We start from the raw sequence: 68,979 nt of genomic DNA on the forward strand, positions 1-68,979 counted from the left end.
ACAATAGCATACAATTCATTAGAAAAAAAGTTTGAAAAATAAGAAAAAAGGCTTGGATGGAATCTCAAAAAGGTTTTTCAAAATCCATTTTTTTTTTTTTATTGAGGCGTAGAAGATGACAATAAATATGGTGAAAGCGGACTTGCACACTTTCACATTTTTTTAAATAACATCTGAAGGTCAGTTGTTGAGTTCATGAACCTCAAAAACTTTCTTTTCCCAGTTTAAGCTAGAACTTTATGAATAACAAACTTTAAACTCTCTAAATATCTGCAGAAGGCTTTGTCCTTGTTTCTAGTCTTCCAAAGCCTGAAATCATTCAATATGTGGCCATAAATCAGACAGTGACCACCAAATTAGGATTAATTCAGGTTTGCGTACATGACAAAGTGATGAGAAAAAAAAAATGCTCCATGATATCGTCCAGAAAATTTGACAGCTTGTTTCAGTTATTTGATGCATATGAGCTCGGTGAAGCTTTTGTGGATTCAATTAAGTCAATTCAGCTTTATTCATATAGCGCCAAGTACAAAACAGTCATATCTAGGCACTTTTGAGATAAGCGTTTTTTTCTGGACTGTCCCTTAATCAAAAAGACTTAATGAAATCACAAAAATATACTACAAAAAAAAACAACCTTTGCATCCGCTGTTTAAATCTAAACCAGGAAGCATATTGAAACTTTAATGAAACACTCAACAGGTGCGTTGCTCATTAAGAGAAAAGTGCTTAGAGCGACAATAATGAAACAATGGGGCGTCCTTATCTGCACCACCATTTCTTATTGTGGGTGGGGGTCTCCACGCAGTTCAATGTTGAGGTCAAGAGTCTGCACATGTTGGGAAAAGATATCCGCTTCTGATTTCTAGCACACGAGTTTAATAAAGCTTTTACAGTGCAGCGCTTCGCTCTCTGGGGCACAAAATTCATCATTTCACCCGAGGGGAACGGTTCATACGTTCCGTTTCACTCTTATCATTTATCATTTTTACTGTCTCCTGTATGCACACAAAGCAAGAGTCAAAGATTTGGCAGAAGTAACGCACAACAAAATGTAGTTTGACAAAATGTTCTGCCAGTCAGCAAACCCCCCCACCCCAGCAGGAGCCGTGCCCTCGCACATCTGAGGGTGTGGCACTGGCTCTGTGGCACAGGAGTGCGACGTCGTCTGACACGGCAGAGCCGGCATTTAGCGGCCCGATGTGAAAAGTCCGTGGCTCACAGTCAGTTATCAGATCTAACTATGCTCAATATGAACTGTTTTTAATCTTCATTTCAATCCAAGTGCTTCCAGCAGAGAGCAGGACCAAATTTATCTCTCAGATTGCAGTGCGTTATGACCCCGGGTCTCCTCACAGCCGCGGGCCAACGATCCCTCACCGTGATTTGTGGGGCCCGACGTCTGTTCTATTGGCCACAAATCAAGACGAGGTGGGGAATCAGTGTGCCGCCTAAAAACCTTTACACTTCAAACAAACCTCGGGTCACAGATTACACCTTCAGCCCCTTATCTCCTCCAGACCGGGGCTGACATGTGTCCCCGGCAAATGTCCCCCTCAGTCCCCACTGACTCCATCTCTCGACATAAATATCACACACTTCTGCCCTCTTTGGTTTTTCACTAAACTGAGACGATCGGCTTCCATTTGAACGGATGCAGTTTGTCCTCCCCGACCCGACATCAGGACAGTCGCCGTGAGACTGAAGCAGTCGTATCAACAGCAGCTCGGTGGTTTCAGCAGCAGATCAAAAGCAGCCGCAGCTGTGGTGGGGACACATGTGTGGTCCAGACCTGCAGACAGAAACCACCGTGACACTCTGCAGCTACGCTGAGCAGCAAGGTAGCTGTGGTGAGAAGAAAAGCATGGCTTTGATTATTTTTGGTCTAAAATGACGGCGTGTATAGTTTGTATATGGAAAGAAGTGTAGCGGAGTTGAAGCGGATTACAATCCTCCTTCCTCAGGATCTGTGCCACGACTTTATCTTGGCACCTATGAAGGCTATTATTAACAAGTGAGGAGGTGGTCCGCAGATATCCACACTGACGGTCTAATCTGACCATCTGTTTCTTATCTGCACCCCTTTATTTTTTAAATTTGCTAATTTATTTGTGTAAGGGATACCGGGCCTGCGAGCAGCAGGAACAAATCCCCTCCCAGGGGGAATGAGGCAGAGGTGGGACACACCTGGTGTGTGGGAAGGTGGGTTAGAGCTCTGGAGTTTGGGTTTCTGTGGTTAAAGAGCAGGAAGGGGCAGAAAGAGTACCATAAGCTTTATTAGGTGATCAGAGAGGAAACTACAGGATGTGTACAACCGTCACTGTAAAACAAAAACTAAAACCATTGATGCATTCAGTGACAAGTCCCCTGGTTGGACCTCAGACATGGAGGCCGTCTCAGTGGAATTGGAGATTCTCCCAATGTATGCATGCAATGTCCAGTCAAAGTACATTGACCTTAAAAATGTGAAACTTGACTGTATTTCTGCTCGCCCTGTGGTGGACTGGTGAGCGTTCAGAGTGTTTATAGTCTTCTACTATAGTAAACCAGGATCAACTCTCATCATCCTCACTCATAAGTTGGATAAAGATGAGTAATGGACAGATAAACCTCGAATCCTGTCTCGCGGTTCTGAATGCTCCTCGTATTGTACAATCACCAGTCGCTCACTGTGTGCTGATACGGTGTGATGCAGAAGGACGCTCCTCTCATCAGGCTTTTCTCAAAACTGGCAATAAAAATCCACAGATTCATGCAACTGCTCCTTGTTATCACCACTAGGCGGCCTGTGTGCATCTGGGTGTAATTCAAAATCAGCCAACTCAGGTTTGTCACCTTTTTCATCCTTTTGGTCTCCCTGGTTGCAGTTCGTCACACAATCTGTGAAAGGATTTCATAATTTGTCATAGTCTTGTAGATATTTTGTGTTCCTCATTTTCCAAAAATCCCTTGCACTTAATTGCTAAATTTGTGCAGAAGAAGAGATTCCCATATGCCTCCCTTGTAACTTAAAACAACTAATTGCAAACAACGGAGGTTCATTCAGTGCAGCTGAGTTTGCACTGCAGGGATTCTCATTGTGATGCTGGAGAAACTCGTCCTGAACAACAGATTCACTGAAAAATAAAGGAAACATCAATGCAAAGGTTCCTTGTGTTTGTGTTTCAAATAGCTGTGTTTGCTCTTCTCTTTAATGTGGAAATGAATCCTCAGGTTCACACACACACAGACACACACACACACACACCTTTGCCTTACAGTTATGACATTGGATTTCAATTCACACATTTTGCGCTATTAATCTAATTATGTCACCATTTTAAGGAAGTTCAGATTAAGTCCGACTTTTTCTCCAGCATTAAGACCTGCTGACATACATGGGACACCTTTCTGCATATTTAGCAGCATTTGATGATTGTGATGCAAAGTAAGAGGAGCTGGGATGTCCAGACGTGTTCTGCACGGGAACACACTCAACTTTGGTGACGGGAGGATGAAATATGGCTAATTTTCTTCTGAATTAAATATAAAGTTTAAAATGAGAGTGAGGTACTGGTTAAAGGGCGTCATTTACACACAATGATGAAAAGTTGTGTTTCTTATTGCTACCAAAACAACTTTTTATTCATCAAATGTGTACGTTTGAAAATACAGTCTTGTTGTGTGTGCGTGTGTGTGCGTGTGCGTGTGCGTGTGTGAATTAATTGATGGGTTCAGAGACTGATCAGTGTTTGGCCTGTCTGCCTCTCTGGTGGAAATGCAGTCTTCTTCGGGGCAGAGGGACGGGCCCTGCCAGAGGAGGAGGGGGGAGAGCGAGCGCTGAGAGATGTTTTACTGGGGTAAGAGGAGGGGGGAGGTCGTCCTGGGAGGGAACCAGGGGTGTGGAGGGCCGAGTTTAAAAAGGCAGACAGCGCCAACAGTCACTCACTCTCACACACAAGCTGTCCTTCAGCAGCAGCAGCAGACCCCGCAGATCCTCACATTCAGTTTTGTTTTGCTTCACGGTTTTTGGAGGGAAATTCACTGGACTGTATTTACTACTTTAATCTAAAGAAAGGATTCTTTTTTTCCCCCACTTCAGCATGGAGCCCACCACTGGGGAATATGGTGACAACTATGAGTACTACGATGACAACGAGACGGCCTGTGACTATTCGGAGTGGGAGCCGTCCTACTCCCTCATCCCCGTCCTCTACATGCTCATCTTCATCCTGGGCCTGTCGGGTAATGGCGTGGTCATCTTCACCGTCTGGAGATCCAAATCGAAGCGCCGGGCCGCAGACGTCTACATTGGAAACCTGGCCCTCGCCGACCTCACCTTTGTTGTGACTCTACCTCTGTGGGCCGTGTACACGGCTCTGGGCTACCACTGGCCCTTCGGCGTGGCTCTGTGCAAGATCAGCAGCTACGTGGTCCTGGTCAACATGTACGCCAGCGTTTTCTGCCTCACGTGCCTGAGCTTTGACCGCTACCTGGCCATCGTGCACTCCCTGTCCAGCAGCAGGCTGCGTTCCCGGGGCACCATGCTGGCGTCCCTGGGGGCCATTTGGTTCCTGTCCGGCCTGCTGGCCGTGCCCACGCTGCTCTTCCGCACCACAGTGAACGACCAGAACAGCAACCGGACGATGTGCGCCATGGACTTCAGCCTGGTGACCATGAACCAGAGGCACGAGTACCTCTGGATCACCGGGCTCAGCCTGTCCTCCTCCGCTCTGGGGTTTCTCCTGCCTTTCTTGGCCATGACCATCTTCTACTGCTTCATCGGCTGCACCGTGACTCGCCACTTCAACAACCTGCGCAAGGAGGACCAGAAGAAGAAGCGCCTGCTGAAGATCATCACCACGCTGGTGGTGGTGTTTGCCATCTGCTGGACTCCGTTCCACGTGCTGAAGAGCATGGATGCCCTCTCCTATCTGAGCCTGGCGCCCACCTCCTGCGGCTTCCTGCGTTTCCTGCTTCTGGCTCACCCTTACGCTACCTGCTTGGCCTATGTCAACAGCTGCCTCAACCCGTTCCTGTATGCCTTCTTTGACCTGCGCTTTCGTTCCCAGTGCCTGTGCCTGCTCAACCTGAAGAAGGCTATGCACGGTCAGATGAGCTCCATGTCGTCCACTCTCAGCGCCCAGACTCAGAAATCAGAGGTTCAGTCTCTGGCCACGAAGGTTTAAAGAGGAAAAAGGGAATTGAGGCCGGGCCGCAGGACGGTCCCGGCTCCAACCGCTGGAACACTTGTGAAAATACAGACTTTTGTGTCCATTGTTGAAAGCTGGTAAGAGGAGATGATGAACTTTAAATTGTCACTGCCTACAGTCATGAAATCCATTACGTGTTCTCCCTAATGTACAGCGAGGAAGGTCGATGCTCTGCGTTCCGTGTGGACTTCAGAAGCTGGAGCCAGCTGGCTGAGCTCCTCAGCTGCTTTGTTCCTCAAATTCTCAGAGAAAAAGTCTATATTTTTGTGTTTTGTGCTGCTTCACAAGAGTTGACATTTCTATCACAAAAGAGGGGAATTTTGCGTTGTGGACCGCGCGGACATCTGTTTACACTGGATGAGGCTTATAGCTATACAATATTTTCATACCATTTTTGATTTATTGCTGTTTTGTTTTAGAAGCACTTGTTGAAAAAATGTGTGAGCAGGAAAATCAAACAGAGTCGTGTCCTCTTAAAAGCTTGATGTTTGTGAGAGTAGAAGTCTGGGAGGGAGGGAGGGAGGTGTAAGAGGAGAAAAGGTGTTGCAGCTTAATTATAAAGTTTGTGGGGAGGAGACGGGGGGGGGCAGACAGGCAGATGGCAGTTGACAAATGTTGAGGAACAGGAGCGAGCGGGGTGGGGCAGGTTTGGAGGGGTACTTCAGTGTCGTCACAGCACTAAAGGGGACAAAGGAACTTTATAAATGTTCCAAATTGACATATATGTTTTATTTTTTTGAAATCACTGTAACTAACTACTGTATTAAAGATGTGTGCTATGTACCAGATCTCTTCATTCAGTGTGTTTGTTTGTTTGTGTGTGTGCAAATTTATATCTTTAAAAGCATCATTTAGAAAAGCCTGCTGAATGAATGCGAAACTCAAACACACAGTTTCATTTTGATTACACCACCCTCTTCTTGCAGGGGCTGCTATCTCCTCAGGGTTGAAGCTTTGTTATGAAATGCCTTGCATTTGGTTCACACCTACAGACTAATAGATCTGTAATCTCTGTTGATTCACAGCCAGCATCCAGACTGTAACCGGATTATGCAAAGCAGCAGCCATTCTGAGAGTGTGTATTCAATATTCAGACGTGACTTCAGTCAGAGGAGGAACTATTTCATAACAGCCCTGGGATTTTTGTGATGTATGATCAAAACTTTTGGATTTTAGAGGTTTACATTCACCTATTTATTGATAGGACCAGCAATTACAGGCACATCCTTAGTACTTTTATTCAAACAAACAATTAAATAAATAAGAGTTAAGATGTCTTAATTATGCATAAAATTGCAAATATTAAATTACCCCACATGTTCAGTCAATAACAAGATCGTTACAAATGACTGAGTTTTCTCAGGGATGCTTTGATTTGATAGTGATGGGCTCTGTTGGACATAATCACCATTTAGAGATGCGGGTCTGTGTGTGTGTGCGAGAGAGAGAGAGAGCGAGAGAGAGAGAGAGAGAGAGGAAGGGGGTCTCTCTAATCCTGGCAGGAGTCAGGCCTCCAAACAAGTCAATATTTGTCCCCACTCACAGGAGATTGCAGTTGGAGCAGTTGTCGGGGTGCAGGGCGGGGTTTTGCTCCTGAGGGGGGACATCTGAATGCAGATGCTCTGAAACCCCTGAGCATTAACACTTAACTGCTGCAGAGAGGGAAGAATAAAAAAGATGGATGGCGTCTGAGGTGTGGAAATCAAAGCTATACATGGTCATCTTACGGCAGCGTCCTAAAGTAACAACATGTGTGAAATTCTGTAGCGTCGTGATTCATCGACCATTGGTGTGTGATGGATCATATGTTACTTATTGTCCGGACCCGGTAAATATGAAGCAGATTTGAACTTGCAGTAGATCACAGGATGGTCATTTTGATGGACTTGAGAGCTTCAACCCGATCGTCACACATGAAGATGTGAAGTGAACTGCTCAGACTTGCAGTTACTCTTCATATAATTCAGTCAGATGCCATTTCAAAGGACTTTATAAGTGGAGATTTGTCAGGGAAGTTAAGAAATGTGACTTCAGTACATGGGAGTCAATGAAAATCAAAGACATAACACAAATAGGCTATTATATATCAAATGAATATTAACTCCTTCATATTACATGTCATAAGTGTCACAGTGAGACAGTAAAAACAGGGTGGAGTCAATCATGCATGCTGGGCCGAGCAGACTTGTTATTGTTATTGAGATAAACTGGCCTGACAGCTTGTCTGATGCAGTTAGGCCACAAGTCCACTTTGGGATAACTCACCCAGAATACCAGCTGACCAAAGCGGGGCGACGCGAGGGACACGGCCAACACAAAAACAACAGTTGCGTAGGCCTCTGAATGCACATAAATGTTGTCTTGTGCATTGTGTGTGGCCCGTTTGACCTGTTTGCGTGCATGCATGTTTGGGTGTTGGCGTTACAGTTGGGCACCTTAAGCATTCTTACAGGCAGCTCAACCATGTCGACCCTTTTTGTCTCATTGGCCAGGGTAGTGGAGAATGAAGTTTCCCAAGAATTCATTAATATGAATAGCTGTGAGCAATCCTCTCTGCTGCACGCTCTAGTTCAAAAGTATTGTTATGTACAGTACAACCAAATTCAGTGTATTGTACTGTCAATTCTTCTGTATTCTAGGAATAAACTTCTGCTTGAAATTGAAAAGATAAACATCCTAACTTGCACAGAATGAGGCCCCCCAGACATTTCTACATAAATTACATGGGTGAATATCTTGTTATTATCAAAAATATGCATAGTATTAGCACACGTCTTGCAAATACATAACCTCAACGGTCTGTTCCTTTCATTACAAACGCTATGCGTTTTTATGTGAATGTTTTAATACTGAAAACTAGACATCGAGTAAGTTTCTTTAGGCAGCTTGACACTGGAAATGTCATAAAAAAAAGGGACAATTGGCAGCTGAATGCTTAGTGTTAGGGACAAGTTTTAGCAGGACAGCACTTATAGGGATGACTGAAAATAACAGTGTGCTTCACAGATGTGTTTTTCAGGAGAATGATGTGACGCACAGTCAACACAGACAATACTCCAAGGAGGATCAGCATTCTGTCGATTTCAGATTGTTGGCAGTGAGAGAGGGGCTGATATAACCTTTAATCTCACCGGTTACAGCATCAGTCTGCAATGAACTCTGAGGTGGAACACAGGAAAACAGCACACACAGGTGCTCGATTCGGGCTGCTGTCGTCAGCGCGAGTTGCCACACCCAAATGGGACATCTGAACCAAAACACAACTGCTCCGCTTCCCTTAGATCTCCCTGCTGTTCAATCCCACCCAAGCAGCAACAAATGCACCCTATGGCGGTGCGTGTGTGTGTGTGTGTGTGTATGTATGTGTGTGTGTGTGTGTGTGTGTGTGTGTGTGTGTGTGTGTGTGTGTGTGTGTGTGCGCGCGCGCGCGCATATGAAAATGTAAACAAACGCCTGACACATTCCATGAGTTGTCAACGTAAAGCCGACTTTCTTTGTGGCGGAGGTCCACCTGTTGCCAGAGCACAATACACGCACGCACGCTCGCACACACACACACACACACACAACACACAACACACAGATTGCACATGCTGTAAGTGAGAGCACCAGCTGTTTTTCAAGCAAAAGATGTTATTGTAAAATAGATGGACAATTTTGTGCGTTCTTCTGCACAGCTATCCTTTGTGTGTATTTAGCACAGATATTCTCCTGAATAACAAAAAGTCTGGGCTGTATTTTTATTACTTGTTATTTTCTTGAGTGTTGTCTTTTCGTAATCAATTAAAAAACAAGATAACCAGACATCCATTTTTAATTTTTTTCAAAGATAAGGCCATCAAATAGAGAAATACGCATGAGGAACAGGAAGGAGTTTGAATGAAGACCTTTGTTTTCCAGCTCGGTGAGCGGTTGACAGCTTTGTGACAAGAAACCATCTGAAGGATTAAGGCTTACGCCGTACTGTTAATAACATAAAGTGTCTGAGTCGGAGTATGAGCCCACCTCCAGTCTAGACAGCAGAGCCTTTGAGCCACCAAAACAAATCAGTCCAACCTGACACTCAGAAATCTGGAAAATTGTAGTTTCTATTTGCCAAACCTGACTCCCCCCCTCCTGCCTCCACTCCCACTAACGCCATGTATTAGGACTTGTTTACAGTACACATTTCTTTGTCTTTCATTTGTGTAACACATCCTATTCAAATACTGTTCAGCATCATGACAAATAACGTGTCCGCGCATGTTGCCTCTTCAGTGCTCAACAGACTGTAAAGCTGAGAAAACAATCATTGGCCTGAACTTTGATTTTCAGTTTAAAAACGTCTCAAAGACTTTATCTTTTAATCTTTTCAAAGTCTGGGTTTCTGAAGGTAAAGAAAGAGAAAATCTTGTGTTTTTTTCTCTGCATTCACAGTTGGGTTTATCTCCACGTCCTTTTCCCCCTCATTTGAGTGTGTGCAGAGCTGACTGGATATCTACAGACCTCATGGAAAAACTAAAAAAAAACCACAAACCTTATCAATAAGACCTCGAAAATAATGAGGTGTAACATGTCTAAACATACCACACAAGCTCAAGCGCCCACAATACACAAAAACTGCAGTTCGTCGTTTTCCCACATATGATGAATGTAAATTGCTACCACATTACTACTGAAATCAGCTTGTCTCCGTAATCTGTTTGAGTCCAACCTGGAAGTGGCCCCTCGCTCTAATTGTCTGGAGCTAGGGAACAACGGCCCAGAAAAGTACTGCATTTACATGAGCTCATTGCTTTTAATGGTAATGTTGTTATCTTTTGGCACATTTCAACAAGTGATTAGGGAATTACGCCTTTCAAATGGATCTTTTTCCACACCTCCCCTCCACTGTCCTGTTTATTCACTTTTGTTGAAGTGTCACCTCTGCATTATGTATCTATCTATCTATCTATCTAGCATTGTATCTTAAAATGTAATATCCACTGATGGATATTGTAGGAAAGAGCAGGGCCCTGCAGCGTGCTGCATGGTAATGAGGCCTGCTGCTGCTGGACACATCGTTAGGCGAGAGATGCTGCTTCCGAAGGCAGCGCGGCTTGGCCAGACCTGAATGTGCTGGACCCTCACCCCCTCCGGATATGGCCGCTCAGGCTCCATCGTCCCTGAGACACAAAGCTCCTCTTCACAACCTTCTCTATCCCATCCATTGTGAAAGGCCTGCTTTAAGGCACACGGCTCCTGAGCCTGCTTCGGGGGCTAAATACATCTCCTGTCACTGGCCGGTCGCCGTGCCAGTTCAGCTGCTGGAAGCACTCAGGTGTTTCAGGTCATCACAAGAAGAATAAATATTGCAAAGAAAATTACACGAAAGCATCAGTGCTGATTAACTGAATAAGGCTCATATCACCTTCTGTGCAAAAGTTACACTTCAATAGAACACAAGTCATTGATTTGTGTCAACACTGTCACCTCATAACAAAAATGTCCCAGGCTTTGGGAGTTTTGTGAAGTTTTCATATTATTTCTTTGGTTTCCTTTCAAAAAACCTTCATTTGATATAACTGGCATGTAGGTGTTGATGTGTGAGCGGCTGTATGTGTTTTTGCACCGTGATGGATTATGTTGCACTTTGTCTTTACCCACATTCAGCAGAGACTGACCTTGAAAGACCTTGAGAATTGACCTTGCAAGCAGAAGATGAGTGGATAGATAATTTTTGATCAGTTTTGATCTTTTAAGTCGGACCATTACCAGATGTTGTGAAGTAGGAAATTACCATTTAATACATGGACATAAACCAAAACACCTACACTTTTCTAGCGTAATCGTACCTGGGGCAAGCTTTGTATTTGCTTGGATGTGTAAATGGGTGTAAAATGGATCATAATGTGTGTTTTCTGCTTTTTTTGCATGAATTCCTTTCATAAAAAAGAGTGATCCTCTGTCATTTGGCCACTTGGGAGCAGCAGTCAGATGCAGAATTTTGCTTGAAGTTAAATTTTTGGTTATTTCTGCACTACCTTCTCCAATTTTATAATTAGCTGCAATCTAATATAATCTGCAGTTTTAAGACGCAGACTAGCAATAACAGAGCATAAAGTCATTATAAAATGAGTGCTCCAGATAACATTTGAAATAAAAAGCCTAGTGAGATATTCCATAACTCCAGAGCATCAACAGCAGCTCTTCTTTTCTAAATCTGCTTTATCACAGTCTGTGCTCAGAAGATGACACTGGAGTTTTCTTCATCTGAACAGGAGTCATGTGAGCTTATAGGAAGGATCTACTGCCACCTGTTGGTCCAATTATGAAACTACCAAAATAGATTTGCACCTCAGGGATTATGACAATCACACAGTGTACAGAGTAAACGCCTCCATGGAGAATTGAACCATCATTTGACAACAACTAGTAGTAAATTCTTGCCCCTGTGTTTGTGGCAATGCTATATGAAATTAGACAAATCTGATCAAATCTGGTCTGTGATCACCTTAAGAAACAAGAATTGATTCAGAGATGTTTTCTGATTAAATATTTTTTGATGTTGAAAAGGAAAAATTAGATAATAATAATAATAAATTAATATATCATCTATGAAGCATACACGGTGACACCGACATTCCTACCGAGTGCAAAATCCTACATCAATGTAAAGATTAGACCTGACCTTTTCCTGGGCAGAAAGTTATCGATCAAAAAGCTGATTACATCTGTGATTTAAAAAACAAAGTCTGCTTCAGTGGAGACTTGTAGGCAGAATCAGTTGTACAGCTTATTGATAGCTAACGGAGCAAAGCTTCCATAGAATTTATTTCAAACAGCTCTTTCCTTAAAATCTTGAAAAAATTGGACTCCCCAGCTTAACCACATTGTTGTCAAATAAAGTAAATAAATTCAGAATCTGCTCATAAAATCCTTTATTATCGTTGTCATAAATACAATTTCCAAGTAATTCATTTTATTTCCAGCAAGTAGCATGCAACATGCAATAGCAAAGCTTCCTGTCCTAAATGTAACCTGAATGCTTACGGCCATCAAGCCGGGTGCAGGATGTTCATTGGTCTCCCAGTCGAGCTCCTGCTCTCGTCTTTGCCTGCACTAGTTTTTTGCGCTGATGCAGTGGGGGGTGAGCTGAGAGGAGAGGTTTGCGGCTTTGGTGAAGCTTGCTTCCCTGGATGGGGAGCACTGGGTCCCGGGGTAGGAATCTAGAGCTTTCAGCTTTGGAAGAGCTCAGCGTTTCTGACTTGGCCCGCGGGCCGACGATCACCGGAGGACAGGTCTTGGGGATGATGGTGGTCATGGTCCGAGTCAGGACCCTTCCTCTTCTGGAGGCCAGGGAAGGAGCTGCTGCGCTCTTCTGCTTCCTGTCCTGAGCTTTGCCCTCTTGCTCCTTCACATGTGTCTGCTGTCTGTTCTGCATCTTGCCCTCCAAGTCTCTCAGGGCCTGGTCAGTGTAGGCCTGCATTTCTTGACGCACCTGAGAAATCTGAGCTTCAAACTCCTCCTTTAGGGCTTTTTCACTCGCCTGAAGCTTTTCCTCAAAATCTGCGCACAGCTCTTTCTCCTTTGGATTCATCTCTTCTTTGCACTCATCCATCAATGCTCGTGCTTGTCTTTCCTCTTCACCATTGACATCTTTCCCTCCAGGTTCGGCGCTCACCTGAGCACCCTCCATGTCTCTGTCCTTGATTTTCTGCACGAGCTGCATTATGCTGGTCTTCGGGCCGTTTGCACTCGCTTGTGATCTGAGCTGCTTACGTACCTGCTGGAGCACGGACTGCATCTTTAGCGGGGTCTCTCTCTCTGCAGCGACGTCGTCCTCCAAACACTCGCCCTCCATGCACTCTTCCTCTTTAGCAGCCAGGCTCCCTCGCTGCTCCCCTTCTTCACCATTCACCAGTATCCGCGGGCTTGCTTTGGAGAACAGTCCACTCATTTTGAACTCACGTCAGCACGCTTGTTTTGCTCTGTTGAACTGAGCAACTACAATTATGTGAGGAGTGCTCACGTGGGAAGAACGTAATTGACCGAGGTGTTTGTCCGCGGAGATGCTGAATACCTGGGGCTTTTCGTAATGCTGCCGCATGATGATCATATTCAAAACAGCCATAATGAGGGAACAGTGAAGAATAAACGAGAAATCTAATCAAATACACAGAACTCTGCGGCTTTGTTAAATAGACATCATGGAATCCTGGGCACTCTGAAGTACTTTATAACATGTGAATTTGAAATTTATGTAGTTTTAATTCTACTTTAAATAAATATAAATGTAAACCAGCATTGATTACTGAACCAAGCATGTTGTGTTTCTGGAGGTGTGTTTCTGCAGCCCCATGACAACTGTGAGCGTCCTGGTAACGGCAGAAAAAACAACGATCTTCAGGGACAGTCGCAGTCACAGCTCAGGGGTGGGGGTGGGGGTGGATTTAAACCCTTATTAGTAATTATGAACTCTTGGAGTAATTTTGTAAATAACACATATAACAAACCACTTTTTAATGGTTTGACTAAATAAACAAGAGATATAGTTTTATAACTGGGATGTGTACTCACAGATGACAGCTGTTGCAATATCATCTATATTATTAATTCACTTAGTGTGTTTGACGTAAAGTAAAAAGTCAAATCAGAGAAGCTGCAACATGTTTAGAGAGTTCCTGATAAAAGACGCTACATCATGAACATAATTCACAATATGTCAAGTTCCATGTTTTTGGGTTTTTTTCCTTTTTTTTTTTTCTTTTTAGGTATGGCTCACTTAAAATTGTCAACTTTTATATGTATATTTAGTTGTTTTTGACACTTAGTGCCTTATCTCCAATTCACACTACCATAAGTACATCTTCCACTGCACAATATTTTTTACAGTGCCTGCAATGTTTGAATGCATTGTTTTGAAGAAGACTGAGTGTAAGAAATCATATCATCAATCATATGATTGACATTTTGCAACATGTTACATACAATGACAACAGATACATCCTGTGATGATATGAGGGACATTCATACAGACCCAATACAAATTACGAAGCGGTGACAATAGATCAGGAGGCTAAATACTTTGTCTGTGACTCAGATCCTGGAAGTTGTGATTTGCAGCGGAAGAGCCAAAGACAGAAAATGAGTTAGATTTTTGTTTTTGCAGCTTCAGAGTGACTAAAAAGCCGCCAGTGATGGAGGATTGATGAGGGGTCCATCTTTTGAGGCACGTGAGGGTTTTACTCCGGCTCACCCGTGAGCCAATGAGAGTCACGTATGAGTGAGCCTCCTCTTACCGCTAAACACTAACATATGGGCCCCGTCCTCCACAAGAACAACACAGCTGTAATTCTAAACCCATGTGCACAAAAAAGTTTCAGTAAATTTAGCAAAAAAAAGCAAAGATTTAAAAATATATATATGGATTATCAATGATGAATGATTAGGCTTTAAAGCAAAAACGTGGAGTTAATCAGTTGTTTTACCAGCCATTAGTAAACTAAACTCAATGCCCAGAGTAACTTATGTATTTATTCTAGCATCGAACAAGCTTTGGAATACGGTGATGATGAGGTTTAATCTGACTTGGGGTGTATCGACGTGTTTTCCTTAGTAATCATTGTGTAACAGCAAAAATGCACCAAGCATCAACGCTCCCTTCTCCTCCCAGCCCACCTCCTCACTGGTGGGAGTGGATTCAGAAAGTTCTTGCTGTGCTTTAAATTCAGGCGTTTGGTGTTTGACTGATTTCACTCTGACAGTCAGGTCAGGCCAGCGGAGACAACATGGTGAGTTATCAGCCACTAATGAGAAGTCTTCGAGCTTCTTTCTTCTACTACCTGCTGCACAGCAGTATGATTTCACTCTGGCTGCTCTTTAGTATCTTTACAGTATAATAACTTATGATGTGTTTGTTTTTTTGGTTTGTAGACGACATACACAGACAAGGGCGAAAAGGTAAACTGCTATGTTGTCATAATCCAGGATTTGTTACAGATTGTGAATTTTAGATCAGAGATTCATTGTTGTCATTTCTCTTTGTCTGAAGCACGAGCAGGGCCGGTTCCTTTGCTTCGATCACTTAACATTCTGGGTTGGAAATGCAAAGCAGGTAAGTGAGTTTGAAACTGCTTGCTGCCCTCTGTTCTTGGTCACAGACCCTTTTCTCACAGCCAGGGAAGTCAATACTCGGAGGAATGCTATTGGTTCTCCAGAGGGGTGGAGGGGATACAGCACATGGATGCACCTCCTCAAGAATACACTGAATGTGAACTTATTGCCAGGAGATGGTGCTGCTACACAGCTTAAAACCGACCCGATGTAACCATATCTCATTTCACTCCATCATATTTGTTTTAATGGAGTCACTGTCCTCACAACAGGCTGCATCGTATTACTGTAACAAGCTGGGATTTGAGCCGCTGGCTTACCGGGGTCTGGAGACGGGCAGTCGAGAAGTGGTGTCCCATGTAGTCAAACAAGGCAAGGTAAAGGACCGCCAGCAACTGAAAGCAAGAAATAACACAATCACACTTCAGCCTTTACAGCTTAACTCAGCAAACCAGTTCAGTACAACACACAGATGTTTTAGTGAGTAAATCATTTCATCTAAACACAGCATGTCAAACATTCCAGCTGGAAGAAAAACGGTTTCAGATTTGAATTTCAGCTTTCTAGACAATAAATAGAGGATGTTTTAAAAAATGGATATAATCAGGAGATGTTTTCAACACATTAAAGTTCCTGTTTTGTATCTCACAGATCATTTATGTTTTCTCATCTGCCCTCAATCCTGGAAACAAAGGTACAGCACCGCTATGCTGCTACGAATGAACCTGTTGATGCCTCAGTTTGGAAAAATTCAATTCATTTGCTGTTAATTAATGGATTCATTTGATTTTTTTTTAAATATATATTGTTTATAAAATACGATGATTCGACCTTTAGCCAAAATATTGCTTTACTTTTCTGCATACGGTATGGGAAATTATTCAAAGAATTTTGCATGCTTTTGCATACACATGAAGAATTCAAGAGAAGTCTCCAGTAAAACAGGTTGTGCTTTAGAGCATCCATGAAGATCCAACAATTCAAATAATTATAAAACAGGAGGGAATCTTTGGGCAGAACTAGAATTTCATGCAATTCCTCATAGCATGCAAATATCATTAGTCACTTAGTAAATATTTCTGTGCTGTTAAAGAAAATGTGTCGTCTTAACCTCTCCGTTAGAGATGGGAGATCACCTGGTCAAGCATGGAGACGGTGTAAAGGATATAGCTTTCACAGTGGAGGACTGTGACTTTTTGGTTCAGGTAATGCAACTGATGAACACTGTGAATACTTCTTAAATATCTGCTTTTGCCCTCATCACTCAGTAATATTTTCTGGTCTCACAGAAAGCTCGAGAGCGAGGGGCAGTTATTCTGAAGGAGCCCCACACTGTGGAGGACAAGCATGGCAAAGTCAGGCTGGCTGTACTTCAAACGGTAAGAAAAGTATTTTCATATATATATTTGTCTCGGCAGTATGAAAACGTCAGAAGAGAGAGTATTGTGGTTTTCTTTTTGTTTGCTGCAGTATGGTGACACCACACACACATTTGTGGAGAGGACTGGATACAGCGGCTTGTTCCTGCCTGGTTTCCATCCCCCTCTGTTCAAGGACCCTTCTCTCGTTAAACTGTGAGTTTTATCTGCTCATATTTTTTTAGTGTCTTCCTGACATCTAAGTGAAATTACCCTGGGATTTTTTCTCTTATTCTTCCCTGCAGACCGAGTGGAAAACTGAACTTCATTGATCACGTTGTAGGAAACCAGCCAGATGATGAGATGGTGCCTGTGGTGGAATGGTAACAGATTCCTTCAGTTATCCTCGTCCTTTGCGCACTGTCAATGTGGCGTAGCATCGACCCTGTCAGGGGGTGGGCAGGGGGAGGAGTCACAGAGAATCTGAATCTTATGTAACACAGATGTTTTTTGGCACGAATGTGGCATCACCATGACTTTGTATGTTCTTAAGCACGTTTCCAGGCGTTCTCCACATCTGGTTCTTGTTTTGAATCCATTACAGAGGCGAGTAAGGCCGTTCTCCAAATGAGCGAGCTCATTGGTTAATCTCAGAAAAGGGGGTGTGACACTGGTCAAAGGATTTTTAACTGTGAGGAATTTGATAGAAGTACAGAAGCATCTTTTCTCTCCTTCATTTCTCAAAACACAATAATTTCATCTCACAGCACAAAAGTCAAGCATGAGTAATGCAAATTATACCAGGCTTTAGAAATGCTTCAACACCTTTATGTTTGCTATTCAGCCACTGCAAATCTTATCCGTGTTTCTGTAATTTACCAGGTATCGCAGGAATCTTCTCTTTCACCGCTTCTGGTCAGTGGACGACAAGCAGCTTCAGACAGAATTCAGCGCCCTGCGCTCCATAGTCGTGGCGAACTTTGAGGAGACTGTGAAGATGCCCATCAACGAGCCTGCCATTGGGAAGAGAAAGTCCCAGATTCAGGCACGTTCTCCATGTCTGATCAGTGGTTTGTAAAACTAACAGAAGACACGGTTGGAAAAAACCTGTTGATTACTGATTTACAGGAGTATGTGGAGTATTACGGAGGTCCGGGAGTGCAGCACATTGCCATGAACACATCCGACATCATTACAGCCGTGGGTATTATTTTGCGTTTCTGACATATGTTCAGCCTTTTGAGGAAATGGATTATCAAACTGGATTCCTTGCTTGCAGATTCGAAACCTGAAGGAGCGTGGGATGGAGTTCATGGCTGTTCCCGACACGTACTACGACCAGCTTCGGGAGAAGCTGAAGCACTCAAAGGTCAAAGTTGTTGAAGATTTGGACGTCCTGCAGGTAAGAATCATGGCGGCTTTTCAACAAACCTGCTTGGATTTTTGCTTGTATTCTTGACAATGCAATGCTGAGTTTAACCCAGATACAGCATCTAGAGATGAAGTTGAAAAGAAAATATCAAACACAATATACCAGGCAGTGAAGAGTGATGCTGCTGCACAGCTCCAAGAGAAATAACTGGAAACAAATGTTTTCCTGTGACTTCACTCACATCCAGGAGCTAAAGATTTTGGTGGACCACGATGACAACGGGTACTTACTTCAGATCTTCACCAAGCCAGTTCAGGATCGTCCTACGGTATTCCTTGAAGTCATTCAGAGACACAATCATCAGGTGAGGGCACCACTGGACAGGCAAACAATAAAATCTGGTATATTCACCTTATTAGTGTTTCCATTTCAGTAACTTCCACTCACGTTTTATCCGCAGGGCTTTGGTGCCGGAAACTTCAAGTCTCTTTTTGAAGCTATTGAAGCCGACCAGCACGCTAGAGGAAACCTGACCATCCTGACACCAAACGGAGTTTCGAAGAATATGTGAAATGGACTTGTAGTCACTAGAAAAATCTGACAACACTTGTTAACCATCAGTCTGCTATGACACGACAGTGTGCTGGGAGTCTTTATTTTACAAGTCAACTGATATTATGTAGAAAAAGATACACAGCAAAAGTACTCAAATCACATGAATTGATGATTTTCTTTATTTTGTGTGTGCACATGAGCGTACAGGAATGTTGCATGTTTTCTTGAAATTGACCTCCATGACTTTGAAGTGTGATTTGCTCTCTTGATGTTCATCAAACACACTGTTCAGACTTTGATTCAGAAAATTTTTGATGATCAAATAATTTGCAGAAAAAAGACATTGTATCCGTGATATAAGCTTGACTCAAGCAAAACATATTCTGAGCTCTCATGAATGAAAACATTTAACTATACACTCTTGTTGTCATTTGGACAGTGTGGTCAACACAGACATTACATTACAGACCTCAAGTATGAAGGCTGAGATTCTTTTTTACATTGTAGCGAAAAAAGATTTCAACATGTAAACTGTCTTGGAGCTGATAAACTGTTATAAATCAGTTTTTTAAAACCTTTGCAGATTATCGCTCCACACCACACGTCCAATGACACAATAAAGTTTCAAGTGTTGGTCTCATTCCTGGTTTATCTGCTGCTTACAACAGCTTCCAAAGCCATCATTCCCTGATCCTGACAGCATGACTACAGCACAATGTGAGCATCTGCGCAGACGACAGACAGCTACTGACCACACAAATGTTCATTGAGACACACCTTCAGTGTTTGTGGTCAATACAACAGGCCACTTTGTCTCACTTTGAGCCATTTAATTGGAGATCAGTTCAAGGAGCCTCGGCAGTTATATTCACCACACAAGCAAGGGATCTTGGTTTCCTCAATTGGGAACTTGTAGTCATAGGTGATCTCTTCATTGACGCTTATTGCCTGCCGGGAGTAAATCACTATCTTTTTCTCAGACTCCACGGTGATGATCTTTGCATAACAGTTAGGCTGAAAGACCAAAAATAAAACAAAAACAAAAACAAAACAAAAACAAAAACATTTTTTATAAAAATTGAATGAAACATCAAAAATAAGTATTTCATTAAAGATTAGAATATAGTCCTAATGCCGCAGCACAGGTTTTTACTCACGTTGCAGCTGTGATTGATGAACCTGGATAGGTTTCCAAACTTAGTGGCGTCTATAATGGTGTCATCATCCACCCGAAACAAGTAGCTGCTTCCAATGCCCTCCTCCTCATACCTCTGCTCCCTCATGTCAGCAATAACCTGAGGAGGAGCGTCACAGATGAGAGTGTTGATTCCCTCCACAACAACACCCGCACTCCTGGAAACTACCCAAAACCACCAGAGGCCCAGAGAGGAGCACTGGACAGATTCAGAGATATACAATCTAGGAAAAAATGGTTTGTTTAAAAGTGCTTTTGAGGTTTTTCTTGCTGGAGGAGGTAAAGTTGTGTGTGTATGTGTGTGTTTTGTTTATGTAATCATTGTTAGTTTGCTTTACCTGTCTGATGACTTCGCCCACATACTCAATCACCATCTCATCTGCTGCGATTGGCTCCATGGCAAACAGCCCCCACTCGTGGATGTGACTCCGGCTGAAACGAATCCTCTTCTTCCGGAACTGATACAGAAAGATTGGAAAAATTTCATAACAAAATGAGTTATTTCATATGTTCACACAGGCCTGACAAAGAGTACTGGAATAAATGGTACATGCAAATATGTTTATTAAGTAATTTTCATGTAAATAAACTGAACTTGTGCCTCAAGCTGACAAAAAATCCTCATCAAACTGTATAGAGATTGGTCCAATAAAAGGCAGATGTCTCAGAGTGACTGCTTTAGAGCTGTGATGGCCTGTTATGTAACTATATTCCTTCACTGATAAACAAGGTCCAGGAATATAATGAAAGAAACTGTATGTCTTCACAGCATTGTTAGTGTAAGCATGTGGTTTTTCTTGGCTATAGGCTCTTGGCACCACATGCACCATAATCTCAATACTCAATGATGGACTGATTGATTGATTTACATTTGAGCCAAAAGCAAATATTTTCTTTAGATATCCTGTTTCCTGTCCATTCTTGTAATCGCAATGAGTTGGGTTTTTCTAATATGTTTACCTTCAGTTGGTTGAACTTGACCAGATCGCTGTCACAACTGAAAGACGACAGCAGGCGGCGCTGTTCAGACCTAAAGTCAGATCCTGAACGCAGTGAGGTGGCATACTGGGCCGGGCCCTGATGGAAACCAGAGTTAATAAAGACTAACACAAGCTTGATTATTCACAACATCACGTTTTGTCTTCCTCAGTACCTGAGCACTTGTGGATGGAAGATCAGTCAGTGTCCTCACGTTGTTGAGGTATCTCATTTTATCTTCCCTGCTGATTTTATAGAAGCCTTCACTGCGAGCACAGCCCGTCCTGTGTTTTCGCTGGCAGAATGTTGCCTCCTCACTATTTTCTGTCAAGACTTTGGTCAGTGAGCAACAGTTAAGGATATAAAAATGAGGAGCGTCAATAAAATAGGAAGGCTTATTTGTCTAAATCCAGTACTCACTGTTCCTTCATAAGAACATTAAAAACAATCCCAGAAACAGTGAATTTATGCTGTATCATCAAACTGCTTCACATATTTCCTTCTTTAGACTCAAAACTTGTGTTGATATAATTTCATTTGAAAATAATAGAAAGGATATAAGGATGATGTATCCAGGGGATTTCCCTCAGCCACCCTAAGCCATTGTCCGTCTCTTGTAGCTTCTCATAAGAACACTTCAGAAGCCGCTCATCTTCCTCGTCGAGGCCATCCTTCCAGATAAAATTAAGGATTCCCCACTCCTGACACCCTGACCGCCAACGGTGAGGGCGGCTACCCAGGGACATCGAACCTGTGGATCTTTTATGTGATCTGTGCCGATGACGAGCTCTTCTTCTTCTTCTTCTCAGCCACTGTTTGCGCCTCAGTGCGTATTTATCCTCACTGAAAATGCCAGGCATGTTCTCTAGTCCTTGCAAGGGCCGTGTTCTCACACCTGAACTCATCCACACGCCGCGCTCCTCTGCAAGATCAGGTGAAGATTCAGACAGGCTGCATGGCGAGGACACTGTGATGGGAGAACCTGAGCCAAATCGGTTACATATCCAAGGCTGAGAGATGTTCATAGTTTCTATTTTCCTCCTGTGAACCACGGTCCATCGAGGTAACTTAATGTCTCTCCCTGGAGTCTTTGGTGCTGTGATGTAAGGATTGCTGGATGAGGGTAGAACAGGAGGACTGCTAAGAAGTGAGAACTCAGGGCTTCCCTCTGATGCCATGGTCTCTCTGCCAGGTGTTGCAGGCGCTCTTACAGAACTGGAATAATTCCAAAGGCACATGTCCTCTCTGCCAGGAGTTCTGGGCGTCCTCTGGTATGATGAGTACGGGGCAGCCAGTACATTAGAAGTTGTACGAATGTGTTCGCTGCTTGTTTGGGAGAGAACCTCATGCGTTTCATCCAAGTCTTCACTTTCCAGATCGTTCACTATGCCTCTGCCTGGTGTTTGTGGTCGTTCTGCCTCCTCCTCAGCTGGAGAAGTTGGTTTGCTTTTGATCAGGAGATCGGGGTCCGTGTCCAGCGAGCAGCCAGTCGGAGTGAGGGGCCTCAAGTTTTCTGCGCTCTCCTGAAAGTCTAATGACCATGCAGGCATCTTCAGCTCCATGTCATGACAAGATTCCACACCTGCAGAGTCACAGACATATTGACAGGCTCAACATTATCAATCTTGTTGCATAATCTAAAGGATAGAGCCATTCAAACACATTGAAAATATTACAATCAAGAGGGACTGAAAGTTTATATTTTTCAAGCTGCAAGGCTCTGAACAAAACCTACATGGTTAATATTTGACTTTACTATTGATCTGACACTGACTGTTGTTGTGGAAGTTTTGGTGAATCAGAGCCAAAGATGACGAGTCAAGGTGTCGACTTTACAGTTGTCACTTTACAGAAAACCAGCTGCGAATTTTTAAATTACTAGTATCAGTACATAATTTACTAATATAGTGGAATATTTCATCTTCACCTGTGTCCTGATTCTGAGATAAAGATGAAACTGAACTGAAAATCCAAGTTAGCAAAGTTATAATGACATTAAATATATAAATCAGTAAAAACTTGAAAAACATATAACCTGCGAGTCCTATGGGTGATGGGGGGTGTAGCTCCGCTGGGTCGCTTCTCTGAAACTCCATCAACGTATCCAAGTCGCAGGTGTCTCGTTGACCAGGCGTATCCTGGTCCTCCTCGCTTTGCTCCCGGTGAAACAGATCCGACCAGTCCTGCAGACCCGGGTCAGGGGTCAGTGGGGCTACGGGTGTGAGAGGGGGCTCAAGCTCCATCGGGTCGTCATCTGACGATATCACTATACTCTCCTCGCTTTTGCTGTTGTCCTCTTGCTCCTCCATGTCTTCGCCATCGGTGCTGAGGTCAGAGAACGAGTCCTCAAAGCTCTCCGAAGACGACGAATCGGAGGAATCAAAGTCTGACGACTCTGACTGGCTTTCCTCCAATGAGCTGCCGTCGGAAAAACTCTCTGAGGATCGAAACAAACATTGTTATTTAGTTAGTTGTGCTTTTATGCTTTCAGTGTTTGTGTTTCTCAGTTTGTGAAAATGGACATACCACTATAAGAGCTTTGCACGCCATCGGTAGTCAGTGTAGTTTCATCGTCCATCTGTTTCTGAGACAACTTGCTTTCATCCTCTGCTTCATGGCTGTCATCATCATCTTCATCTTCATAATCAATTCTGTCAGGCTGATGAGAAAAATCAATGATAACTTTCTTTCTCAGAATGTTAAAATGTGACAATTGTTTTAATACTGAAAACTGTAAACAGCAGCTTATCAAAACTACTATGATTGTCAATGCATGAAAATGTGTTTAGTAATTTAATCTTTCAAGTAAATTGTCTTCTTACCAGGATTTGATGATCATCTGGCACGCTAGATTCTTCTCTCTCTGACACCATTTCCTCCTCTTCACGTATCTTGTCTTTTTCTTTCCCTTCATCATCCTCACCACCATCGCTGTCAAGCTCCAGGGGTCTGGCATGTCTGCGTTTGGCTCTCTCACTTTTATCTATATCGTCAACATATTCATTACACGATTAGGAAACACAACTGATCAGACTGTACATTAATATAACGGATAAGACGAAGCACTGACCAGATGTTTCTTTATCAGAACAAGACTGATTTTCCATCTCTTCTGATCTTTTCCTTTTCACCTGAATAAATAGTTATTTTATTTCACATGATAGGCATCGCTCAGCAGACACATGCTGGTGTGTTTGAAATAACAGTACGGGGAACAGCTTACCCTGAAGGATGGCAGCGGAGGCTTTTTGAACTGCTCGCCAGCTCCACTGAGGGTCGTCATGAATTTGCGTCTCTCCTCATGACATGTTGCTGCACTCTTTGAGGGAGACGGCTGAACCTTGAGTAAACAGTAAAATTAAAGAATTACCAAAATTTGTAGACGTTAAGCACAAAAAAGGAAAACGTTTGTTTCAATATGTACCTTTGCTCTCCTCTCCTGACAGTCCCACCAGTCCTCAAATGCTTTAAAGGCGACGCCTTCAATCATTCGACGTGTAATGTCCTTCTTAATGATCAGCTTCAGTTCGTTCATGAGGACCTCTAAAACTTTATCTGCAGTGAGCCGATGTGGGTTTTCCTGCACGGGCACATAATCCGGTGGTGGCACATGAGGGTTGAACGTGGGAAAGGGTGGCATAGGCCAGCATGGATGGGGAAATGATAAAGGTGCACTGCTGTGCACAACAGGGGTAACAGAAAGTGGAATCCTCAAAGGTGGTGGGGGTAACAAAAAAGGTGGTGGGGGAGCAACTGAAGGTGGAGGTGGGAGAGGAGGAGGGGGGATGAGGATGGCAGTGTGATGGCTTAGAGGGGGAACCCAGCATGGAGGTGGGATGGGGATCGATCCATCTGGCAGGCAAGGTGGAACGGGTGGGACAGGCAGGGTAAATGGGGGCATGGGGAAAGGAAAGCGGGCTGCTGCTGGATGGGGGCTTTGCAGTGCGACAGCAGGAGGAGCTTTTTGGGCGATACGTTGAGTGGTGCTGCTGCTCGAAGAAACAGCTCCAGATTGTCTGTGATTGCGGCGCTTCTTATCCTTGAGTGCTGAATGACTGTCCTGTGTAAGACACAATAAAGTTTTAACAAGATCTGCGGCTTTCATAGACATCACAATGCATGTACTGAATGTATAGAATTACCCTGATGCGTTGTGACTGGAACCTGACTGCTTCGGTTTCCCTCCTTTCAAAATGTGAAAATTCTGAGGGAGAGGCATCCTCTGAGTTTTTTGTAAGGAACGAAACGGCCGCAGCTGTTTCATCATCTTCATTTTCGAAAGGCCATGATGGACTGACATCCACCACTTCAGTGTCTGATCGCTGGCGACTGCTTGTGAGGGACCTGTCAGAAGCCTGACTGCTGAACTTCTGGTCATCTATGAGTGGGGGAGGAAGAGCTGAGGATGGCGGAGCTGGGCTGCCCTGACAACGTTCATCGTCATCTAAAGATTCTCCCTCAATACATGACAGGTCAGTGATCTGGCTGTTTGTCAGTAAGCTCTCAATGCGTGAGTCCAGACTCTCTATCTTTGGCTGGTTATCGTCAGGAGGAACAGTCGCTGTGGTGTGAAGGTCAGGTGTGTCAACAATGCTCAGGATCCTGAAAGAGTCGCAGTTCATGGGGAAAGCTGAAGGAGTTGAGCTCGGTGTATCTCCGCATTCTTCAAGCGGTGAGGTTATGTGAAAGGAAGGCTTTCTAATATGAGCAGGTGACAGAGGATCGCCACTCCACAGCATAAGCTGATTAGCGTTAGGTCTCTTTCGCTCGGACAGTAGTTGTGGTGTTTGTTGTTGGCAATGCTTTAAAATTAAATCAATATTTGTCCTTGATCCCCTGTAGCGCCTCGCAGGTTTGCGATGCCAGAGCTCTTGCCTGGGAGGTTTGTGAACACTGTGGATGGATGGCTCCCCCTGGAGGACGGGTGTCGCCTGAAGGCTGGAGTAGCAGGAGTCCTGTGAAAGCGGCGTCGCGGTCAAACAGGGAGTGTGAGGAGTTCCCAGAGAATGGGGCGTGAGCCCAAAGCTGCAAGGCGTATCCTGCCAAATACTGGAGAAGGCTGTGTCTAGAGAGCGCGGCGTAGTAATGCTGGCGGGACTGGACGCAATGCCCAGTCTCTGAATTGCTGCATTGCTCTGTAAAAGAAACACAAATTAGTACTATTCTTAAAAAAAATCAAATCCTATACAACAGCTTAAAAGATGAAACCATAACAGACAGCTTTAACTGTTTACCAGCAAACTATCAATGAGGCTTTGAAGAGCTTGCTCGCTGCTGCCCACCGGCAATGTCCACGGAGTACACAGGCCATTTAGGAGGAGCTGGAGATATCGTGCTCTGTTTTCACCTGGGAAATTTAATTGCATGTCATCAGTAAATCGTGAAGAAACTCAACAACGTCAGGATATCTATTTGAACAAGTTCAAATTGAAGGATTACCTTTAGGATCGATTTCTACGTGAATAATATTTCCCATCACTGATGTCTGATGGAGGTGCTGCACAGCTTCTTTCGCGGCCTTCACTGTGTCAAAGACGACCTTTGCGATTCCCAAATGCTTTCTGTTCTTAGGATTGTAAAATATTTCCACCTCATCAATGCTCCCATATTTTTGGCACATATTTGTCAGGAACGTCTCCCTAACATTGTCGTTGAGCTTAGAAAAGGTCACTTCTTTTGGAAGAACAGGGCCAATGTACCATTCATCAACCTGAAACATATCAACAAATTATATCATTAGAAAATAGGAAAATTGTAAAATTAAAGAAGTGAATAGCTGTCCTATAGAAGTGAGTTGTTCTCCATAATTCCATCTCCTACAGTATATTGTTTAATCCCGTTTAAGGTCAATTTGCAGATCTGTATCAAACAGAAAAATTGCAGTTTTAAATCATTTTAGACACATTGTGTACTTGAACCTATGTTACTGTAATCGCATAGCAATAGTCTATAATCTGCATAATTACTTGTATTACAACTCAGTGATCGGTATAATTTGTAAACTTTTTCTACTTATTTAAAGTAAAAACACATGCAACTACTATAATGGTTATTGCAAAACCACAACATCTGTCTGAAATGGTTATGTTCAGTAAACAATAATATGATGGTTAAATGCAAACTTTGTGATCTATAAGTTATTTTTTTAAAATTCTTGTTGCATTCAAAAATGCAATTAATCTTTGAGTGTCACATGGAAAATTAAAATCCTTCAGACTGATGTTGGAAGTAGACAGTTTCTTCTCAGGGTACACAATTTCTAAATCCTTAAACATGCTGTATGTTTTAATTCACCCTCACAGTACAGTGTTGATGATAATGTTATTTTGTAAGCAATTAGGTAAGGACGGAGTTTTCACTCTCCATGTGTGAATGTGCAATCACAGTGGCACCACTACGATGACCTTCTTTCATCTGCTCCGATCTGGGATCGCCGTGGGAGATTGCGATCTGCATGTTCACCTTGGCCAAAGTTTTATGGCAGCTGCTCTTCTCGACGGATTTGAACCCTGACCTTCCAGTCACAAGCTTGCTGCTACAGTCTCAAGGGTCTAGAGCAGGCATGGACAACTGGCGGTCCCATGCCTATTTTTACAGACGGACAGCTTCATCTTTTTTGTTTTTGTCAAGAATACAAACAAAAATTATTAGCTTAATAATCTCAGTGAAAGTTTGCCATTTCAGTCATATTTGACCTCGCCAAAAAATTTAATTACTCTATAAATACTGTATTATTGAATGAATATATAGAAAAATGTTTTTGCTATTATTGTTAATGTTGTTTCACATGTGTATTATTGTCAAATTTCCCTATTGTGGTAAAAATAAAGGATTATAGAATATTGTATTATATTATTATATAGCTATGAATGCATGTAAGTTTAATGGACTCAATCCAAAAGAAACTGAGCCGGAAGAGTCAATAATTCAGCTGTTTCCTACCTGTGGCCATTACTGTAGCCTCTGTTATTGTTATTAAGGTGGATTTTTTTCCAGTTACCTTGAATTTGGGGACGAGCAGGTCAGTGTTTCTGGATTTACTCCACAGGCGGCAGATGCGAGGATCCCGGACTGCGTCTACAGGAAAGAGACCGAGGTCCTCCACCTGATCAGGAAAGGACATGGTTGCATTGAGGGGGGGGGGGGGGGGAATTACACAAAATATATCTGTAAAGTGCGTATAAGCTAATTTGAGAGACGGGAGAGGATAAACAGATATTGGAGAGACTCTCACGGGCAGGTTGAAATGTTTTCCATCGTAACGATACACTTTATACAGTCCGTTGGTCAACACGGGATCAATAATCAGGTTCCAGCTGCTCCAGGTCCGAAGCGGGGTCTCTCTCTCAGAAGTTTGTGTGTCGCTTTCCATTACATTGGTCAAAACCTGGAAAACACGGTTACGTCGGTCAGGCTAGACGCAGCAGCGAGCGAGCGGGCTGGAGCTCAAACACGCCCCGACAGGTGATGCTCTCCATCACCTGTGGCGTGTTCGCATCCTCCAGCTCCTCCAATAAACCGCGCGCAGAGCGAAACATGTTTGCATCTCGCCTACCTGTACCGAAGTCTTATCCTTCGAAGGAACCACATTGTGAAAAAGCAGTTGAGAATTTCGCTGCGTTTTGTGTTGTTTTTGTTTCTTTTCTTTGGCAGTTCGTCGCCCAGGTTGGAAAATAGATTCATCCGCTTCAGCACGCGGAGGCAGAATATAGATCCTCAGGGCGAGGCGGAAGGACACAACAGGTGAGAACCTTTCAACGCAGGTTTCTATAACAATAATAATAATAATAATAATAATAATAATAATAATAATAATAATAATAATAATAATGATGATGATGATGATAATGATAGGGCCCTTGACCTTCACGGCATAATAATAATAATAATATTGTTACAGTCTATACAGTGGTGTCCAACATAAGGCAAGCCATCCACACCTGATCCACAAGTGGCTCCAATCGGGCCATGAAATTACAGTATGATAAACATAAAACCTAAACTTTTTAGCTGTTTTATTGTAGAATGTTAAACACGATGAAACACTGAGACCCGAACTAAGAAAGTTCAGTCCAACATGCTCTATGCTGCAAAGCGTATTAATCAGAGATGATTTTGAACATTTCACTGTAGGGTATATACTCTGAGGTATCATTAACACTGGGTTTATGTTGAGATTATCATATTTAGTTTTGAAAAAAAGGAAAAGCTATTATGTTACTATTTTATCAGTTCAGCCCACTCAACCTGACACTGTGCTCTATGTGGCCCCTGAACTAAAATGAGCTGATCTGTGTACACTTCAAGGGGACATGAAGCTGAGCATTTGCAGTATACAGTTAGATTTAATAGTTTACTGTATATTTTTTTCAAAGCACTTTCTTGTAGGAGAAGGTGGAACTACTTACTACTAATTCCCTTCCTTCATGTGTATTTCAAAGTCTTTGTCACTTCAAACTGTTTTATCTAGGCATACCATCACATTCCGGATGCTGAACAGATGAGTGAATTGAGTGTACCTGCTTCTTTAAGTGCATGAACAGTTGATCTTTGCTTTACATCTGCAGTGTATATGCACACTGAGACAAGCAGTCACAGAGACCATCCTTTCCCATTTGTCTCCTGATTAACCATGAGCCAGTAAAGACCGACTGAAAGCAAAAGAACTGCAACCAACAGAAGGAATTTAGAGTTGCTATTCTTGGAAATGAGGAAAACATGGCTTTCCTTTTGCAACTACGGTGGATTCTACTCTTTCTCTGAGCCTTTCCACAAGATTTGTGAGCGGTTCATCACAACACAAACGTTTGCCACAAAGATGGAAGCACAGCATTGTTCAAAATATCTTGGTATGTGCTTGGTTGAAGAAACCAGGGATGTATAAAAGGGCAGGGTATCTGGGTCAGAATAGAAAACCTGGATCCAGGAATTAATAGATGGCTGAATATTTTCATCCATGCAGTGGAAATCAGCTGACCCCAACCCTGTTCCTGTGAGGATCCCTGTCCTGCATGTTTTAGATGTCTCATTTAAAAAAAAAACATTAATTCGATGACTATGTCAGCACCAAGAAGCAGAGTGATACACAGTTTCTAGCTACAGCTAAAGGAAAAGCAACACATTTTTTAGTGATACATTTCTAAAATTTTGAACAGTGTCTACAATGTCATTATCGCTGCTGTGTACTTGGAGTGCTCTGCAAAACAGAGGGGAAAATGTCGACTATTCAGAGAGCTAAAGAAAAACAAATGTTAATCGCACTGAGCAGTACAGGAAGAAGTCAGTGATGTGTGTGTGCGTGTGTATGTGTGTGTGTGTGTGTGTGTGTGTGTGTGTGTGTGTGTGCGTGCGCTCATGGAGTAACTGAAATTTCACAGACATTTCCTTGATGTGTGTCATCATTGCTTGCAGTTTATGCAACAACACACAATTTCCTCATGATTTTTTTCCCTTCACATAAAAAAGCAGTTCAGTTCTAAACATTAAAAAAACACAAATCCAGTTATATATTTTTTTAATTTTCAAACAAGCACCACAAAAAGCCACGGTGACTCTGACCAGGTCAAAAATCTGCCACCAACATAGTGAAAAAAACACAGCGATTATGCACCGACACAAACATGTACTTTATATACAGGAAGATACATTTAGTAAAATAAATACACCACAAAAATGAACCAAAGTAAAATGCCTCCACTTGCATTGTTTGGCTTATTTTTTCAAGAATGCTTGTCTGGTAGTAATAATCAGAAGCGATTGATTGATGGTGCACAGTCAATCCAAAATCAGCTTCAGTCCTTTTTTCCCCCAGTGAGAAAAGTCTAAAAATAACATGGTTAAAGGAGTAATGACCATTTTACTACAGCGTTTGCCAACCACCAAGCATCTGTAGAGTTTTTCAGAGAGGTTTATCATGTGACCCACACAGTTTGGATGCAAATTTAATCTTAAGAATGTATTTCATGACAAAGACTCAGTATAAAGTATAGAGAATTGGTACTGCAAACGTTTCACAGCATTACCTTGACCTATAGGCACATATTCAGTAACGGTATTTTATTCAGGACCTAAAATAAAATTATAAAAGTGTTATGTTTCGTTGATATTTGGGGGATAAATGTTTTTCGATATCAAGATGTGTTTTATGTACCAGTTTTACAGTAAAGACAGTAAAATGTGCAAAAACAAGAAAACTATTCAGCGATGTGTCACAAGGCAAAACAAAAACACATAAATTCCACACATAAATCTTCAACTTAACACTCAAGTGTGAACATGCTCTACAATGTAAACTATGAAAAGTAAGAGAACATCATTCAAAATGTTCAAGCTTCATCAATAAACATTCAACAACATGTCTTCAAATTCCGTAACCATTTTTTGTAGGGTTTGCAGTGGATTTAAATAAAAACAGTAAAGGTCAAAAACAAGCAAAATTGTCAAATTACTACGTAAAATTCATTTTATAACCAGATAAGACACACGTGTTGATTGCAAACAAGGTACTGGTAAAATGCCCTTAATACCTTTTTGAATTCACTTTGACCCATCCTGTAAATGACATAACAACAAACTTTGGCTAGAAGCATTTGTATTTATCCTTTGTATTCTTTGGTATTCTTTCTACAGTATTTGAGCTTTTTTTTTAACCGACTTGAAACTCAGGTGCATATTTTTTTTCCTATGCATACAGGTTTTAGAGCTTTTCAGAAAGGAGAATCATCAAAATATCAGGTGAGTAAACAGAACCAAAAAAGCTGATAAGGCAGAAAAAAAAACTATCAGGAGTTGTGCATCAAACAAACCTGAAGGACTAAGGCTTGCTGAATATGGAAAAAAAGTACCTTGTCTCGTGCATTTTGGTGCAGATAGAATTATGTTTTCAATATAGATAAATGAGTTGATAATAAATCTTTGGCATCACTTCACTTCTATACAAGATTTCATGTAAAGCTGAGGGCACCAGCCGATCAGTCGACTATGGTCGAAGGCAGGACACGCTATGGACAGCTCACCAGTCCCTCACAGGGAAAACACAGATATGCATACAATCACACATTCATCATCTTAGGGGCTTTTCGGTAACCAGTAACCTTAACTGCATGATCTTTGGACTGTGGGGTAAAAACCAGTTGATTTAAACTAAGCCACACATGTGGGAAAACATTCCGACTTAAAAAAAACAAATCCACTAAATGGATTCAAACCAAGGACATTTTAGATGTGAATCAATCATAACACCACCATGGAGCTTTAAGATGATATCTGTCTCTTGGTGGATAACGCCGCTGGACACCACTTCCCACGTGAACCCCAATTAAAACGCTTCACTTATCATGTGACTGATAATGAAATTGATTATTTCATTGAAGTCAAAGAACCGGTGGCAAGAGAAAACAAAGGACGTACAAACACCCCGAAGGTTAAACTAATATAAATAATGTCAAAGATTTTGAACATGCAACATCCAAAAGAGGACCGAGCCAAAATGTACAACACTGAACAGACCCAGCTTGCAATTTCAGAAGAAAAACGTCTGAGCGTGTTTGAAAAACTTAAAAAATAAAGCTTTTTAAAAAGGGTTTTCATACTGAAGGCACTGCTGAGTGTCTCTGCATTTGTACGATCATTGGCTACAATCAGGGGTAATGGACGGCGGCCTTCAGGTCGTCGTTTTCTGCCCTGTGGTCCAGCTGGTTCTGCAGCCGAATGACCTGCTCCAGCTCTCGGATCTGCCGGTCCGTTTTGTGACTGACGAGTGTGCGGTAAAAGTGGACGGCGAAGACGATAAAAACTATTCCAAACGGCACCATGATGCACGTGGACGCAATGGCGGCTGCCTCGCCGGACGTTATGGCTACGGTGTTGTTGGCCGTTCTGCTTTCGAGCGGTAGGAACTTCACCCAGCACAGAAGCATCACCTCCGTCAGGAAGAGCAGGGTGCCTATCACTGTGGAGAAAGCCCAGGCCAGCTCTATGTGGCGGTGCATGCGCTCATGGGGAGACTCGTTCACAGAGTTGAGGTTGTGCACGTTGCTCACGGCTTCCAGGTTGGGGAGGATGCATGTGCTGATCATGAGGGCAAAGAGGTGCACTGCCACCAGAATGGTGGTGCAGGCGCTGAAAGCTATAAGCAGGCCCGGAGGATACGCATGATTCCGCTCCAGCTGCACCTCCACCATCGCCACCTGGGAAAATTCAAAGAGCAGATTTTAGTTTTGAAAAACAAATTTAAAACACAAGGTTGTAAATCTACTTTGCTTCATATAATAGATGTCTGAGTGTTATTACATATATCACAATTTTTGACCTCATTTGACCCTGGAGACATCATGACTCTCAAGTGTCAATGTATGATGACTATGCTGCATATGATACTGCTTCCAAAGCTGACCAGAGATGCCTTTTATACAGAGAAACTTAACAATGCATTTATTATTATGAGTGTTACTGTAGTAGTAGTAGTAGTAGCAGTAATAAATGTATTTAACTTGAATCCTCACAACAGCAAACAATTTTTACATTAAAAAATAAATTAAAAAGTAAAAAAATGTTAAAAGTTATTTTCAGTTGGGCTCATTTTATAGTTTCCCTCATTCTAAGCAAACCTTCAAGTGTGCTCTCACTGTTACCTATAAATGAAATTCTCATCAAGACATGCATTTGGCACCAGAGATGGCACAAATGAATATGAAGATTAGTAAAGAACCATTCAAGATTACTTTCACGGCTGACTCCAAAGAAAAATCCAGAAAATAATGTGAGTGTGTATTTACCCGAAATTGATATTAGTAATATACAGTTACTTTGTACTGAATTATAAATGAAAACAAAAAGAAAATCCCTGGTCTTGAGAAAAGACTTGAAAGAAATGTCCACTCATAACTGTAATTTTATATTGAAGTGGCACAAGTTGACATAAGCTTTGTGTATAAATATGAACACAATATGACTTCAAAGAACCCAGGAAGGTTCATGGGAAATGTACATTTTATACGAAAACCATGGACAGTCACCGTTTATCAAATAGCCATGAAAAGTAAGTATACAGGTAAGTTGTCAGTCATATTACAGTAATCTTCTCCTCACAGCCCTGTCTGGTGCTGCTCTGTGTTTTCCTTATTACACTGAAAACAGAAGTTCACTTGAAGCGTTTCTTCACACCGTTACCGCGCACAGTGACGCGCGTGAGTCAAGCTGCATTAATCCTCCCTTCACCGTCCTTCTGGTTCACTTTACTTACACTTTACACACTTCTAATGGAGTTTGAAGGCGCAGACTGAGCGTACGGCAGCCGCGGCGCAGGCCTGTAAAATGACCCTCTGCTGGGAAACAATCATCTGCGTCACGCGCGCTGACTCTGTTGCGCTCTGCGCGCTTCGCGGCGGCCCTGGGGCGCGCGCCCGCACGCAGGAAAAACGCCGAAGAAAGTCAAAACTCACCATGGCAAAGCCCGACAGCAGCGCAGAAGTGCGGCTGGTGGCTTTTAGCTTGGCTCGGCTCAAGTAGAGCTTTCTCCAGGACAGAGCCTGGAGGGAGTGCTCGTTCAGACTCATTCCGACGGCGCGGCTTTCTGCTTCTCCTTCTTCTTCTTTTCCTAAATATGTCGACAGGTCCTCAAAAACCGGGCAGATTCGCGCTCGATGGCCGGTGAAAACGCAGAAAGTGTGTTTCCAGTGTGATCCACCATCCGAACACACACGGCAGATAAACAGAGCTCTCAAAAGTATGTCAAAAGTTTGCAACAGCTGACTGGCTGTCACGGCCCAGGAGGAAACACAAGATACCCACAATCCACTGCTCCACTCTGCTCACACACAGTGCAGAAACACACACACACACACACACACACACACACACACACACACACACACACACACACACACTCAGCTCACTTTTATTTTACGTTCTCTGTGCATGTTTCTGTGCAACTTTTTTTTCTGTTTGTCAGATTCACAAGCAAAAGGTTTGAAATCTGTTTTTTTCAGAGGATAAAAGAATGATGAAATGTTTCCGTTCTTCAAATAAAAATAGTATAACCTTCATTTTCCGAGTGTGGGCGTTCTCCTCTGCTTCCGGGCAGATTTTTGTGATAGTTTTACCCCTGTTTCTTTTATGAAACTAACAACAGCAAACTTCAATTCAAGACACTCCCTTTAGTGTCTGTATTCACTGTTCCCTGAAACAATGGCAGGTAGGAACATTACATACTTACATACATACAGATTATTTGATTCACACTGCACACGAGGACTCACAACATATGCAATGCATCTTTTTAGAAACGGATAAAAAGAAAATAATAATAATAATAATAATAATAATAATAATAATAATAATAATAATAATAATAAAATGCCTTTAGGCAAGGCAAGGTAACTTTATTCGTATAGCAAAATTCAGACACTAGGCTGTCCACATTACTTCGCAAGGAAATTAAGGAAATTTCTAATACAAACTAACTCAGAAAGACAAGACTGAGAATAAGTAAAGTGGAAACTTTATTAATATTAAGGTAAACAAAAAAAAAAAAAGTAAAATCTGTTGTTTATTGAAAGGCCTGAGCAAATAATGAGTTTAGGTGTTGATTTAAAAGAAGTGAGAGTTTCAGCAGTCCTCAGGTTTTTCAGGAAGTTTGTTCCAGAGGTGGGGAATGGAGGAACTGAAAACTGCTTCTGACTCTGGGAACTCTGAGTAAACCTTTTTTACATTTTTCAAGACCTTGAATATCAATGCCTTTCCTGACCTACTCCACAAAATACAGAATTTCATGCAATACTTTTTGTAATTATAATATCCCCCAAAACATCAACGTGCTGGAAATACAGTTGCAATAGCATAATATTTAAATGTAATTTTATTTCATTGCACTAATTTTATATTTGGCAATGACATTTGTTTTGCAGGGGTGTGAAGAGCATGCATCAACTTAACACTTTGATTCAAGTGGAGTTTCTGTTACATTGTTCATACAAATGTGACTATGTGCATAGTCTATAAATTGAGGTACCAAATATTATTTTAATTAAGCATGTTTCTTTTGTTTATATTTACATTGCATATTTAAAATGCAAAAAAGTTGATGCATCATGCATGACAATGCTGAGACAGTTTTTCGGCCAAAGTGATATTTCCATGAAGTCTTGTGCACTGCAGAAAACGTGTTTGTGTTCACATCTTCATATCTCACTTTGAGGTTTTAGACACCCACATTAGGGTCATGCATCAGCTCAAACCACAAGATGCATGATAACCAGCACAGCTATTATGCTGCTGCAGAAGGAAATGCATTCATCATTGCATCTGAACATCTAGATGGTGAATGAAACCCTTCAGACAGAATCAGATGTAAGTTCTTTGTTGTTTTATGGAAATAGATTAATGGATGATGAACTGCACTTTGTGTACTATCTATAACAACTGTTTCAGATTACCTTTGTTTAATACTATATTAAAGATGATAAATGTACTCTTCAGGTAAAACTATAACTTTTGGTATTTCAAAGTTTGACCGAGACAGATGCATTTATTTTGGACAGACATTCATGCTGTTTACGACTGGCTTTCTCCAAAAGTTTTGAGAAAATGTGGCTAAGACGAACAGGACATGCAGCTTGCTTATGCGCTGGGTGGCGCCAGAGTAAACCTTTATCAAATGCACACACAGTGGCTTTACACAACTTACTGTTTTATCACCAGAATTATATAATATGTTCTCAACCCGGATAAGCCACTGACACGTTTCTTGTTGTGCTGAGTCTGTTCAAGGCGAGTTATCATCACTGGATATGAGATAAACATCAGCATTTTTAAATTTAGGTAAATGGTTTGAAATGTATACAAATTATAAATATGTACCAGATGTATTTTGTGGAGAAACAATATTTGACAGCATGCTTAAAAGTATTTCTAGATTTTATACATTTTTAAGTTCCTTAAAATTGAAATACTTCATTTAATAAACACTTGGCTTCTGCCAGTCTGCATTTCTTGCGCATCTGGAGGAGTCATCACCTTCAGTTTGCCCCTCAGAAGGTGAAACACCTGCTCAGCACCAGGCTGCTGCATTCACAGATATGAATAAACATTATACAAAATGTCAAGCAAACTGTGTCAACGACATAGTTGCGTATTCTGAGACCATTAGTCCCTTGCCAAAACCCTGGGGATTAAAACGTTAGATAAATTTAATCAACCTTTCAAGAATTTAATCTACCCTCAGGGACTCATGCAGCGATAATGAAACAGCAGAAGCGAACACGGACAGGTGAGGGAGGGACTCCTCTTGCACAACCTGCGCGTCTCCTCTTCCTGTTACTCCTGTGTTGCCTTCGAGATACGTGCTAATAATTTTCCGGAGTAACCATGCGTTTATTTATCAGATAATTTGACTGTAATTTTCTAAATTTTTATGTTTAAAATGTATAAATGTCACTCGTAAATCCGTGCTTGACAGGCTGTTTCTCGAACTACATGCCGCTGGAGGGTTAAGTAATCATGAATCCTGTGTTTCCGAGGGTCAGTGAAGGCAGCAGTGTGAACCGGAGCCCGCAGCTGCCCGTGTCGTTGTGATGTGAAGGAGGAGGAGCTGCAGGCTCGTTCAGCCATGTTAGTTTTCTGAGCTGTTCACAAACGATGAGAGAGAGGAGTCATGGCCTTGTCATTGAGCGGAGACGATGAGGAATATGATTCAGAGTCTGAGCAGGTACGAGCGTTTTTCACACTTCATTTACACGAGCTCCGGTTTCTTCCGCGCGCGTTTTGCCAACATGTGGTGGGAAGATTAAATCCGATAGTGAGAGATTTGTCGTCGCTCGCTTTGGGTTAACGTGAGGTTCTCAGTCGCTCCTCTTCTCTGTATTTGAACTGAGTGGAAGGAGAAAGGTGTGTTCGGGAGATTTTCTCGAGTCAGCAAGGTTATAGAAGCGAATTCTTTGCGGAGGGGGGGGGGAAACAACAACCCTGAACGCGACTGAGTGAACTCCTTGTACTTAGAACAGTTTGCTGTAACCCGCCGTGTCCTCTTCCCCTGGAGATCATTGTTAGCCACAACTGACCCATTTTGTGCCGCTGACCACCTCTTAAACACAACAGCTTCCTCCAGTCAAAATACAAACCCGTGGCTGTGACCTGATCCTCAACATTTACCACATGATTCCTATCAGACAGTCCACCTTCAGACCGACCCGAGCGGCGGGTTTCCGCTCCACAGTAACCTGCCACACTGTGGACGGACTTTCACACTGATTGATTTCCCCTCACACTTCCTAAAAGTTGTCCCACCAGCCTGCGCCTTTAAGGAGGCTTTGGGGCAGAATGTTGTCGGGGCAGGGACCGTGGAGGGGGGATGGGGAGAGGGAACAATGCGGAGGCTCTGCTGCTGTTGCTTGGTGGTCCACTGGTTCCTAAACTGACCCTCTGTTAAACATTAGTCTCCCTCAGTTTTATCCTTTAATAACTGTGCTCCCGCCCCTGTTTTTGTGCTCACACCAGCTTCAGCGTGCAGGCTCGTGTGGTTCATTAGGGCAAAGTTTTCGTGTGGTTTGAAGTGCATGCCCAGTTTGGCCAGGCTTTTAACAGCTAATGGGATGTATTGCAGAAGCCTCCATTAGAAAGCTGGCATGTATGATTCAGGGGGAAATATGAGAAGCATTAATGTCAGAGCTTTAATCTTTGTGCTTGCACAATGTTTACACCCACAACAGGCTCAAGCAATAATCCAATCACTGAAGATGGCGATCTTGTTGTGACACACTACTAGAGACAGTAACACATGGTTTTATTTGTGTTAAGGACCACTGTACACAGGCAGCAGCAGATGATGAGCCTTGTGACTTCCTCCTACTGAAACCCACTGCGAAGCTGAGTCAGAAGACCGGGCTGAGAATATAGGCCATGTTTTTGTTCGCATGCCCAAGCAACCAATCCCAGATTCCTGACATATTATTGCACAACAGTTACAGTAAAGACGAGTCAGCTGATAGTTGTGTTCAAAGCTGTTGTTTTAGCCACTGTGATTATATGAACTGCTTGCATATAAGAAGGATAAAGGTCAAAGGTATTCATCGATGGAAGAAATGGCAGAGACAGTTGTGTCAGACAAGGTCAAAAAGCTAAACACGCTAATGAAAGTGTGTGATACTGACAGTGAAAGACACTTCCTTTCTTGATATATCCTTCCCATTTTTTCCACAGTAGTCAGATTTATGGAAAGTAGTGAAAGGACCTGTTTTGCTTAAACTCTGTACAGCATAAACAGGTCACAACCTCTGACCCGGGAAAAGACTTAGAGTTTGAAATAGACTTAATTTTAGGAAGGAATCAATCGAGCCTGAATTGTCAGAAATAAAAAGCACATGAACTAACATGTTGTTGAGGTTGTTATTTTTTTATTACCCTGTTTCTTTGTTGCGGCTGACACAAACAGGACAGGTTTCACCTCTTTGTTATTCAGGAAGCATTTTATTTGATTGTTTGGCCTGACACAGCTTGTTCTTTTTCTTTTTTTTTTTTCCCATCTTGTTCTACCTGTCTGACTTGCACACAGTGCTCCAGCTTTGTTTTGCAGAGGGAAAAAATAAATCCAAATCTTTCTTTTATTAAATGCTACGCTCCTGTGTAGTATGTGGGCCGTGTGTAGTTATCAGTAATAGAATAAATGGCATTGGTTAAGTGCTCGCAGCCTCACTGTAAATCATAACCTCCTCCTGTGAGCTTATTTTTATCCATCTCTTGCAGTCCCCTATTCAAACAGTTGCCACCAGCAAGGCAAATGTGTTGCCAAGGTAACGTCTCCTGCTAGAACAAGAAGCACCGTAATGGTCTCCGATTTGTCTTATTTTCATCGTGCTTTGTAGTCCTGCCAAGACGGCAGGGATGCGGCCATGGAAACATGAGAAATTCACAGTGGTGAATGTAGTGAGTTGACTTTTGTTTTTGTTACTTGATAGAGATGCAAATAATTGACCATTCTAATGATTGATTTGCCATTTAAATGATCTTTGAAGCTCTGGACTTGACATTTGCAAGCCTGAAGATTTGTTGATATTGGGTTGATTTAATGCAGATCCTTCTGTCTATTGTGACCATTAGGGGAAAAAAGTCTTAGAAATGCTCAATAGCAAGTGGTTGGATGTATAAATGAACCTTTCTTCTTAGAGAGAGTGAGCACAATGAATGCAGTAACAATAACAAAAAAAAAAATGTTTGATTCATGTCTGTGCATGTTTCCACTTTTAGCTGATTGTCAAAAAGACTTGTGATTATCAAAGCTTTTACTTTTGTCATTTCTAAGCAGAATAGTCAACTCTTACTTTTATACATTTCTAAAATATGACTTCTTATTTATTTATTTTTTTCTGATGTGTTTGTGTTGATCTTTAAAAAGTGACATCTGGGTTTGAGAAGTAGCAGCAGAAGCTTTTTTCGCACTTTTCTGAAGGGACAACCGCAAAATTATTAACGAGTCACTGCTCTTGGCTTTCTGACTTGATAGAAGAGTTTAGATGCTTTTGTTTGTCTCTACCTGTTTCACCTGTATGAAGATACCTTCCCCAGTGGAAACGTCACTCCTGCCTCCGACATTTTTCTATTAGGCGGTTCCGACTATAAAAATTCATTGGCCGCATGAATAGCCGATTGTCTTTCCAATAAAAAAAAGTAATTCATACACTATACACGCACCATGAGGTACTTGGAACTGGTTTTAATTCCACCACTTTCTCCGTTTGTGTTCCAGCAGCGGGCGGCCAACCGGCCAAAGCCCAAGATGGGGACGAGCTCTGCCGTCAAGCTGCCGTCCAACCGCAGCTCGTCCGGCGCCAGACGCAGGAGGACGCGCTGCCGCAAGTGTGAGGCGTGCCTGCGGACCGAGTGCGGAGAGTGTCACTTCTGCAAGGACATGAAGAAGTTTGGCGGTCCCGGGCGCATGAAGCAGTCGTGCATCATGCGGCAGTGCATCGCGGTGAGTTGGAAGCAGGAGAGAGGCAGAAGCTGTCTCCCCACCAGATTAACAATTAATCGATGTTCAGGGTAATGAAATACCCTGTCGTCTGTTTCACTGATTAAAATGGATTAAATATAATGCCATTAACGTTGAACTCAGCTTTTTGTGCAATTCTCTTTGATCCGTGCAGCCCGTCCTGCCTCACACTGCAGTGTGTGTGGTGTGTAAAGAGGCGGGGAAGGAAGACACACTCGAGGACGAGGAGGACAAGTTTAACTTCATGCTGATGGAGTGCTCCATCTGCAACGAGATCGTCCATCCCAACTGCCTCAAGGTACACGGACCTCGGGGAACATTTGTGCTGCTCCCACCTCCGTCCAGTCCTTCCCATGGTGACTCGGTGTACTGGGAATGCCAGGTCATTGTAACATGAAGGGAGTGACTCACACGGTTGGACTATACTCACTCAAGTTAATTGGACGGGAAACTCACATAGTTTATGTAACGAGAAACACACGTCAGTCTTCCGTGGTACCAGTTTTTTGTGAGTCAGCCGTGTGATACCATCGTGTTTACAGATTGGACTTTCACCAAACAGTCGCTGTACGGAGTCGTCATCACAGATGAATACATGCTGAATGTGGCGTGTGTGTGTGTGTGTGAGACTTCACGAGTTTTAAGTGCTGAGTATGTTTAAACCAGCGAAGATGAAAAGGTGAAGCAGCACACACCCTGTTTGTAATTGTTGTGTCAAAAACACAGCGAGGGATTTTCAGGAAAGGTTTGGTCCAACCAGTTTTGCAAACATGCGCTGTCTAGTTGCTTTGCATGCCACAGAAGCGAAGAATAATATCACTGGTATTTTGTATTTTTTTTTAATGCCACTTGTTTCAAGATTAATTGAACGTGATCTCCTCTGTGTGGGCGCTCTTTGTCTTTAATAATCCTCCTCTTGCCACATTTGTGTCGCACTAAGTTTTCTGTGCGGCTTGGAAACCTTCCAGATTGATCTTTCTTCTTGATTTTAGAATTACGTAATTATTGAAAATGAGATATTGTGAGGGTTGTAGAATGTGTTTCTTTTGGCTGTTGTCATGCTCCAGAATGCAGTCCAGCCATTTCAGCTGTTTATCTTTAACTGTTATACATTTCATTGGGGCCTTGAAGTCACGTCGCACATTTTAGCTCTAGCAAATGTTTAACTTCGCTGGCCTGCCTAACTAGCAGCCACAACAACAATCACTTTCACTTCTGTCCTCTTCCCTGTGTTCAGAGCAGAGTGGATAGGACTGCGTTGAAACTTGTTGGGCTCATTCTCCTTTGGGTTTGTCAGGTGAACGATGCCTCTGGAGTGGTGAACGATGAGCTGCCAAACTGCTGGGAGTGCCCCAAATGCAACCACGCAGGAAAGAGTGGAAAAGTGAGTAGAAATATATGTGAATCAAATGATTTTGTTTGCAGCCTGCTAAGTGTGTATGTGTCTGTTTCGGAAAAATGCGCCAATAATAATTTGATCTGAAAAGATTTTGTATGAGTCATTTTCCTCTTTGGTAGATTTTCACTTGCCGTTTTTTATCAGTTTGCCACTTCCTGTTTGTGCGTTTCTTGTTTGTGAAAGTCATTGACATGTGACTGTATTAGTGTCAGAAGCAGGAAACCAGTGGTATGCAACGTGATGCATGTTTTGGCCTGAGTGAGATATTTATTAAAGTGCAGGCACACGAGAGACGCAGTTGGGTCCCGATAAGCTGAAGGTATAAAGTTGTCTTGTAATTTTCGTCCCTTTTGGTACTGAAGCAAAAAAGGGGTCCAGGGTTCAAGTACGCCTCCAACCTCCCCGGCTCCTTGCTGAGGGAACAGAAGCCGGTGAAGGAGGAGGGAGACGTTTCTTCGGCGCCCAAGAAGAGGCCCGACAGAGAGGAGACGCCCAGATACAGACCCGAGGACGCTCTGCTCCGGCAGCCGCCACTGCTCTCCCCCAGCAGCCTGCCTCGGCCCAGGCCCGAAGACAAGCTGAGGAAGAAGAGGAAGCTCTTTGAGGATGATGAGGACGACAGCCTCAGTGTAAGGAAGAAGATTTGTGTAAGTTATGATGTGACCGAATGTAAACGTTTTAGATCAGAGCAGCAATTTAGTTTTTACTAAATGAGAGTAATGATTTTAATTTCTGTTTGGTTTCCTGCAGGAAAAGTCAGATGATCCTTATTTTTCCAAACTTCTACAACATATCAAGACAGAAGAAGAGGACGAAGATGGTTACGAGGATGACGATGAGGATGTGAGGGAGCCTCATTCCCGGCCTGGTGCGGAGAAGAGAGGTCGCTTTGGAGACACCGAGGAGGAGGGAGACTACAGGGACTCTAAGATCGACCCTTTGAATTCCTGCATTAAAACGCCGGTTGGAGACAGCGACCAGTCGCACTGCAGCTCTCCGCAGGCCGGCCCCAGCAGCGAGGGCGGAAGTGAGACGCAGGAAAAGGGTCCCCGCCAGAAAACCCGCCGTAAGCGGCGCTTGCCCAACCGAGAGCTGAGCCGAGAGCTCAGCAAAGCACTGAACCAGGAGATCCAGAAGACCGAGGACTGCCTGGCCAACGAGAACCGCCACCCTGTGAAGGTGGAGCCCGAGACGGAGAACGAAGAACCCAAGAGGCTGTTCCGCAACGGCAACGAGCTCGGCGAGCAGAGGCCCCACCTGAAGACCAAAGAGATGAACGGGACGCCCTGGGAGCTGCGCCACTTCTACCCGAGCCCCATCGCCCCGCTGGGCTTCAACCGCAGCACGCCGACCACTCGCCCGGTGCCGCCGCGCTCCCCTCCCAAGTGCGTCCAGATGGAGCGGCACGTTATCCGGCCTCCTCCGATAAGCCCCCCGCCCGACCGGCTGCCTCTGAAAGACGGGAAAACACACATCCTGCAGCGCGAAGTCTGGATGACCATATTCCACCATCTCCCACACCAGGACCTCTGCGTCTGCATGCGAGTCTGCAAGACGTGGAACAGATGGTAAATTGACAGCATGTTTACACTTGAATGTCGCTGCAGAGAAACAAGCCTCTGGTGTGTTTCGGGGCAATTACAGCTTTCTTTAGTGTTCTCAAACTCAAAACGCAAAACCTTCTCCCAACAGGTGTTGCGATAAGAGACTTTGGACAACCATCGATCTGAACCGCTGCATCTCCATCACTCCACTGATGCTCAGCGGGATTATCCGACGGCAGCCGGTGTGTCTGGACCTCAGTTGGACCAACATTTCCAAGAAACAATTAAGCTGGCTTATCAATAGGCTACCAGGTATTTAACCGTCGTAAACTCGATCCAGTTCTCCGTCTCTGTCGCTCTGTGCCGGTTTATTTAAAATGCGGCCGTGTCTTGCAGGTCTGCGAGTGTTGAAGCTGTCGGGGTGTTCGTGGGCCGCGGTTTCAGCTCTCTGCACCTCCAGCTGCCCTCTGCTGCGAACCCTGGACGTCCAGTGGGTCGAGGGACTGAAAGACCCGCAGATGAGGGACCTTCTCTCACCGACGACAGACAACAGACCAGGTGAAATACGAACAACGCTTCAAACTAGATTGTTGACACAAGGAGCTCCCATGTTAAAGTGTCTGAATCTCAGTTGTTACGTTAATCCATCGTGCACGTGTCAGTTACTGACTGATCTCATTACATAATGCATCGTAGTGATTACACATCTCGGCCTCTTCTTGACAAAGCAAAATCACCACCTGTCACAGAAGCTCATTTGTTGACTTTTCTCGTCCAACAGGTCAACTGGATAATCGCTGCAAGTTGCGAAACGTGGAAGACCTGCGCCTGGCGGGGCTGGACATCACCGACACGTCTTTACGTCTCATCAGTCGACAGATGCCTCTGCTGTCCCGGCTGGACCTGAGCTACTGCAACCACATCAACGACCAGTCCGTCAACCTGCTGACCGCGGCGGGGACGACGACCAGAGACTCGCTCACAGAAATCAACCTATCAGGTGAGACCTCGGAACCGTGATGCTGCATGGAAGACGCTGGCTCGGGGGGAGGGGGGGGTCCTGCAGTTGTCAGTTGTCACATGCTTTAGGTGGGAGTGGCCCGAGGCAGTTGCTTGGAGCAGGCAAACTCCCCGCACTAGAACTGCTGCCCTTTCAGTGTTAATGTTCAGTTTGAACCTCTGAAGAGATGTAAAACAAAAAATCTATTATATTTGTCTCAAATTTAAGACAGAGTTTCCTGGCAATATGTGTGGAGAAGTGATGTTGTCTCATAATCGGGGTCATATTATGTTTAGACCAATACGATCGAAGTCCACAGCTCTGCTGTGCTCAACTCCTCCCAGGCTCGCCTCAAGCACTTCTACTGATTCATGGCGTTTAAAAAAGGAATAAAAATCACACAGTTTACATTAAACTGTGGGCAAGTTCATAATGGAAATGAACTTGAGTGTCAGTTCGAGCTTTACTCAGTAAAACGGCAGCAAAAAAAAAAAAAGCACTGGCACAATAAATGATCTTGTGTTTAGTGTTTTCAACTAAAGATAAAGTCAGTTCTTTCAGCTGGAAGGCATCACTGTAACTCAGATGCCACTGATTTTCTGCTCATAGAGTAATATGTACTTCTGCTCTGTTATCTTGTTAGGCTACTTTATTTGGAGCTGAGTGCCTTTATTTTTTTCACCTCACATAAAAACAAACTACACAAATAGGACAGTTAGACTGATCATAACTGGAGAGGCAGCGGGAAGCCTGATGGGTGAAAATGAGCCAATATCCACATCACTGGTGCAACTATGAATTGTGCTTTGTTGTGAGGGGGCCATGTGTATACGAGCATTGTATTTACTGGAAAACATATTTATTTTTACTATGTGAAACAAACACTATCACAGTTTTTGCTGTTTCACAGTTGGTTATCTATTTGCAGCTGCAGGAAGAAGAGGCCACATAAGGTTAAGCCTTTATATTTATTCTTGCTGTGCACTGTAGATCTATGCATTGAAGTGATTGTCAAATGTTTTCAATCTGTTGCTTTCCCAAAGTAGTTGTGTAGTAACCGCAGAGGAAGTGGCTGTAGTATTTTCACCTTAATGCAATGCTTTCAATGAAAATCTGTCAGATTCTGATGGTGAATTACTTAAAAGCTGCGGGCGGCACTTCATTGATCCAAGTTAGGATGCACACTGAGTTAGAACAAACACTACAAAGCATGAGTGAATAAAACATCAGCCGGACTTCACTCGATTAGACTTCTGTTCACTTTTATGTTTTATTTGTTGGTTTATGTAATAGTGACAGGGCTCCACCCAAACGAAATGAGGGAGTAAAAAATGTAACTATCCTTGACAAGCAAGTGCAACGAGTTATTAGAGCTGGAGTGCTGTCAGTGGAGGTGAATGCCTGAACACACCCACACAGAGAGCAAATGGCAAAGGTTAATTCAGAGGAAAACTGTATTGGTCCAAATATAAGACGACCCTGATAAGAAGGATCAGATTTGGAGAAATGTTTTTGTACATATCAGTGATGGGACATTTTTTTCTCTTTCATATAGTCTCCATTGTCCTCAGCCTATTCCTCACACACCTCCAGCCTATCGTCCCTCTCGTGCACGCCTATCAGTCGTCCTCCATGTTCCTCTTTGTTTCTGAGGCCTTCATGCAGTGATGCTGAAGATTAGACTCCCGACATAAGAGGACCCCACTTTTTCACACATTATTTCTCAGGGGGCGAAAAAAATTCTGTCTTGTATTTGGACTAACACAATACTTTAGATCTTCAGTGTGATTTGGTTGAAACTAGATCTTACCGATTTATGGGATTAGCTATACTTTGGCGTATGACTCAGATTGGAGGAGTTTATTTTAAAATGACGGGATTTTGATGATTGCTGGCAATTCCCGTAATGATCGTGCTTATCTATAGACTTAAAACTGTCTCAGGATTTTCATTCTGAATGTGTTTTTTTTTTTTTTTTTCCCCCCTTCCAGTTTGTAACCGAGTCACGGATCATTCCCTGAACTTTTTCAAGCGCTGTGGCAGCATCTGTCAGATCGACCTGCGCTTCTGCAAGCAGGTGACCAAGACGGCCTGCGAAAGGTTCATCGCAGAGATGTCTGTGAGCGTGCCGTTCAGACTGAAAGAGGACAAACTGCTGCAGAAGGCAAGCTAGTTCCCAGCCGGACGAAAAAGACGATTGAGATGATGTCTTTGCACTTAATGGAACAACTGGTCCCGTGATGAGTCTCCGAACCAACGCCTCCATGCAGACAGATGGAGGCCTGTAGGCGGAGATGATAAACGTTCACTGGACACATATTGGCATGCATGTATTTCTGTTGAGACTTTACTTTTATAAAAGATGTGCTTGTAATTGTTGGGTTATTTTTATTCATTTTAAATATTGTAAAACAGTATTTTTCTACCAGCATCATTTCATGAGTTTACAGTGTCTCAGGAGCTAAAGTATCGCAGAGAGACTGTCCGGCATGTGAACTGAAAAAGCCCTCTTTTCAGTCTGCCTTCATATAACAGTGTCTGTGCCAAAATTTGACAATAAAGTCACTTCGATATCAGAGAGGAAATGCATGTACAGTAAATGATGATAAATATTTAGAATGTAATTGAATGATGATGATAAAATAGAGTTAAGTGATTACATACTCCTGTTACACCTTCCTGCTTTTGTTTAGGTTGAAACTTTGTGGAGTGTTTTTTGTTTGATGGGGTTTTTCATCAATATTTCAACATTAATTTATTGTTTTTTTTTTAATTATTACAGTTTGTATTTATTCATTTATTCAGTAACTTGACTTGGATGTCTCACACAGCTGCGTCAAATGTGTGCAAATAATTTATCAGGGTGGTTTGAGCCTTTTTTTTTTTTTTTTTTTTTTTTTTTTTTTTGCAGCACTCCATCGGGTTGGGTTCAGCACTCTGTGCGCTCACATCTGGTTTCTCTATACCGGTTTATATAAGCAACAAATTATGACCCTTGCAAATAGCTCATTTGCAAACATTTGAAAATATACTCCATACAGTAGGTGTTGTATTTGGGTGTTGTGCTGTAATCTATCACCTCAGGTGAATGTGATGTTTATATTTGTAAATCCCAAAATGAAGTGCTAATATGCATTAAAACAATTTCATTTGTACCATTTACTGAGTCTTGTCAAGTCTTTATCATTGTTTCATCCCTACAGATCCAATACTGACCACTCACCAGTGCATTGCAGCGCCTGAAACTTCTTTGAACATCTGAATGGGTGAAGGTGTTGAAGTCCCTCACATACCTTTGTGGTTGAAGTGTCAGCCATTAGCGGGTGAAGATTAACTTTCTGTGATTAAAGATGACCTCCTTCCTGCAGGTTAAACCCTGGTGGATGATTGACTGACCTGTCCACTCACCCACTGCTGAGATCCAGTCCAGAGACAAACACAAACACTAATGTTCACATTTAGGGGCAGAATAACATCCTGCCAATAAGTTAAATCATCTCAACACTTGGTAGTTTATTATCTAAATACTTGAAACTGGGTATGATTATATGAATCACAGAAAACAGTGAGCCTTTCATCAGCTGTAAGGTCACTTCAGTTCAAACTCACATTTTCTTCCCTGCCATGAGCCTTCAGGGTCCTTGTGGTTAAATCTTATCTTCTCTCTCTTTTAATCAATTAAACCTGGTTAAAGATGTCAACATCTTAGTATATTTACTGTTGAGCACGGCTGGATGTAACCTGCGACACTGAAAATCCCAGTTATACACAAAGGATTTCAAGAGAGGAATATAAAATTCCTGTTTCACTCCAAATTAAAGGAGTCATAAAAGGTATAAGAAATGATCTGCCAAACATGGTTTCCAAAAACCAACTTTCAATTGCCAAATGAATGCAAACACATTTGATATTTAATATAAATGTTTTTAAATGTAGTGAAATATTCTCCAAAACACCTGAAATAAAAACATCGAATTCATACCAGTCTTTTTAATAATGCAATTTAAATGTTACTTGCCTGGGCTACATATAGTTGGTCATTTGTGAATTAAAGCTGCATCTTCATCTGATTTAATGTCTATAAATATAAAACCCACAAATGCTAAGCAACATCTTTCTATATTTACATCCCAGGCACTCCACCCAACCCCCAGAAATCCTCCATTTACCCAAAACAGCACAGGGACGCGGCTTGTGATGTGTGATTATACAAAAACAGACTTTAATTAAAATCTTTAATTACCAAAATAAAAAGTTCAACATTCTCAAATACAAAGACCAAACCTTGCACACAATAACACCCTCTCTCTAAAGGAAAAGTGCAGCCTGCTCCACTATGGTTCATGATTGTAGGGGACATCTCTTCTGTAATAGCAGCATTGTTGACGTTTGTGGATGGGGGTGAGGGGGGCGGGGCGCTATACCAAGCAAATGATTTCTAAACTAGCAGGAGAGAGAGGATGGAGAGGGGGGGCAGGGAACTGGTTTAACAGGAAGGGGAGTTCAGGACGGGGTTGTAACGTAACCAGTCTCATAAAGATTCTCGTCATGCTCTGGTTGAAGTGGGGAGACAGTTCTGGCAAACTAATGCAGATCGAGCACGTTTCAAAACTCACTTAGCAGTAACCCTGTAATATTTCAACGACCCAATCCCAGGGACAATTCAATAATCTATTACACAGTTAAAATCAAATGGAAAAAAATATAGATATATACATCTCATATGGATCAATATATGCAAATGTACATTAGCAAGTCATTTCTATATACTTTTTATACCACAGGTGTCAGTAAACTCAGAGCTACTGTATATATTTTTGAGTAGTTTGTTCAATACATTACTCTTACGTTAGAAATTCAACCAAAACGCATTAAGACACTTCATTCCACTCCCGACGATATATGACAACAGAAAACATTCAGAGTTTCACATCCACGGTTCAGATGGAAAATTCGGAAGGTGGGATGAATGACTTAGCACCGGTTTTTTGTTTCGCCTCGGCTCCAACGGAGCGTCGAGACAGGACAGAGATGACCGCTGTGACGCTCGCTATTGCTGTTACTGACAGACGCCACGTGATCCTAATGCATAAGAGTAAGTGCTTACGGAGCAAAATCAGTTAGTAAAAAAATGCATCAAATGACCGGAATCTTTGAACCAAAAATGGCCAAGCTTGAAGTTACCTCCAACTAATTTGCTTTTCTTTCTATTCGTGGCCTTTTAAAAAAAAAAAGAAAATTCAAAAGTTAGCACAGGTGACATTAGTCACGACTACTGGACAGAGCTTGCAGTGGGTTGTGAGAAATGGTGCATTAAACACACAGTGTGAACAAAGTGCTTTCTTATCTACCATGCTGAGAATGGACAGGCACACCGCGGCCCCGCCCACAGCCGAGGGGGAGGACGCAGAAGCGTGGGGGGCGTGACCCCGTTATTTGGCACCTAGTTACCTCACCTCCTCGCTCTCCTGTGCCGAGGTTCGGCGTGTGTCTGTCCTCTCCGTCGTTACTAAGATATGTAGTCGCTTGCAGCAGTTGTAAGGAGGCGGGCGCTCTGAAGATTACCAGAGCCGAGTACCAGCTACAGTTTATAGGCAGATCTGAGGGTGATGTGTTGTGTCCGACAAAACTGCTCGTGGCTTGTGCCACACATTCTTTGCTTAGAGAAATTGTCGTTTAAATTTTTTTTTTTTTTTTTAAAAATGCACACTTAAGAATGAAAAAGAGATATGTTTACTTAAGGAATGACTTAAGTAAGAATGGTACTGTCTGGTGTAAGTGAAAAGTCCCAAGTAAAAAAAAAAACCAAAAAAAAAATCTCTCATTTGATGTGCAAATAAAGTGAAGTTTCATGGATTACAAACATCCACAAAGTAAGTCTTTCGGGGTAGTCGGAGGTTATGAGCTGCACTGTTGAGTTATGGTACAGCTGCAGTCCGATGCAGGTGCAGTCGGGGTGCATTAGGATTTGAAGACATGCACGGCCCTCACGACGTACTGCCTGCAGATGGGGCATTCGTTCATCCTCTTCCCGCACTTGGTGCAGGTGACCATGTGGCCGCACTCCAGGAGAACGCAGTCGATCATGGCGTCCATGCAGATCCTGCAGAGGTTGTCGTCTTGGATCGTCAGTGGACAGTTCTCGCCGTCTGAGAGGTGAAGGTGCGGACGCGGCACGGTGGGAGGGAATGTTAAAACAACTTTAAGTATAAAACAACAGTCACACGTCAATCAGCAATAGTTCCTGTGAATGAGAACATGTGGATGAGGATGGATCGTTTTGTTTCACATCCTGACTGCGTGTGTATTGTTTACCCAGTAAACACATAACTCTATGGGAAGACGTCAAGCTGGGAGAGGCAGCGTGATGTTTTAGGCAACGTTCCAGTGGGAAACCTTCAGTCCATAAAGATATGCTACTTTAGTACATACCATCTACTTCAGCCTTGTTGAAGACCATGTGTGGTTATTATGAGAGCAGTATTTTCTGGTGGCAGTGCCCAGTTTCAGCAGGATAAAGCACTCCCGTGTACCAAAATGAGATCAGGAATTAGAATCACAATGAATTTTAATTTAATTGTAACAAATCTGAATGCTATTGAGCATTTGTTAGATGTGTGGAACAAAAGTCTATTGACCATGCTTGAGGAAATATCATTCATCGTTTATTGCCCAGACCTGGATGGGTGGGAATAATATTCTAGCTGATTGGTGTATCATGTTCTGAAGATGGACCAGGAGGGAAGTGGGGGGAAAAAAAAAAAAAACTCAACAGCTTATTAAAGCATCTCCTCTGATCTAGTATCCTTTCTTTGTATAAGGTCATGCTCACAATCTCCAGCAAAATGTCAATGTCTATTATGGCTGAGTCAAGATGTTTCTATGACAACCACACAGTCGTTAGCACTGGAAGCGTGCAGCTGAGAGAATGAATATGGTGGGCTAACACGCCACAATTCTCCCTATAATTACCATCACGTGTGCAACGCATGAATAGATGAAGGAGGGAAACTGATCTCATGGCGGATCGATGCTTTTCGGGAGCATGAGAAATGAATATGTAGATGTTAAAGAGCCAAGCATTCGTTTTCATCCTCGACGCCTCACGGTGAATGCCACTACACAGGAACCACCACATTCAGGGACGTTGCAGAGAGATGGGTTGGATGGCAAACGGCATCAAGTTCACAGTGAAAACAGATGTGGTGGAAAAATGAGGCTGGGATCACATGACGGAGGTGAGAGGCACAGAGGGAGAGCACGTGTTCACAGCGATGCGACGGCGTTGAGGAATCTATCAGCCTTACCTCCGATAGCACCATTGCAGATAGGAGGGGGGAAGGCCATCACTTTGGTGCAGGAGGAGCAAAGCAAGCATGGGACATTTTACTTTGAGCAACTAATTTTTACTGAACCTGACGTCGACCGATCAAACTTAAAACTGTGAAATTACTACTGGCTGCATTGTGTTATTGAAAGACGCAGTGGGAGGTTTCTGTGGTTAAAAACAGGAAGTGGTATCTAACAGTGACGTCTGGGATGGAGCATAGGCTGAGGGGTGATCACTTACCTGTGGTTACGGGTTTGCTGACATTTTCCACTGCAAGAAAAAATAAATTAAATTTACTATGGCAAGTAATATTAGACCACAGTCACTGTGTTCACTAGGTGGCAAAAATAGCAAACTGAGTGAACTGAGACATTTTGAGGGCGAGGAGCTGATGACAGAAAAACACATTGCATTATTTAGGAGTGAGGAAGTTAATACCCACAAGACTTCCTGTTCTCCTCTGTCTCTCTGTACAGTCTGCCGACACGCTCCACCAGCTCCCACTTCTCGCAGCACCCTGAATAGTTCACGAAATTCCTGGCCAGAATCTCCTTCAGCTGCCTCACAGACAGGCTCTCGATGTCCCTCAGACTGGAGATGTCTGACAGGGATGCTCTGGCCCGACGGCGCGTCTGAGGACTCACCTACAGGAGGGAAACCACTATTCAGTCATCTCATTTCAAACCGCTTTTGCTTCTTCACCAATATGATGCAATTTACAACAGCTCGACCAGTGCACAATGTAGTGTTAATCCGACAGAAAAAAACATTTCTAGTGCGGGATTGATAACATTTACTACATTTTCAGCACATCACTTCATTTAATGTGCAGAAATAATCTTAGTATCAGCTCATATTGGACATTTATGTAAATGTGATTGGCTGATAAGATGTCAAAATGCTCGGTTTAAGAAAATGGTTCGAAACTGGCTGAAGATGAGATTTTGAAGTACTGCCTTTGTCACACATGGCTCAGTGGTGTATACCACTGTATACCACCAGCATGTGTGTGTGTTTTATGCAGGTACTGTGGGCTTCTAGCATTTTTAATGTCTGTTAAGTTAAACGTTGTTTCTAAACTGGCCATAGGTGGGATTATACGCGTGTGTGATTGCTTGTCTCTCAGTGAGGGCCCAGTGATGGGCTGGCAGCACGTTCAGAGTGTAACCTGGAAATGATCAGTACATCTACAAAGAAAATAAATCCTATCTTTTTCAAAAAATTTGCAGCACTAACATCTAATTTCTTCTCACTATATTGCACTGATATATTAGGACGTACATTGCACTGCTATGTCAGTCAAATACATTTTTGAAAAACACTGGCCTTAAATTAACAATAGGAAGCAAATATTGCACCACATAATGTCAAAACCAATTATTAATTTACATAAAACATGGTTTGATGAGAATTAATAGAAACACTAAAAGTCACCTCAGGAGTGTGTTCACTGGGATCTAAGTTGAGGAGAGACACTGATGTGGCATCACCGATATCCTGTAATGCAAAAGCAACACAACATCAGTGTACAGTACATGCGAGGGACAAACCAGTCCACAGAGGATTAGGATTAGACGCTCTTAAACCAGCCCTTTGATACCACTGGAAACAACAATGCCTTGCACCTTCCATTCATAGAAAAGATTACTGTTCTATAAGCAGGCAAGGTAAAAGGTACAAGTATTTATAGAGGATCCTGGCTGCTTGGAAAGATTGAGCTATCTTTTTAGGCAGCAGGCATATATTTTTTCCTTCTATTTCCTCTCTCTCTCAGAATGAAATGATAAACTAACTCTCTTTTACATTTGTTTATACCTGGGCTATCGTGGCATTTCAAACAGATCTCATGTGGATTCTTCAAAATTGTAAACGTCATGCCTGAAGGCCACAATTACTAAATAAATCCTAAATCGTTAATGACTTTACATGGCAATTAGTTTTTTGGAACAAAAACGAATGGCCATGTAATGACGAGACGAAATGAAGATTCTTCCAGTTATAGCTCTGTGCCTCGGGGTGTAATTACAAGAGGCTGATAAAAGCTGTTGCAGTGTGTATTCACGGCAGGTCCTCACCTGGTTGGTATCAGAGCTATCGCTCCTGCTGAGCTGCTCCTCCTGAGAAGCTGCGAAGGCAGACAGCTCCGAGGCAGACTGTGTGGTCGAAGGGGTCGGTGTATACAGGGAACGTGAGTGGAGACTGGCCGTGTCGTGGTCCTCCTCTTCTTCGATGCCCTGGTGACAAAGCACCAAGTCCACCAGGTCTTCCTTTTCCCTGCAGGTGTCGGTGGGGATGTTATGCAGCAGCAGGTACTGACGCAGGTCCCTCACTCGCAGACGCATTAGCCGCGGCCGCTGAAAGGCTGTGGCCTTCAGCAAGTGGCAGGTGGCACAAATGCGCAGATTCTCCTGAAGTAGCGAGCACAAAGAGCAGAAGCTCTTCTTGCAGTCGCAGCAAATATACTGGGGGAGAAACAGAGTCAAAAGGTAATGGGAATTAGATAATTAATTAACTTCATCACCTTCTTCTTCATGTATTAATGCCCAAAGCCCCTTCAGATGGAATGGGGTGTCAACCATCAAAAAAAGGTTTTACTGTGATCTCCTTTTTTTTCTTGGTGGTTATGCGCAATAAATGCTCGTTTCATAGTAATAAGAAGTTCATTAAATGTGGACACATGATTTAAGACATCACTGAAAGGCATATCAATGCCAGAAGAACTTGCATTTTTCAATCACTCACATATGCTCTACCTCTCCAGGCACAGAGGCAGGAGGCACTTTCTTTTAAGTGACAAACATCAAACAGTAATAAATGCATAACGTGGGATTTAGACTGCTCACGGTGAGCGAGTGAGGAGCAGGGTTCAGAGAGAGTGGGACCTAGTTAGCCATACATGAGCATGAGTGTTCAAAGAAGATATTAAAGCAGCAGAGTGTTGCTCCATCTGTCTTCTGGCTTCAACGAAATTGAACACACAAATATTGTTTCACTTATTGATCACTTACAATGATACATTTTCAATCTTTTCCTGATTTTAGAAGCTATTACATCCAGTTTAATCTCAGTCATATGTTATTAGTTTTAGAATAATAATGGGATGTACATAACGATATTTCTTTTGAGGTAAAGATATAACTGAGACTCAAAGCATGCAAAATTTTGTCATTTACAGATGAGACGAGTTAACAAACCATTTCTGGTGTCACACACAGATCATCCAGATACCTACCTTCCTCCTGAAGACAGAGAAGGCCTGGCCACAGGCCTTGCATACAAGACTGGGACTTCCTGAGCTGGTGGGCGGATACGTGGAGTATCCTGCGCTGGGGGCAAATCTGAAGGGTCCAGCACCGGCCCCAAACCCTGGCTGCTGGCCTCTGACGGCCCCAGTACCCATGACTTCATTCAGCAGACCACAGCATGAAGCCCACATGGACGATGCCCCTGCCTGCAATTTACACAGCAGCTTTACTCCAATAACCTCGTATTAACAGTGAAGAATGTGGTTATCAAGACAGATAAGATGCACCATGGCTACCACAGAAACAAGCCTCGCAGGTTGTATAAAGGTCGTATAGAAGAATTATATAAGAAATAATTAAACAGCTGGTTATAAAAGAATAATATATAAGGACCTGCAAAACACTGCCAAGATAAATCACTGTGCATACAATGTCTCTGCTGCACAAATTACACAGGCGTGCACTTGCAGAAGAAGAAGCTCTAATCAGAATAATGCAAAGCTTCTGGTCACTGCTGAGTCGATGTTTACTGACAGCTGTCACAGAGTAACGTGAAGCAGGACCTACATCGGCAGCTAACGTTAGCTGCTAGCTCCGGTCTAAAGCCCGTCCGGAGCGCAGCTTGCCGGGACGGAAACACGCACCTTCATTGCAGCTCCGGGGTGTCTACTGGGGAAGAGCAGCTCGGCGGTGTCACCATTGCAGTGAGTGGCGTCTGCTATCCAGCTGAAGTGTCGGGATGTGTGAAGGAGCTGCGAGCCCCGCGACCGAGCTCACGGTCCCACTGCTGCTTCTTCTGGTCATGACGAACCGATAGCAGGCGGAGCTCGAGCGCCCTCTACTGGAAGCTCCCTTTGTTTGAAATGTACGCCAGAACTGTAAAACAGATTTTATTTGCACACAAGACAAAAAAATAAATAAATACAATCCAAAAACCTCAAATCACACACCAGACCAGCATCAAAACAAATAGTTTGTCAATTGAACAAACACATCCTACCTGCATGTCATCTGCATGTTGCCTGACAGCCAGGTGACAAATGGTGGGTTTCCAAATGCACCTCTTGATAAGATGACTCGATCCAAATAAAAAAGTCTTGAAGGAAAATTAACATGAACAGATTTGTTTGCTTTCATTGCAAACAAAACTGGTTTGCCTGTATGCATTGAAACAACAAAAATGTTATGTTGAAAGCTTCATGGGTTCGAATACCAGCTGGGCTTTTCTGTGTGGAGTTTGTATGTTCTCTCCTTGTGTGTGGATTTCCTCTGGGTACTCCAGTTTTCTCCTACAGTCCATAAACATGTTTGTAAGGTTAATTAGTGAGTCCCTTGCCTTGTGATGGACCTGTCCAAGGTGTTCCCTCAGGTTTGCATTTAAATACATATCCCAGGAGTTCCATCTCAGTCAGGAGCAGTTTCACAATCACGATTGCGCAAAACATGGTGCTAGATTTCCAGTTGGAGAAAAAAAATAGAGGAGGTATTCCACGGAACGGCATCTTAACTTTGAAAGTAGAGGAGTCATATTACAGGAATGCATTGTGAAATCTTACAGGAGCAATAAAACACCTCAATGTAACACTTCATCCAGTTCCCTGGAAATCTGATGGTGTGAGATGCACCAACTTGTGCTGTGGAGGAAGTTTGCTTTTTAACCAGAAGATTGACAGGGTCCTGGGTATGACCATTAGGAAGGTAATCCATTGGGAGCAGTTTTGTGGCTGATTCTGAGGCCTTATTTTGAAAGTGACATTTTATCCCCTAAGGTAATTTTTTGACCAAAAAAGACTGCTACATTTCTTCAATCTGTGTAAACCCAGTGTCATTAATATCTGAGACGGGCCATGTGCCACCTCTGTCCCCCAGGGATCAAAGCCAGCCCACCTGGTGACTGTGGCTTTAACCACCACAAATATTCAAATTAACATCTATCTGGAAACATGCTGCACCACAGGTAACCATGAGATGTCTGAGACACTGATTAACATGAAGAAATTCTCCCCAGTCACTCTTTCATCTAAATGACCTTCATCTGTTTTAGAAATGAATGACATTCTTGTTGATGGAATTCATTAACCCATAATATATGGAATAGGTGAGTGATCATTCTGCTGGAGATGCTGTTTGCTGTTCAGCTGATGGTACATTGCATCTTTGTCTATTTGTATAGGTGTCAAAGTTCGAACTGGTGAAGTGTTCCCTGTATCCTTCACTTTCAAAGGTCCTGCAGAGAACCTGCGATCAGCAGGGACCTTCACTGGGGGAGAGGAAGGAACTGAGGAATGTACAGAACTGTGAACACTCTTTTCTGATCAAAAATAAAGAGAATAAATCTAATAAATTGCTTTAATGTATAGTCTGATTATTGAATTAAGTTACTTTGTTTTCATTGATTGTTTCAGCTTCTCATTCAGATATGTTCCCTATTGATTCAGAAGACTAAGTCTCATCTCCAACAGACAATAACAAAGCTAGATTTGAATACTTTCATACGAATATCTGTTTACTCTTCTTGCAGATGGCTGAAATATATGAACCAAACAAGGGGATTGTTAAAACTGGCCCATGCTCGTGGTCACCACAACCACAGCTTGTCCTCTGGTTGTCACAAAGTGATGCCAAAATTTTAAAGGTAAATGTATTCTTTATTCTTAATTGTCTGAAAAGTAGCTTTTCTATCCATCCATCCATTTTCAACCACTGATCTGGGACTGAGTTGCAGGGGCAGCAGACTATGCAGGGATGCCCACATTTCCCTGACCCCAAACACTTCCTCCAGCAATTGTAGGGGGGATTCTAAGGCATTCCTCGGCCAGTTGAGGGACAAAGTCTCTCCAGTGTGTCCTAGCTCTTCCTGGGGACTTGTCCTGATGGGCCAGACCTGGAACACCTCCTCAGGGAGGTGTCCAGGTTGGCATCCTAAACAGATGTCCAAGCCACCCTTGCTGGCTCCTCTTGATGTGGAGGACTAGCAACTCTACTCCGAGCTCCTTCCTGGTGACTGAGCTCCTCACCCTATCTCTAAAGGAGCGTCCAGCCACCCTATGGACGAGGCTCATTTCAGCTGCTTGTATCCCGGATCTTGTCCTTTTGCTCATGACCATAGGTGAGGGTGGGACTGAAGCCTGACCGGTAAATCGAGAGCTTTGCCTTTCGACTCAGCGCTCTCTTCACCACAATGGAAAGATACAACGACTGCATCACTGCAGCTACTGCACCGATCGTCTGTCAATCTTACACTCCATCCGTTCCCCACTCGTGAACAACACCCCTACATAGTTAAAATACTCCACTTGGGCCAAGATGTCTCCGTCGAACTGCACAGGGCTGACCACCTTCTTCCGGTCGAGGACCGTGGCCTCGGATCCTCATCCCCATTGCTGTACACTCGCCTGCAAACCGCCCCAGTGCATGTCCAGGACTTGAAGCCAACAGGACAACATCAGCTTCACAAACCATGGATGAAATCCTGTAGTCCCCAAACCGGGCCCCGTGGGCAAAGGCCTGGCCACCAGGCGCTCCGGGGTGGAGCTCCACCTGTCCCACACCAGGCAACGCATCGGCCTTTGATTTAGTTCCTTTCATAGAGGGCTTTTGAAAGTTGTTTTTTATATTTGCAAAATGGTATATTTGAGGGAGTAAAGATTATATTGGTGCATTCGCCCTCTTCTTTTAGTTTCTACAGCAGATCACGTGCCTCCATCTTATTCTACCCGCTGCCTCATCCACTGTCACACCAGTCCTCTCCATGTCCACCGTCTCTCCTCAGCACATGTTCAACCCTTCTCAATCCAGGCTTTGACTCTGGTGTTTCTATTTGTGTGCAGTACCTGTCCACGTCTCCCATGGCAGAACCACCGCACTTTGTCCAGCATATGAAGTCCACCATTCAGTTCGTTCTGGACCACCCCAACCCTGACAGTCTGTTCCCAGGGGGCCAACCACAGCTCTACCGCAAGGCGGAGACCGGGGACCGGAAGTCCAACAACGTATGATCATTAACCACATTGCTAAAAAGCACAAATGGTAACAAAACAAATGATAAAATAACCAGCTCTCACCTTTAGTGGAGCTGGGGTCTCTTCTTTTTTGGAATTTTGAATAGAACAACACTTCATATTGATTTGACCAAGCCAGCGGAGTTTGCTATTGTTTTTTAAGCACATAATATACTGAATACTTTATTTTTTAAATGAAATACTGTACTTTGACTGAGGGGCCGGGGGAGTCTGCGGCCCCCCTTGACGCCTGGTCCAGGAGAAAGTCTGTTAATGTGACCGCCTCAGTGTGAGTGTGAGTGATGGGGGTAGAAGCTCCGCAGCTGTAGCTGCTGGTTGGGGACAGACAAAGCCCAACATTTATCCAATGACAGTGGAACTACTCACTCTAGCTTCCCCACTGAATCAGTAGACACTCAGCATCCGACTGTTTGAAGTGCCGTGCCGCTGCGAGGATGAGTGAGAAAAAAGCCGAGTCAGCACACTGCAAAATCTTAACTTTATAATGGGATGCAATGAAATTTTAACTTAGAGGTCAAATAACAGCCTACACCTCATGTAAACACAAAAATGATCTAGCTCAAATTCAGTATCTTGAAAGTAAGATTAAGGAACTAGAAAAACCACATGTACTGTCACGGGACAATATCACCTTCCAACAGTTTGAATCAAAACAACTGGAATATAACATGCTTAATGCACACAAGACAGAAAATGCGATCAAAAAATGCAAAAAATCAAACGTGCAATGATATTTGTATTTTCAAGTATTTATTATTATTTTATCTTTTTACTAAGTGCTACTTATGGAGATGCTTGCAATCTCACTGCACTTGTATAATGACAAATAAAGCCATTCATTCACTCATTCTCCATCATCTGATGATAACAAGGAGACACTAGAGGGCAGTCTTACAAAAGAGGAATTACTTGCCTCAGAAAATCACCAGGTCATGATGATACTTTTCAAATCATTTCTTCCCAAACCTACAGAGCCCATGCTCTCAATGTTCACTCCCAGAGTCACTGGAGCAGGCACTGATTATTGTTTTACTGAAAGCAGAGAAGAATCCTACATTATGCAGCTCGTACGGGTCTATTTCAATTCTGCCCAGTCAATATAACATCTTTCCTAAAGTCCTTGCATTATGACTTGAAAAAGTACTTCCTGATATTATCAACATGGACCAAACAGGGTTCATCAAGAATAGCTCATCAACTGACAATGTGCAGTGATTGTTTATTGCTGTTTATTACTCAAAGCCTTGACAAAACCAAATAAGTGTGATACAGAGCTCTTGACCAAACTTTCGTTTTCCTGACCATCAACAGAGCGTCAGTTCATGAAGTCTTACACCCTATCTCTTCTTTACTCAGTATTTTGTACCATCATAACAATAAATAAGACCATGTGAGTGTGTTTACCTCTGTGGTTCTGTCAGCTGTGTCCAAAAACAGGAACCCTCCCTGTCCTTGTCCAAAGTCAGCTGGGATTGACCCCACTTGGCTCTTGCACAGGATAAAGCATGGCTTCACCCACAGTCAACTGGGATTGACTCCAGACCCCTGTGACCCTGCGCAGGATAAAGCAGCATAGAAAATGGATGGATAGTTGGATTATGGTAGTAACAGGTGGTTTGTTTAGCTATTGATATGACTGATAAAATTAGAAAAATGATATTACACACAATAACTTAAAAAGAGATATATTGATACAAATAAGCCACGAGAAATAAAAAGAATGAAATATAAAATGCCACCTAAGTAAATAAATAAACTATCCATATTTTCAAACTGTTCTAATTTTGCCTGTGAAAATCTGATATGATATATTGTCATAATAATATAATAATGTGACGGTCCCTGTAGTTCCCGCCTCCCTCCCTCTCAGCGCGCCAATCACGAACACTTCGACGGTGACGTCATGACGCGGCGGACGCAGTTTCCGCGTTTTAAGTTTTGACGCGGCAACATCTCACGACCGAAAAGGCTGACCCCGTTACGCCATGGAAGCTAAGAACGCCGGTGCGACATTGATGCTCATGTACGAGGACGAGTCGGTGGACGTTCGTTACGCTGACGGAGCGCAGTTACAGCTGTCGCCGTGCGGCTCTGAGTTCGTGCTGGTGAAAGCTGCAGACCCCTGCGCGCATCCGCTGCAGCCCGCCGAGAGGGTCCGACAGAGGACCAGATTCACCATCAGCACTTACAAAGTACGAACTTTTACCTTGGTCCAAGCTGATTTTGATCCACCGCCTACTTTTGTTCTCTTCTCTTCCAGGAGTTGATGATATCTGCGTTGGCTTTTAGAAATAAATACGCCAGTCGACCCTATCTGCCAGAAGAAATCATTTCTGCAGACCAGAAGAAGGTAATGTTACCTGTCAGCTATGACATCCATGACAGTGCTGATGTGGTTACAACTATTTCCGCAAATCACAAGATTAAACTGTTGCTCTGCGGTAGACTTTGTGTGGAGTTGGCATGTTCTGCCTCTGGTTTTAGCTTCATCTCCATCCCAGGATAAATGGTAAATGGTAAATGGACTACGCTTATATAGCGCTTTTTACCCTGCCCTGGCAGAGCCCAACGCGCTTTACACTGCAATGTCACATTCACCCATTCACACACACATTCACACACCAGTGGAGGCGGCTGCCATGCAAGGCGCTCAGTCCATCCACTGGAGGCAATGTAGGATGATAGTGATAGGATAACAGTAGACTATCATTCGGCTATAGATTTGAATGAGTATATTGATAGTTGCATATTTGCAACTATCTGTCTGATGTAAACTGTGCGATGGACTTTGTTTATGTCATTCATCCTCAAAATGTTTGATAAGTCTTCATTTGCACTTATGTTTTTGCACCAAAGCCTATTTTATTATTTTAGACCTGTCCCATGGGACTTGCCATACATGCAGTTATTAAAAACAAGCTTGCAATGCTTATTTAAAATGGAAAAACTAGATTTCATTCCTTCTAAAAAATGCTCCTTCTAAAAAATGGTGCATGTGGGGAATTCTGTTTTGAAAAGGCATTCTCCTGACTCATTCCACACTTTGTTAGCCATTGGTGAAGAGGATGGATGGATGGATGGATGGAGTTTTCAACAGTTCTGCATCTGCTCTTGCAGCCTTTTTTCAGCATTGATTCAGATGTGCAGTGGCCCGAATGGTCAGCCAGCGTGGCCGATCTCACGCCTGCTGGAGAGACCAGGATCACTTCAGAGGAGGGACGAGCTGAGTTGGTGCTGTCGCCATCAGGCGAGGAGTTCTCAGTGAAGTTCCTGTGCCTCGTCAGTAACGCTCAAAAGCAGCCCCACAGAGATCCTGATTCCAGTGGAGGTGGTCGTCTGAGCCGTGATACCAGCAGTGATCAGACCAAACTGGAATCGAGAAGCAAGAGGAAAGACTCGACTCCATCAAGATCTTGTTCTCCTCTCATGATTTGCACTGAACACTCAAAGGTAATATTTTTCTTTGATATTCATGTGTGTTTTAGTTTTGATGGCAAATTTAATTTCCCCATTTTTTTTTCCCCAGCCTGAACAGATGTACCAGTCTGTGACAGTGATTCAGCATCACTCCTGCTCTGCTGTGCCTCCAGTGTGGGTCTACCCTCTCTCCTTGGCTCACCGTCATTGGAAAACTCATTTCTCTAAATTAAACTGTGCTGAAACTGGGAAAACGAGCAGTTCTGGCCAGGTGGACAGTGGTGAAAGCCTGCCAAATACACCCAGTGAAGAGAGGAGGTCACAGCTTCCTCAGGCGCTGCCTCTAACATGTCCATCACCTCACCGGCACAGGTTTACAGATTATTACATCTTGTGCACAAGTTAGCTGAGTTCAATGATTGATTATAGCTGACTTTACTTATGCATTTAAGGTGGATAGTTAAAAATCCCCTGGCCAGAGAAGAACCCACAGACCTTCCATCAGAGCTGGTGAAAATAATGTGGTGTCAAGGGGTCACTTACAGGTAGGAATGCAAATTTTCTTGTTTTACAATTGACTTCACATGAAAATGGCATGTTTAACCCAAAAAGAATACACCTTCTGTCTAGTTTTAGTCATGATTCGGTCATGGGTAGCTGAAGGGTTATTGATGTGTGGGAAGTGTGGAGGCTTGTCTGTGTAATCAGGTTCAACAGATGATATTGTTGCAGAGGTCGGTGCTGTTAGTTGAAATAGGTTTAGTATGATCTTTCTTTGTGGATTGTAATTATTTTCCATTCTCTGTGTTTCTGCTGTGCAGGATTCTGAGCGGTGCTGTGTCAGTCATCGAGATTTCCCCTGGAGACGGATCAGTCATCCGGTCTAATGGGGTCCTTGACTCTTATTTTACCCATCACAAACCAGAGCTTCACTCAAAACAGGTATATTTGATTCTGTCATCACAAATTGTCCAGAAAGTCCACAAGCAAGCTTGTTAATTCTTTGTGCCTGCCTCTGGCAAAGCGCAAAGATTACTTTCCTAGCCGGGCCACGTCCAGGATTTATATTTTATTCATTCAGCTGTTTGTGCTGATCATACAGGTGAAAGAGCTGACTTATCATGTGAGCAGTCTTCCACCTGAAATTCCCGGGCAGCCTTACTCTGTATCCTCCATTGTGAGTCGGGCTAGTAGGTAAGCCACCGATTAACTACAGTCTGTGGACTTGCAGTACTTTTTTATTTATTTAGTTCTTTATCCGTTGCATAACTGTTTTCCAGGATCCTCGTTTGCTACAACCAGACCCTGCAGTTACTGAAGTTCACTGTGACGCCAAGCTGCTTACAAGAGGTTACCTGCCCTTTCCCAACACCTGTACTGAGATCTACAGCATCTGTGCCATGTTGACACTTGTAAATTTGTCATAATATTCTGACTTTTTTACAGGAGAATCATTTTTTGAAGCCAAAACTGTTTGAAAATGCTTCACCTGTCAACCAAGACATGATTATCACACAGAATCCAGACTGGCAGTGAGTTATATTCTTCAAATCTCTTGATGTGTTCCTATAGAGAATATAATGCTGTGGTACGAGCTTCACTCTGTGTTCTGGTCATTTCAGGTCAGAGCTTGTTGCTGCAGAACTGGAGAAAATAAAGCGGTTCAACTGTATCCTTGAATTCTTAGACAGAACCATAGATTTGTCATGATTGTATTAAGAATGACATTAAGCAAACTTTAACATCATGCACCCAGTTCTACTGGAGAACAGCCGCATGCTCGGCACTGAGAAAGGCCGTGCAGACCTGAGAGACAACTCTGCAGATGTGATTCATCAACCAATGAACGAGAACTGCATCGCTGAAGCTCTTCAAAGGACCTCGAAAGCCATTCAGGACATTGACGCTGTCATATCTGCAGCCAAAATGACTTGAACATCACTCGGAAGAAGCCAAGTTTTTATGTGCATAAAACTAAAGCTGCTATGTTGAAAAAAATAGTAAAAACTATGAACCAAAGAATTTCTGCTGTGATAACTTTTTGCTTTGTTTGCACTGACTTTAGAAATGTGAACATAATGGTGTGTGTGTGTGTTGGGGATGGGGGTGTACATGATGCAAATTCTTTCCATTTGCATGCTTTATTTCAAGAACTAGTTTCACAGCCCTCTCCTGACCGGATTAGACTTTTCTAAGATATCAATAGAACAGCAAATAGTTCTTTAATTCAATTTTTAAAGGGTTCCCACTTTACCTGCCAATTCTCAAAAGATGCTGTAAAAATTACTTATGATATGAAAGATCCCCTGTGGAATTTTGTATCTTTACTGGACATCTGAACATCTGAAATAACATCTGAAAATACAAATATTAAAGTTGCACAAGCGTTTTTTTTGAAAATATGATGGTGATTATGCTTCGTGATTCTGGCATAATTAACCTTCTGAATGTGATACTTCAATTGAACCACATTTAACCAAATTATACATATGCAAAAATGTGCTGAAAGGCCTGCATTGTTTCAGTATTTCTTACAGTGAAACTGAAATCATAAGTCCACACTTTACTGTTATGATTGAGTGACGCCTAGTGGTGAGGAAGTGCATTGCTGTTGCAATCATTTGCTTCCATTTTGGTTTTTCAAATGGAATATTGAACTGTTTTCCAGAGTCTGCAACTATTAAACTCTATGTGGATGTATATGCATTGTAAGATTGAACAAATCTTTAATCAAAATGTAACTATATTATTTCAAATTGATTGCTCATTTGCAGTTATTCAAAAACACTTAACACAGATGAGTACTCACAGGTCAATGGATGGAATAACATGCAAATGTTATATGCCTTGCTTTTAAAAACAGAAGTGTAGCGTTTCAGTGACTGATATTTGGTCTCATATTAGACAGTATAAAGTGAACGTAGTAGAATGTTGTTCTTGTAGAATCGGAAAACACTGACAGAAGACTTTTAGCTCCTATCTATGCGATTTTCACATGAAGTTTAAGCTGGTCTGAATTAACTCCACTCAGCATTTTATAATGTCGATTTGAATAGTCTTAGGCAATGTGGAGACTATTCAGCTTGAAAAAGTGAATACAGTATCATGCTGTCCTTGTCATATGTGTGAATTGCACATGTAAAGTTTTGTGTAGATCTGTGGAAGTCAGTTAAGGTTTGTGGGACTTTGAGGGTTTTGTAAAGTCTGTGGGGGTCTTTGGGTTTGTGTGGTCTTTGGGTGTCCGTGTGGAGGTCTACGTAGGTCTGCGTCTACCCGGGGAGGTCTGTGGTGGTCTGCTGCGGAGAGCCGCTCCTGCTGCGACAAACCCGGCTCCCTCTTATCTCGCGAGAATCCGCGAAGTTTCCGGTGTTGTGTATGTTCCTGGAAACATGGCGGCCAGCTTCCGCGGCCGTCCTATCCGGAGTCTTCGGATGCGAGGTAAGCGTGTAAAACTCGACACAGTGGCAACTGTACTGACAGCATATTGCAAAAATAGACTTCGTGAAGCACGCGCGGGTCCCGGAGTGACCCCTGACCCTGTCCTCGGTGTGTGTTTTTGACAGGTCGGAATGACAGCGGGGAAGAAAACGTCCCGCTGGATCTGACCAGAGGTAAGCAGAGGCTTCATCACATCACCCTCAAAGCCATTATTCTTCAAAATGGATGGAGGCAATTCCTGCAAATACTAGCCCAGCAGAGTGGAAATCCACACATTCTACGCAACTCCCCCGTCTCCGTTGCTGTTATCCCGCCGCCTCTCTCCTCTCTTTCATGAGAATAACATTGTTATCGTGATAGCAAGGCGGCAGCGAGCTAACTAACTACTAGCTGAGTTAGCGTTAGCTAGCTGCCACAGCTAACCAGCCATGACGACGCTCTGTTGTTTTGATCCGTGTGAGTGGGCATCTCAGCCTGTTATTAAGCCACGCCACGGCTGCGAGCGTAGTGGCCGTGCACCGTCCGCCGCACGGGAAACGCCGCGTCGAGGCCGTTTGCTGTGCAGCGTGTGTGCGGGCAGTGCTGGGTGGTCGTTCCAGGGGCTCAGCTCGGTCAGATCGACTCCTCCGGCAGCATCACCGCGCACCAGTTTGTTTACTCCGAGCAGCGTCGCTCAAGCTCCCCGCTGGGTTTCATTACAGACGTGTCAAACAGTGACATGTCGCTTCTCAAACCTCTGTCGACCGGTCTTACGATTGGACACAATGCGGTCCCTCTGTCTGGGCTGTTAGGGTTGAGATTACTTATGTCTTCAAATCGAGTGTCTGCAAAAGTGGCGTGCAGTGCTTAAACTGTCACGACACAAAAGATCAATAAAAACATTAAAAATAATCAAACATGCTTTTATAGGAGATATTCGCCTATCACTAATATACAGTCTAAACAGATTTAACTACAACTCGAGGTGTGTTTTTCCTTTGATATGCTTTTGTGAAAATCATAAGTCTACTAATTAAAAAAGTAATCTCTTTGAACACCTGTCTAAGTCTGTTTTACTTTCATTTTTGCCCAGATGCATCAAATGTATGTGATCTGAACTTGAATGAAAAGTAAATCTCATTCAGTATTATTCCATCGCTTTTCATCCTGTTGTTTGAAAAGTGTCATTGAAATTTATGTATACACTGAAACTGTGATTTTCTTCATTACCATCTGTCTTTCTTACTTGTTCTATTTGAAATTAACTTTAAAAGTGTGGAAAACTTTTTTCTCCCCACTTACCGTTGTGAATGATGTTATTGTAGCACGACTGACGTTGGCTGTGGTATAGCGGATTTACTCACAAGTTGATTATATGACACAGATGAACTAATTTGATCTTTTGAAATGCAAAGTTTTTATTAAGGTGCTATTCATGTCATATTCAGATGCTGTGAACTCTGCTTTGCAAAATGGGCTGAAACATAGAAAAGATCAGATGTATCGGAGGACGTGTTTGCATTTGACTTTTCAACAGAGATACAACTGTCTGTAGAATATTCATCTCACAATGAGATATGGTTTTGCAAAACGAATGGCATGACCTTAATTCTAATGGAACCAGCCTTCATACATCAACCTTCCTCCATATTATGTGGACAAGAAAAGACTAGTAGATTTTAAGCTCCCCCATTTTCTAAATCAGTATCGTTACATTGGTGGATGGTGAACAAAGCAAAACTACTTCTCTGCTCAGGTCTGTCTTGCCTTTCACTGTCTAGACCTTGTTTTGACTGTACACACCAAATTAGTTAGACCTGTAAGGTCGACTTCCTTCCTGCAACATATCAATTATGGTTCATCGACTGCTATTATGGCAATACACCTAATGCTTCCTTTGGTTACATTGTATTTTCCTTTACTTGTCCTGCAGAACCCTCAGAAAACTTCCGTGAAATCCTTCAAAATGTGGCCAAATCGCACGGAGTCAGTAACATGCGAAAACTGGGCCACCTGAACAACTTCATAAAGGTAACACTGTCTTGTTATGATCTTTTTACCCCATTAATTTATTTATTCAAGTAAGCGGAAGCCAAGTTTGATTTTAGTGAAACCTCAACAGATTGTGTTTCTGGCTTTCTGACTCGGTTCAGATGTCTGGGAGGATCGATCAGCCTCCCCTTCGCTGTAGTGTCACCACTGACCTCTCCTTGATCCTCTCCTCCTGGGTGCTGCTGCCAGCAAGCCGAGCTCTGCTTGTCATTGTGATGCTGACGGTGAAAGTAACAGGAGCTCTCGGGACGGGAAAAGACTCAGATCTAATGTGCATCAAGAACAGCATTGTGACTTTGAAACCAGACATTATTAATATGCAATTAGTGTTTGTAAAAGCCTGCGTTAATCCTAACGTCCATGTTTTGTTTTCTCCAGATTTTCAGTTACATGCACATTGTGGTGACAGACAGTTGCGCATATTCCAATAATCTGAAGAACAGAGTGTTATTGTGGGCAGGCAGACAGGCATCAGAAGATATTTTTAAAAGGGATAGGCTTGTGTGGAAAATTAGATTGTCTGTCGTCTTATCTGCGTATGAGAAAAAAGAGCTGGTATGTTCTTGCATTTCGTGCACACTGATTTTGTTCATTGCAACCTCACGGAGAAATGCCAGAGCCATTTGTACAACTGTCGAATTCAACAGCACCAGACCGTATCTGCTGCTGTCACTGACACGTCTGTCTGTCGTGGATAGATTGTAAACACTGGTTGGTGGCCGTGTCAGTTTGTTGGTTTTCCAGTAACTGTGCAGCTGAACACTGGAAGCATCCTGAATTTTGACTGCGAGCAGTGTGCGTCTGTAACCCTCACACCTCGCTCGCTTGTTTACAACTGACTGGAGGCT

General features: G+C 42.9%; 8 protein-coding genes across 15 annotated transcripts in view; 5 read left to right on the forward strand and 3 right to left on the reverse strand.

Moving 5' to 3' along the window:
• Window positions 1–3,941: 3,941 nt before the first annotated feature.
• aplnra (apelin receptor a) lies at window positions 3,942–5,980 on the forward strand. Its single transcript, XM_030105414.1, has one exon. The coding sequence runs from the start codon at window positions 4,083–4,085 to the stop codon at window positions 5,166–5,168; it is 1,086 nt and encodes a 361-aa protein (XP_029961274.1). The 5' UTR covers window positions 3,942–4,082; the 3' UTR covers window positions 5,169–5,980.
• Window positions 5,981–14,873: 8,893 nt separating this feature from the next.
• Window positions 14,874–19,191, forward strand: LOC115398207 (4-hydroxyphenylpyruvate dioxygenase-like). Its single transcript, XM_030104881.1, has 14 exons — window positions 14,874–14,944; window positions 15,087–15,113; window positions 15,205–15,267; window positions 15,539–15,643; window positions 15,918–15,960; window positions 16,389–16,471; window positions 16,556–16,645; window positions 16,737–16,840; window positions 16,930–17,007; window positions 17,507–17,669; window positions 17,753–17,824; window positions 17,904–18,026; window positions 18,244–18,360; window positions 18,457–19,191. Exons 1-14 carry the CDS (start codon window positions 14,942–14,944, stop codon window positions 18,565–18,567), a joined length of 1,182 nt encoding a protein of 393 aa, XP_029960741.1. The 5' UTR covers window positions 14,874–14,941; the 3' UTR covers window positions 18,568–19,191.
• Window positions 19,192–19,391: 200 nt separating this feature from the next.
• On the reverse strand, window positions 19,392–28,096 carry LOC115397703 (histone-lysine N-methyltransferase SETD1B-like). The gene is made up of 16 exons (XM_030104145.1): window positions 27,959–28,096; window positions 27,725–27,829; window positions 26,164–26,434; window positions 25,959–26,071; window positions 25,023–25,859; window positions 24,149–24,784; window positions 23,948–24,064; window positions 23,795–23,855; window positions 23,648–23,707; window positions 22,853–23,161; window positions 21,284–22,306; window positions 20,900–21,066; window positions 20,707–20,823; window positions 20,085–20,204; window positions 19,709–19,846; window positions 19,392–19,565 (listed from the first exon to the last, which is right to left on the reverse strand). The coding sequence occupies exons 1-16, from the start codon at window positions 28,094–28,096 to the stop codon at window positions 19,392–19,394; spliced, it is 4,386 nt and encodes a 1,461-aa protein (XP_029960005.1).
• Window positions 28,097–30,221: 2,125 nt separating this feature from the next.
• Window positions 30,222–34,517, reverse strand: LOC115397652 (calcium release-activated calcium channel protein 1-like). The gene is made up of 2 exons (XM_030104081.1): window positions 34,167–34,517; window positions 30,222–32,912 (listed from the first exon to the last, which is right to left on the reverse strand). Exons 1-2 carry the CDS (start codon window positions 34,278–34,280, stop codon window positions 32,364–32,366), a joined length of 663 nt encoding a protein of 220 aa, XP_029959941.1. The 5' UTR covers window positions 34,281–34,517; the 3' UTR covers window positions 30,222–32,363.
• A 2,797-nt stretch (window positions 34,518–37,314) lies between these two features.
• kdm2ba (lysine (K)-specific demethylase 2Ba) lies at window positions 37,315–46,834 on the forward strand. 6 transcript variants are annotated; one of them, XM_030104077.1, is made up of 11 exons: window positions 37,315–37,429; window positions 40,463–40,687; window positions 40,860–41,003; window positions 42,003–42,089; window positions 42,458–42,751; window positions 42,855–43,672; window positions 43,797–43,960; window positions 44,045–44,206; window positions 44,430–44,648; window positions 45,559–45,601; window positions 46,640–46,775. In XM_030104077.1, exons 1-11 carry the CDS (start codon window positions 37,376–37,378, stop codon window positions 46,644–46,646), a joined length of 2,217 nt encoding a protein of 738 aa, XP_029959937.1. In that variant the 5' UTR covers window positions 37,315–37,375; the 3' UTR covers window positions 46,647–46,775. The 6 variants fall into 6 exon arrangements, with proteins under 6 accessions (XP_029959937.1, XP_029959938.1, XP_029959933.1 ...); XM_030104078.1 differs by having other exon boundaries at window positions 45,577–45,601; XM_030104073.1 differs by lacking the exon at window positions 45,559–45,601 and having other exon boundaries at window positions 46,640–46,834.
• Window positions 46,835–48,846: 2,012 nt separating this feature from the next.
• Window positions 48,847–56,051, reverse strand: rnf34a (ring finger protein 34a). Its single transcript, XM_030104080.1, has 7 exons — window positions 55,868–56,051; window positions 55,211–55,429; window positions 54,054–54,440; window positions 53,413–53,475; window positions 52,421–52,622; window positions 52,219–52,248; window positions 48,847–50,797 (listed from the first exon to the last, which is right to left on the reverse strand). Exons 1-7 carry the CDS (start codon window positions 55,871–55,873, stop codon window positions 50,610–50,612), a joined length of 1,095 nt encoding a protein of 364 aa, XP_029959940.1. The 5' UTR covers window positions 55,874–56,051; the 3' UTR covers window positions 48,847–50,609.
• Window positions 56,052–61,230: 5,179 nt separating this feature from the next.
• Window positions 61,231–64,836, forward strand: c12h5orf34 (chromosome 12 C5orf34 homolog). The gene is made up of 11 exons (XM_030104079.1): window positions 61,231–61,437; window positions 61,506–61,595; window positions 62,363–62,695; window positions 62,772–63,034; window positions 63,115–63,207; window positions 63,484–63,604; window positions 63,765–63,856; window positions 63,943–64,012; window positions 64,109–64,194; window positions 64,285–64,331; window positions 64,419–64,836. Exons 1-11 carry the CDS (start codon window positions 61,231–61,233, stop codon window positions 64,595–64,597), a joined length of 1,581 nt encoding a protein of 526 aa, XP_029959939.1. The 3' UTR covers window positions 64,598–64,836.
• A 1,205-nt stretch (window positions 64,837–66,041) lies between these two features.
• Window positions 66,042–68,979, forward strand: part of LOC115397964 (rapamycin-insensitive companion of mTOR) — a 19,547-nt gene continuing 16,609 nt past the window's right edge. For 2 of the 3 annotated variants that reach the window (XM_030104530.1, XM_030104528.1), the window contains exons 1-3: window positions 66,042–66,100; window positions 66,226–66,273; window positions 68,013–68,110. In XM_030104530.1, coding sequence (XP_029960390.1) covers window positions 66,052–66,100; window positions 66,226–66,273; window positions 68,013–68,110 — 195 coding nt within the window. In that variant the 5' untranslated portion in view covers window positions 66,042–66,051. The remainder of the gene's footprint in view (window positions 66,101–66,225; window positions 66,274–68,012; window positions 68,111–68,979) is intronic. The other variant, XM_030104529.1, reaches the window with a different exon arrangement.

This window comes from Salarias fasciatus, chromosome 12 (genome assembly GCF_902148845.1).
Source record: "Salarias fasciatus chromosome 12, fSalaFa1.1, whole genome shotgun sequence".
NCBI lineage: Eukaryota > Metazoa > Chordata > Actinopteri > Blenniiformes > Blenniidae > Salarias > Salarias fasciatus.

Bases quoted from the DNA above. Each gene is read 5' to 3' on its own strand.
- aplnra (XM_030105414.1), top strand. From the start codon at position 4,083: ATGGAGCCCACCACTGGGGAATATGGTGACAACTATGAGTACTACGAT.
- LOC115398207 (XM_030104881.1), top strand. The intron at 15,114-15,204 runs GTAAACTGCTAT...CTTTGTCTGAAG, and splicing joins ACACAGACAAGGGCGAAAAG to CACGAGCAGGGCCGGTTCCT. The intron at 15,961-16,388 runs GTACAGCACCGC...CCTCTCCGTTAG, and splicing joins CCTCAATCCTGGAAACAAAG to AGATGGGAGATCACCTGGTC.
- LOC115397703 (XM_030104145.1), bottom strand. From the start codon at position 28,096: ATGGAAAGCGACACACAAACTTCTGAGAGAGAGACCCCGCTTCGGACC. The intron at 25,860-25,958 runs GTAAACAGTTAA...TTTCTTTTACAG, and splicing joins GCCTCATTGATAGTTTGCTG to AGCAATGCAGCAATTCAGAG. The intron at 20,205-20,706 runs GTAAACATATTA...TTTCTGTATCAG, and splicing joins TCAAGTTCAACCAACTGAAG to TTCCGGAAGAAGAGGATTCG.
- LOC115397652 (XM_030104081.1), bottom strand. From the start codon at position 34,280: ATGAGTCTGAACGAGCACTCCCTCCAGGCTCTGTCCTGGAGAAAGCTC. The intron at 32,913-34,166 runs GTGAGTTTTGAC...GAATTTTCCCAG, and splicing joins TGCTGTCGGGCTTTGCCATG to GTGGCGATGGTGGAGGTGCA.
- kdm2ba (XM_030104073.1), top strand. From the start codon at position 37,376: ATGGCCTTGTCATTGAGCGGAGACGATGAGGAATATGATTCAGAGTCT. The intron at 43,961-44,044 runs GTATTTAACCGT...CGTGTCTTGCAG, and splicing joins GCTTATCAATAGGCTACCAG to GTCTGCGAGTGTTGAAGCTG. The intron at 44,207-44,429 runs GTGAAATACGAA...CTCGTCCAACAG, and splicing joins GACGACAGACAACAGACCAG to GTCAACTGGATAATCGCTGC.
- rnf34a (XM_030104080.1), bottom strand. The intron at 54,441-55,210 runs GTAGGTATCTGG...TTTCTCCCCCAG, and splicing joins TCTCTGTCTTCAGGAGGAAG to TATATTTGCTGCGACTGCAA. The intron at 53,476-54,053 runs GTGAGGACCTGC...TTTGCATTACAG, and splicing joins ATAGCTCTGATACCAACCAG to GATATCGGTGATGCCACATC.
- c12h5orf34 (XM_030104079.1), top strand. From the start codon at position 61,231: ATGGAAGCTAAGAACGCCGGTGCGACATTGATGCTCATGTACGAGGAC. The intron at 61,596-62,362 runs GTAATGTTACCT...CTGCTCTTGCAG, and splicing joins TTTCTGCAGACCAGAAGAAG to CCTTTTTTCAGCATTGATTC. The intron at 62,696-62,771 runs GTAATATTTTTC...TTTTTTCCCCAG, and splicing joins TTTGCACTGAACACTCAAAG to CCTGAACAGATGTACCAGTC.